Genomic DNA, 63683 nt, shown 5'->3' with positions numbered 1-63683 from the left:
GAGTTTTAGGGTTTATGTTGTTTGATAGATGAAAACACTGCATTAATGATGAGAATATTTTTATGTTTGACGATGCTATAATTTTGGTAACAAAATTGATATTTACGGACTTTATCTTGATTAGGTGTACAACTGGTAAACAACGAGCAAAGTAAAATAAGGTAACAAAATTGTCGTCGTGCCCTGAAATTACGGTTTTCAATTTTTTTTTTGAAAATGTTTCGAAGCGGGATTTTTCTTCAAACCGATTCGCAGAGTTGAAACGTTCCTTAATCTTGAGTTTTTTCCATCTCATACAACTGATACCCTCACAGACAAATCTTGCTATCAAACGGTTAACAACATTCTCAACAAACGCTTTGATCATAATAAATGAGAAGGCAAACGCCATTATTGAAAACACAAGCTGTAAACACATAAAGGAGACACAAGAATGAAAAAGTTAGCAACCCATGAATGAAACTGCGACTAAAATTTAAAGAAATATGATTTAAGATATATGAAATGAAAAAGTTAAGAGATAAACACACTAATAAGTTAGATGCATAAAACCAGAATTAAAATAAGTTCACAGTAAAGAAAAACCGGTGAAAGAGTTTGAAGAGCAGATCATGAATTGGAAGGAGTGAAGACTGAGTCGACTCATTTCATCCCGATCCTCAGAGAAGAGAGAGAATCATTGCATCCACACATGCGTTGAGTAGCTAGTACATTTAAAAGTTGTGATGTTCGGAAGGTGAGAAACGCCATACGTTTCACTACGATCGAGCACGACGAGCAGTGATATTATGCCAAACAAGATAGAAGGTAGTTCGCACATTTAAAAGCCTAGGATGCTAATTGGGGTACCAAGTTACTCCGGATGTACCAATCCCTTACCAAAATATATTTTGTCCTATATACATATTGGTACACGTCCAAATAATTTGGTATTCGTTATTAGCAATCTTGTTAAAACGTGTGTGTTTGGTGGGTAATCATGAAAAGCTAAATCGAAAGGCTAGCCAAATATTAGATGGGCATTTGGCTTTTCACGTTCACCATTGTTGATGTCATCGGTCGTCGAAAATATATTGGGTTAATCGATGTCCATTATACAGATGCAAACGTCCTCACTCACTGATGTTTAGATTTTTATAGAAAATTAGGTATTTAGATGAATTTCATTTGTGTACATGCAAATCCCTTTCATTGATGTTGAAATTTTATAGAAAATTATTATCATGAACTATAAATAAAAACGAAAAATGGGTCATTTGTCCAAATATTATTTAAAACATCGTTTAAATGAACGAGTAAAAATTTGTATGGGTGAAATGGACACCAAAAATAGCAAGGATGAAACTGGATTCATCCTGACTTAAACTTAAAAAATAGCAAAGATGAAACTGGATGCATCCTGATGTAAATTAAAAATAAGAAAAAATATTTGAAAATGGGTAGGATAAAAATGTTTACATCCTGGCTATTTTTAAATTTTTGTCTATTTAAACAGTATCAAAATTTAAATGTCATTTTCACACAGGGATTATTGATTTTGGTCTTTTTAACCAATTTTGTGAAATAAAAACTTAGTAAACGTGCAATGGTGTCAACGGATTCAGTTTTGTTTGGCTATCGTAAGAAACACATTTGGGCTTTGTTATACAAGTTGGTTCTGGTTTTTAACAATTTGGGGTCTTAAAAATAGTGGAAACGAAGTAAAGAAACATCAAAATCATTGATCATCCTCGGTTTAGTTAAAATACAAATTTTCTTTTATAGAAGATTAATGCCATATCTTTATGGTGGGTTTGGATGTAGAATTTTAAGGAAAGAATTTATGGGTCCAGAGGATTTGGTAGAATTACGTTTCTCTCTGTACGTTTGGTTGTCCGAATCTTTGGAATCACGTTTTTTACGGGATTCAGTTTTCCGGCAAATCCTCCATATGGAGTCCGACCACTCCCCCTAAGATTTGCTGGGAAACTTGTCAAAGGATTTATGGACCCACTTTTTTTAACTCTAAATCCCATATATATGCAATTTTAAGATTTGAGGGTAATGCCAAACGATACAAAGACTTTATTATAAATCCTAAGAATTCTAACTGAATTACCAAATACACAAAAAATTTACATGAATCCCAGAATTATAAATTCCCGAAAACGGTAAATTCTGTAAATAAATCCACCATTAGTAATATTTTAATACTCCAAAATACAAAAGAAGAAGAAGGAAACAAAAACGCTCCAAATAGTTCTACCCACTGCGCACTAAAATTGCTTAGCTTCACTTTTAACTCATAATTGATTTGAACCCTTGGTTTTGGTTCCGATACGCGTATCATTGTCAGTAGTGGCGAAGCCAGCTTGTGGCAGAAGTAGGTAGTTACATCACCCAGCCGAGCAGCTATTTCATTGAATTTTTTTTTCTTTTGAATTGAGTATTATGTTTGAATACCAAAATCATAAATCAGGAGTAAAAATATTTCGCTTCACAAAAAATTAAATTTATTTTTCTTCTGAAACCATGTGGCGAGCAAATTTTTAACTTTTTTATTTCGTGTCCACCCTCGGTAACATTTCATCCTTTTTTTTCCCTTCCACAAAATCCTAGCTCCCCCCTTGAGTCCCTGACAAACGACAACCGACGCTTCCCAAATCAAATGATAGTTTATTAAGGAAAAGTGAACAGCTTGGGACTTTAAGTTAATTAATGTATGTACGTGTCAATCAAGATGAGATCGACATGTAATAGTGAATCAGAAATCATCAATTTGACAAAATCCAAGCCTAACTTTCTTGTGACTAGTTTGACAATGGATGGGAAAAAGAAATGTCGTCTCATACTTTGACGTAAAACTTTGTGTGGACAACAGAGAGCATGCGTACTTTATTCATCTTTTAAATGTCTGGCCTCAATGAGTCATCTTTCTTGCAAGATTTTCACGTGGATGAGTGCGCCGCTGTTCTGTGCAGCATATAGCATGGAGGAGGATATGGATGTGTTCCAGACGTAAGTGTGTTCCGTGTCACTGCCTTAGCATTGTGATTATCTACGTGTAAACTCGTACCATGACATATGTCATTCAACAAAGTCTATAAAATCTACCACATTTTGCGTCTTGATGATAGGAACACCTTGAATATCTCTTGATTACAAAACCAAGTTTATCCAGAAAATCCTTATCATTTCTTCACTGCAATAATTTCTCCAAATTCTTGCGTTTTCTTCATTTTCCGTCTGAAATTACAGTTCTTTTAGTTAGTGCACACTTGATAATAGCTTTGATTAGTGTTGTTCATCGATCATGGAAGGTCCTTTGCCAATTACATCTATGAATCATATCTCGATTGTATGCAGATCAGTTGAGAAATCTCTTGAATTTTATCAGAATGTTCTTGGGTTTTATCCTATTAGAAGGCCTGGATCATTTGATTTTGATGGAGCCTGGTAATAATAACCATGAAACCTTAATAATTATTATCGAATTATGAATCAATTAATCATCTGTTTTGGCTAATTTTGTGAATATTATCTGTTTATTTATTTACTTATTTAGGCTATTCAATTATGGCATTGGAATTCATCTCTTGCAGTCGGAAAACCCAGAAAATGTGTCAAAGAAAATGAGCATAAATCCCAAAGATCAGCACATCTCTTTCCAGGTAAAATTTCTAGCTACTGCAATTCATTTTTTCTAAGAAAAAATTTAGCAGATAATTTGGCAGATATCAATGGTGTAAACATGGTTGTTCTTGTGTTAGCTTCCTTATCCACTGAATTTAATGTGCTTGCATAATTGTACTTAATGTTTATGGTACATATGGTGAAAGTTTGCATTATTGAATGTACTGTACAAGTACAAAGTACAAGCACTATCATGCCAACTGACATAGAAGTAGTGCACCAAACCAAACCAGTTGGCGAGGAGCCTGATTCTCATTCTCATTCTTGAGGTCAGCAGATCGAGTCACTACGTCTACTAAATGAGATGCATTTTGTGTAGTGTGGAAGCATGGCAATGGTGGAGAAAAAGCTCAAGGACATGGGGATTGACTATATTCAGAGGACAGTTGAAGAAGGTGGAGTCTATGTCGATCAGTTGTTCTTCCATGACCCGGACGGTTTTATGATCGAAATCTGTAACTGTGATAATCTTCCGGTTATACCACTCACTGGAGAAGCTCCAGTTCAAATGCAAGCATGTTCCAGAATCAATAAGTTGAAGAATAAGATTCAAATTCAACAAAATCAACAACAACAGCAGCAACAAAAACTTATGGTTCAACATGTTTCTCCTTTGCATGTGTAGAAAGGGTAGAAAGTGTCAGTTTGTTGTAGGATCTAGCTTGATGACTAGATTTGCAGGGTTAGTGTACATGGGGATTTTCTGGAGGGTCTCTGAATCTGTTGTTAGTCCTCGAGGACTTTAAGGGAGTCTCTAGGATATCCATGTTAGTCGATTCAGACTATTTTCTAAGTTTATAAAAGCTTGTTTTATTCCTAGTTAAGAGATTTTATCAAGTCCTAAGCTCTGTGGAATTAACTCCCTGAATTGTTTATGGATTCATCTGGATGACAATCCAAGAAGAATCAGGCAGAAAAACCGGCAACCATATCAACATTTTCATGGCAAGGCAAACAAACAAACCATGCATACACCATATGCGTGGGTAAGAATAGAATTTGATTAAGTGTAAGAATAGAATTTGATTCATCTATGAAAATGACTAAAATAACCCCACAACTTCTACTGGATAAAAGGAGTTTCTGGAAAAGATTCTCTCCATTAAAGAACGGAGTGAGATGGAGATGATATATAGATTCTCAAATCGACTATCTCCGATCTCAATAGCTGATAAATGCTTCAGAAATTCAATAAACAAACAATTCATTAGAACCCCAATTCTGGGTTCTCGTCTAATTCGAGAAAAATCATTCAAATCCAAGGTCTTAGACCTGAAAACACCAGTATTTAATGACAATACGAACTTGATCTATTTGAAAACCTTTTCTTCTTCTTCTTCTACTTCTTCGATTGCTTCTAAAGCAGGTTGGTTACTGGGTTTAACAGGAGAAAAGAAACAAATCTTGCCTGAGATTGTTAAAGCTGGAGATCCTGTTCTTCATGAACCTGCTCGTGATGTTTCTGTTGATGAAATTGGGTCTGAAAAGATTGAAAGAATTATTGATAATATGATTAAAGTTATGAGACAAGCACCTGGTGTTGGTCTTGCTGCTCCTCAGATTGGCATTCCATTAAAGGTTTTTCCTTCTTTACTTTCTTAGGTTCATACTTGCTGCATTTTGTTTGGAAAATTTGTATCTGTTTGTTTGTTTTGATTGCTGTTAGAATTCAATTCATGGGTTTATCTAGTTGCCTATTTGGTAAAATTTATCACCAACTAGCTTTGTCTGGCAATTGGTATGTTCAAGTAGTTTATGGCATTGAGTTGAATTTGATTATGATGTCACTACTAGTAATGTAGGTTCTGAATAAACTGTTACTCTTGTTTGCATTCCGTTGAATTTTGATTTTAGTTTACGGTGTTGTCTATTGTGATGTTCTTACTAGTTTATGTCTGGAATAAACTGTTATTCTTGTTGCATTTGGCTGGAACTGATTAGTTAGTTTATAGTGTTGCCAATTTTGAGGTTCCCACTAGTACTCTATGTCTTGAATAAACAGTTAAAAATCTTGTTTGCATTCGGCTTCTTCAATCCTAGTTTCTTGGGTTTTTCGACTGCGTAATTTGTCAGTGTATATTTGATTTGGGGAGGCATGTTAAACATTTTGTCTCTGTAGAGATTACAGATGGTAAATTATCGAATCTGTTGTAGAATGAATATTCAAATGTGTCATGGGGTTTCGGTTAAGGATGGAGATGGGGTTGTGGGTTAACTTTAATGTAAAAGGCATAGGATGATTGTGAGAGGCCAATGAACTTCATGTAAACCGAAAACATTCAAGATTGTAAACATTTGACGAGAAAACAAAAATGAATATATGATTATGGGGAATTTGAACTACTGCAATGACTATTGAGTTTTATTAGTGTCATTTTCATGAAGGTTGCCTCACGTTGTATTTACTAAAATCAACTGAGTCTGCGAAAGATTGATAAATGGCGGGTCGAAATGGATGGTCTAGTTGTATCATATACATCCACATTGTCAAAGCACAAGAGTTAATGAAATCACAATAACATGATTTATCTTGTGGTCTACAGATTATTGTTTTGGAAGATACAAAAGAGTATATTGGTTATGCTCCAAAGCAGGATATCAAAGAACAAGATAGACGCGTTTTTGATCTTCTGGTAAGTTGGTTTTTCTGTGAAGATCATACACCAATAAACGATTTAGTGCTTTTTCTTTTCATTTTTTTCTCATCAACAAAAAACTTTTTATTTCTACAGAGCTAGTAGTTAATGTTTCTCTCGAAGCAGGTCATACTGAACCCCAAGCTTGAAAAGAAGGGCAGCAAGACTGCGTTGTTCTTTGAAGGTTGCCTGAGGTAAGAAAACATACCTAACCTTTACCTCCTTGCCATTCTATTTACTGTGTATAAGTGCTTATTCGGTTAACCAACAACTACTTTAATTCTTTCATTATTAGAACATATAGTGATTGACTTCATATTATGCGACGTCAAGCAATTATCTGGAAACATCCTAGTTGAAAATAACTTCCTTGTAGTCTAGTATCATGAGTCAGTCATGATAGATTTCACTATCAAGTTTCACTGAGAATTTCAGCTGAAAACTTTTTCTTGTAATTGAAGCTATTGCAGTAGATATGGATTTCAAAAGTCCTTGCTTAGTTGCTTATATCTCTGTTATGCATTTACGTCATTCACAATTCGAATATGCTTTATCATGAACTAACCGTGATGTTGTTTTTGTATGTATCATGGTAAAGTGTTGACGGATTTAGGGCAGTGGTTGAACGTCATCTTGAGGTGGAAGTTACGGGTTTAGGACGTGATGGCAAGCCGTTGAAAGTAAAAGCTTCAGGTTGGCAGGCTCGAATATTACAACATGAGTGTGATCATCTAGATGGCACAATTTATGTTGATAAAATGGTTCCAAGAACATTCAGAACTGTGGAGAACCTGGAGTTGCCTCTTCCCGCTGCAGTCCCTAAACTCGGAGTGCTCAACTCATAGGTGGGAATGTCTGTGAAACATTGTTGCACTAAATTTTGTCATTTTTTCGTTGTAATTGTTGAAAATTCAGCTCCATAAACCTCTACTCTATGTTGCCTTTGTAGTACTCTAGATATCATATTGCTTCGCAACTCATATTTGGGACTATTTTATAGCCAACTTCACAGGAGTTATGAGCCTACCCTGATAATGCAGATGGACAAGTGGCTTTCTGGAAATTTGGAGAAGAAAAGGGAAACTGCTTTGGCCTGTTGTCATTTGTGATTTTATGGCAATATGGACTGAAGAAAATTACAATGTCATTTCTTTTATTGATTTCCTGATTAGTTCAATGTAATGTATTTTTCCAGGATGACGGGTCTAGGTTGTTTCTAACAAACATCAATTCAGAAAAAAAAAACTTGTGAGCACAGCTTTGAAGAAAATCATTGTTTATCTTTATACTAAAAAAAAAGAAAGAAAGATATGAGAAGCCACTACAAGTGTTTTTAGCTCGCATCCTTATTCCAATTCCAGCTTACCCATCACTCACATTATCTGGTTAAAGCTTGCAATCAAACATGGAGTCGGTTATAAACAAATGTTGGCAATTGCCTCTATTAGTGCACACTTTGTTGTGATATGCACGCATACATTGCTATGAGCCTATTCGAATACCAGAAATAAAAGTGGAGAAGTATTAAACCATTTTTAGAAGTCAGAAGAAATTTTTTTTTTGCTTACTGCTTACTATAGAGTAACATCTTTACTTTTTAGAAGTCGCCAAATTGACTTCTTGCATTTTGTCTTCCAGAAGTCAAAGTTCTTCCTTGACCTATTTCTTAGGTTACATCCAAACAGGCTATTCTATGACAAAAGCCGTGTAAAAACGAAGGGGGTAAATATCGTGTACCGAAGAGTTTGTAGCGCACAACAATTTTTAGGTTTCTCCAATAAACTTTGTCCCGCCCGATTTAGAACAAAATTAGGGTTTCAAGGATACTCGGAATTCTTTTGGAAAATTCAGGTAAATTTTCAAATTTCTCTCTTCATTCAGTGATGTTTAGTTTTTTATTACTTCTTCTTTAGATCTCGTTGACTTAGATGATCTATATCCAAAACTTAAACCAAATTTCATGATTTTTATTCATCACTTGACCTGGTTCCCAATTCATGGCGGATACTATTGTAATAAGGAAACAAAAGCATTGAATAAGTGAATATCAGTATGAGTTTGTTGGTCACTATTTTACTAGTAAAAGAATCTTAGGCATTTTATGTGAAATGTGAAATTTGGTTCTTATAATAGTTTTGCTAGTTTATTATGGTGTGGTGATTTTTGTTCTATGACTCTATGTGTTGGGAATTGTGTGAAACCTCCTTTTGTTTCGAATGGATATGTTTGTGATTAAGATGCTTAAATGCTTTAATAACCACCAAGGTCCTTGTTGTCTTTGACATTTTATCGTTCCCGTTATATGAAGCAGTAGGTTCCTGAATCCTACGTCATAGTTCAAGAAAAGATTTGATATGAGTTTTCTTTCGTTTTGCAGTTTGTAATATGTTGTATGTTATTCTGCTAGAGGAAGGGGGTGCGACTATGTCAACATGTTTTTGCCGACTGCTTTTGTAGTATGATGTTTTTCATCTTGAATTGTACATCCTAGTCTTTGTATTTTTGTCACCATTTGAAATGAAACCAGGAGGATCTGCTGCCGTTAGACGTGTCCCTAGCTAGATTCTGTGTAGGAATACTTGTGACGCCACTCCATTGAAGACTTATATTTACACTCTTAGTGGGTTCTGAGGCAGGTGTTGAAATCTTCTAATGTTTTCCCTCCATTATAGATTTCGTAACTGTTTCCTAGAACAAGATCAAGTGTTAGCAAGTTTCAAGAACTTCCTCTCTCTGAAACATGGATTCCATACTTCCGTCCATATTCCTCATCCAAATCCGTCTTCTCTTAACCAATCAATGCTTTCTTATTTACACAATAATCTTCCATCCTTGGCTCTTGAAACACTAAGAAAGCAGATTCAGTTTGGTGGTACGAGTGGATTAAATGAGAACACCATTGCCATTGCTTTTAAATCTTGTTGTGGAAATCTAAAAACTGGTTCTCAAATACATGGCTTGGCAATATCAGCTGGATTCAATTCCTATGTTACCGTTCATAATTCGTTGATGAGTTTCTATTGTAAATCTGGGCAGTTTAAACGAGCTTTTGATATTTTTAGGAGTCTAAAAAACCCAGACATTGTGTCTTGGAATACCATTCTTTCGGGTTTCCAATGTAGTGAAGATGCTGCAGAGTTTGCTGTTGAAATGCATCGAAAAGGGGTTGTTTTTGATGCAGTGACGTATACAACTATAATTTCCTTTTGTTCAGATCCTCCAGAGCTTCTTGGAATTCAGATTCACTCTCAGATATTAAAATCTGGGTTTGGGGCTGAAAATTATGTGGGTAACGCTCTTATAACAATGTATTCAAGGTGGTGCCGACTAGAAGAAGCTAAAATGGTGTTTGATGAAATGGCTTATAGAGATTTGGTTTCTTGGAACGCAGTTATCTGTGGATATGTGCAAGAAGGAAATAATGAAGTGGAGGCTATTTTGCTTTTCGTGGATATGGTAAAAGAAGGTTTGAAGCTCGATCATGTTTCATTTTCAAGTGCAATATCAGCCTGTGGTCATGTAAAAAACTTGGATATGGGGAGACAAGTACACAGTTTAGCTTTGAAAACTGGGTATGGTGTTCATGTCTCAGTATGTAATGTTTTGATTTCGATGTATTCGAAATGTGAGATTACCCACAGTGCTAAAATGGTTTTTGAGAGTATGACTGATCGAAATGTGGTGTCGTGGACTACCATGATTTCGCTAGATGAAGAAACTGCAGTTTCTCTATTTAAAGAAATGCAACTTGATGGAGTTTGTCCAAATGAAGTCACTTATGTGGGGCTAATCCAAGCAATATCTAGTCAAGATTTAGTGGAAGGAGGAAAATTGATTCACGGGTGTTGTATTAAGACAGGGTTTATAACCAAATTGAATGTTTCTAACAGTTTCATAACCATGTACGCTAAGTTTGAGTATATGGAAGAAGCAAGGAAAGCGTTTAATGAGTTAAGTCACGGAGAGATTGTTTCATGGAATGCTTTGATTTCTGGTTATGCTCAAAATGGGCTATATCAAGAAGCTTTGGAGACATTTTTGTCTGCAATTATGGAGTCCTTACGACCAAACAAATTCACCTTCGGTAGTGTGTTGAATGCGATTGCATCTGCCGAACCTGTGTCACTAAGACATGGACGACGCTGCCATTCCCACATTATCAAGCTAGGCTTACACACAGAAATTAGTGTTTTAGGAGCTCTGCTTGATATGTACGCTAAACGTGGAAGTATTGATGAATCTAGGGCTGTTTTTGAGGAGACTACAGAGAGAAGCTTAGTTGCTTGGACTGCAATAATTTCGGCTTATTCAAGACATGGGGATTTCGAAACTGTGATGAGCTTATACGAGGAGATGATTAAAGAAGAAGTAAAGCCAGATTCGATTACATTTCTTCCAATATTAGCAGTGTGTGGTCGAAGAGGAATGGTTGACATGGGTATGAGAATCTTCAACTCCATGGTGAATGATCATAAAATTGAGCCTTCACCAGAGCATTATTCGTCAATGGTGGATATGTTAGGAAGAGCTGGTCGATTGGACTTAGCAGAAGAATTTATGGATAAAATGCCAACAAAACCTGGACTGCCGGTGTTGCAGAGCTTGCTTGGGTCTTGTAGAACTCATGGTAATGTTGAGCTGGGTATAAAAGTCGGAGAAGTTCTAATTGGGATGGAACCAGAGGAGTCTGGTTCTTATATGTTGATGTCTCATATGTATGCAGAGAAAGGAGAGTGGGAGAAAGTAGCAAAGATAAGGAAAGGGATGAGAGACAAAGGAGTGAAGAAACTAACAGGGTTAAGTTGGGCAGATGTTGGTGAGGTTCATGGTTCTATGTATATGCATGGTTTCTGTTCAGAGGATAAATCTCATCCGCAAACTGAAGATATATATAAAATGGTAGAATATATAGGGTTGGAGATGAAGCTGTTAGAGATGCATAATCAGAGAATTGGGAAAGACAACATATTTTTATGTAATGTCTGAAAGGTAGAATTTTCTTCTAATATAGCAAAATATAGGGTTTCGTTGTCCTTGGACAAACTTTTATATGTAATGCCTGATGCGTTTGATTAAAAGTTTTAGCTGGAATTGATGAATGTTGGCTGCTAGATAAGGAGGATAAATTTGGTCATGATGTACTTCCAGCATAAAACTACTCCTACCAATGGGTGGGTTGCGCCTAGGCCTGCAGGCAGCCGGTGTAAAAACTTTAGCCGCATCTCTGGAGATAAGATCGTTATGCGGTTTATCTTCGCTCGACCCGGTACTTGTTACTGGAAAACGATCTTCGGTTCTTGGTACTTCCAGCATAAAACTGTTCCGAAGTCCTGATCTAACAGTATAGGTATACCAGCTAAGAACTATTCTGTTAACATTCATCTTTTGGAACCAGAAATTGACCAAGTCACAAGTAGCATTACTGTTGACCTGGTAGCATTTATAAGCGGAACTATATTTGAGCCATGTATAAGAGTAATACAACTCCGGCTTTGTTAGTTAGGTGATCTCTACTCATAAGTGTGTTTAGTTGTTGTATGGATTCCTTTCTTTTGTTTTTGTTGTTTTGGATATATGACTTGCATTTGATGGCATGGAACACAGAATCTTTTGTAGTTAATACCTGAAATATATTACCCACAATATTGTGTGGACATACCAAGCATGCTTACAAGCTTAAGCTGCAGATCTCCCACCATCGCCCTAGACGTGCAACATGAAGTTGAATTTATCTGTTTTTGCTAGTTTAAATTGTTGTTATATCTTTTCTCATTTAGTCGTTCATGTTAGAAGAAGCAGCAGACAGGATAATCTTACTTTATGCTCTTAAGGTCTGACATTTTTCTTTTCTCTTACAGTTTGCGATTTATACTGAAGGTTATTCTACTAAAGGAAGGGGTTATGGCAACTACAGCATGTTTTGTTATTGTTAGCAAGAATGACATTCCCGTTTATGAAGCTGAAGTTGGCTCTGCTCTCAGAGTACGAATTTTCTTGAGTTTTATTCTTTTAGAACTGTATGAACCTTGTATTCTGAATTATGAAGTGATGATTACATGCTACTAACTTAGCAAATGATTAGAAGATTTTCCACTTACTTGTTATATCATTGTATATGCTGCCATGAGTTTGATTCTTCATTTTTTGTAGATAAGTTGTTTAAATTGGAAGTATAACATCCTGGCAAGATTTGGATACTATGGGAGTCGTAAGATATATGTTTTTTGTTATATCATTATTCTGTAGAATTGAGTTTGCGTCTTCGCACGCTTCGTTTTTCCTAACGTAAAATGTTGGAGTTGACATATAGCAGTCTGAGAAAATTTTGCAGTAGTTGTGTATGAAATTTACTCACCTTATGCATGACATTTACCCGACAATTTGGTGCTTACTCGTCTATTTTAATTGGGAATGCTATGTGCTTTACCAAGCTTGCTTCTGTATGTTTATTTACTTTCCACTTTACCCTGGTGTGTCACTTTGTTCCACCAGTGGTCGCATTCCTCGTTTATTTCTTATATTTGTTCGCAAGTATCTTTTGTTGTCAGTTCTTAATTTCCTAAGATTATGATGACAGAAAGAAGATGCTGCTCACCAGCACCAATTTATTTTACATGCAGCGTTGGATGTTGTTCAAGACCTTGCATGGACTACTAGCGCTATGTGAGTATACATGCCGAAGTCTTGTTGTTACCCATTCTCTTTTTCCCCACTAAGACATTCTGCTTGACAATTTGGACACAGGTTCTTGAAGACGGTGGATAGGTTCAACGATCTGGTGGTGTCTGTATATGTTACTGCTGGTCATATCCTACAAAATGGGAACTGATAAACTTATTAATCGCATAACTCTAGAATAACTTACAGAGTAATTTATTGTGAAGCATCATTAGGGTAAAGCATTGTTATGATCATTATACTTGTTTGATAAATCTTGGATAGGTAAAGCCGATATTAAGTTAGTGACAAGCGATTGATTGAGTTTTACCAAATGCTACCTTAGTCAATTCTGCATACTAAGAGTTGTTTCCATCACCTGATTTGGGGTTTTATTGATTCAAGGGCCAACCAACATTCGAAATTGGAGATAGATGTCCGTGTACACAATGCATGATATTCCCCATAGGTTAATCGAAGGTTAACTAATTTTGTGAACTGTTGCTTCATGATCTCTATGGTCGTATAACTCGGTATTTCGCATCAGCTTTTTCACTGTTGTTCTTTTGTCTTCTTTAACCAACCATTTCATACATACACGATTGATGCTACTTCATGACTCGAGAAGTGAAGATGGGATCAAAAGCTTTTTTCAAGATGTCCATGAGCTGTATATAAAGGTAATAATTTCAGTTTGAAAGAGCCATTTTTCCTTTGTGTTTTTTGTAGAGTAAACATGAGGTCCTTGGTGCCGCTCTGTTAATCCTCAGTAGTTAGGTTAAATATTAACTTTATTCATTTTGCTTAGTGTCTCCCTCTGGTACTCCTGCAGATTCTTCTGAATCCCCTCTATATTCCTGGATCACGCATAACATCATCTCATTTTGATACGAAAGTCAGGGCCCTAGCAAGAAAGTATCTGTAGTAACCCAATTTTCATTGTCACCGGTGAAGATGAAGATAATATTTGTGAAAAGTGGAACTTGGGATAGGTGGTAGTCTCCTCAGTTGCTTCTGACGACGTTTGTCTTCAACATCCTTCATTCTGATTCTCGTGTTGTGTTTAATCTTGTTGTACAATTTCTTTTTCAAAAGCATATACGGCGGAGCAGAAATGTTTGTAATACCTATCTTGAGTTTGAACAACTCTGTTTCTTAACAGAAGTCATTTTCTTCTAGGTAATTTTTGTAGTGCCTTCAGTTGTATCTTGTTTTATGTTAACATTCAACGTAGACTGATTTTCTCAGACTTTGCCGACGTTCATAACCCAGGTTTCTGTAGGAAAACTTCAGCGTGCCAACTGCGCAATTTGGGGGCATGGAACAAGATTGAATATCATATTGGTTCTTGGCAATCGGTGTTTGTAAGATTGATTTCTTCATTTTTCTCGTTTGGTTATTCGTTTGAACCTTCCAAATCCTCATAAATGGGCTTGAAAGATTCATTCTCTACCCAATAGCATTGTGAAACCTAAATTTTCTTTTACCATGCAAAGGAACGTAGGCTGAAATTAGAGACCAAAACTTTAGAAAACTTTTGCTGTTTGAGGTGCCATACCTGCTCCTAAGTTAGGGAGATCATTGTCAGATCAGTCTAAATAGACTATATGGATCTTTGTCTCTATCTAACTAGTGAAAGTATTAACATCAAAAATATATTTACATGGGACTAGAAAAATCTAAATAAATAATTTATTAAATTCCAGACATTGAATTTATTCTTGGCAAATTCCTAGCTAGATGGCATTGTCTCTTCATGAACCTAATTCGCAATACTCCGTAGCAAAAGAGAGTGACCAATCCATAACATTATATAAAATCCTTTTATTCGCTTGTTGATTAGCTCCTAAAATAAAAGATGGCGATTTAATATCCCCTCGGGAAATACCTAAGCAAACAATTTCACCTAATATTACAAAATTAGCTTTATAATCTGAAATAACGTAGTCGGCCTGTTGAAAATGAAGCGTTATGTAAGGATACTTATTAATATCAAATTTTCCCCGTAAACGGAAACAAACATCAAAACTTTGTTGGGGACCTATATATTCAACTCCGAGCTCGTTAAAATTTGCCTTTACCAAATCTGCAATTCTATCAAAACGATCTTTATACATAATGGATATTGGAGTACCAGAATCAATAGCACTACCGCCTACTCCTCGACTGCTAAGCTTAAAAGTACCTTTAGGAAATCCAATTCTTTTGTTACCTACACTGATATCTTCTAGATTTAAGAAATAGTATGAGGTTTCAAACTTAGGCACAACAATCGGAGTGATATGTACTTCTTGACCTGCGCGTCCAATTATAGCATCTTCTCCGAACCTTAAATATGTATCTGACCCTTCCATATTCTGGTTAAACGTCTCAAAGCAGTAGGAAAATTTACCTTGTCCAACAGCTCCTAATTGATTAAGAAAAGACCATTGTCCTAATCCTAAACCGAGTATTCCTGTAATAAGATCAGGTTTGCCACGTAAATGATTCTTGCCGATAAAATCTTCAAAATTCTCTTGGATTCGGCCACAACCAAATTGTAACTCAATATTTTCAAGGCCACCAGTATCGGAGTCGAATGTGAACTTTTCTTCAGAAAGAATACCAGATGTAACCGATCCACTCTCATAGCCTGATACATAAGTGCATTGGCCATCAACATTGCACTTATCTCCCTTGCAAAGAGGATGTGTATTACAAGCAATGGGGCGATACGTAGTTGACGAACTCCAAGGATAAAGTGGTGCATCTTGATGGAAAGATTTATAGGCACCTTCGCATTGAAGTCATGTCTCATCACTGCCTGTATCAAGTATCAAATAATAATTCATGAATGATTTTTGTCTACCAGGAAACGTACCTAAACCAACCATTGCAATGTAAAACATTTCTGGTTCGTAAATTACAGGCAAACGTGCAACATCAGGATCCATGGAGCGCGTTGCATTACTCCGGAGTAATATTTGTGAGTTGATGTCATGTGCTCGCATTTTGGACTGTTGGACGAGTCTCTGAACCCTTTCTTCTCGTGTTAAATGGTCACCTAAATATAAAGGTGATTGTTTGGAGTCTCTATGAATCATCTTTAAACTAAACCCCTTTTTTAGATTCACGGGGATGCCTAAGTTTAATAGTAGTGAAACATGATAAACTGTTAGAAGAAAAGATAAAATAGTTCTCGCCATTTTTTAGCTAAAATGAATCTTGATGCACACAACTATATGAACTTCAATTTATCCAGTTTAATATTGAGAAAAAAGAAATCTCAACGTATTAATGTTTTTACTCTATTATAGAAATGGAAATTAAAGAAAATATTTTCTTATTAATACCATGTATTAAGGCTCCTACACATACATAATACACAATAGATCCAATAAAATCTTTATATTAAGATTTATTAAGAAAGTATATATCCATCAAATCTTTGGATACGAAGACAGAAAGTAATGTAGTGATTAAGAACTTGACTAATTAAGATTTAGCATGCCGATATTTTTCTTGTATATAATTAGAGATACAATATTTTCCTAACGTGGTTTTGTTTTCCTTTCTTAGCAATGTAACTCATTTATATAGAAGTATATAATATATGTAAAGGCAGTAGCCTGAATCATCCAAACCATAAATATCACAAGTGTTTCCATATCTCCAACTGATATGGAGAGTTTCACGAGACGAATTGATGGCACCCAGCTTTCGTGAACCCAATGCACCCATCATTTGGTGGTTCGAAGCCAACTTATCATCCTCTCCATTGCTCGTTTTATTTTCTACCTCTTATTTACTTCACTAATAAAAGCCTAATTTCGTTAAATCTCAAATAGATACTGATAGTGAACTCATTCAGACGATAAAATACACCTTTAAAAACAAATGTGCTTGTAACATCAATTCATGTCAGGAAAATGACGGCTAAATCTCCAAAATCTGAAGCAAGAGTGATAAATGAAATCAAAGCCCTTATATTTTATGGGGGTCTGGTGTTAAATGGTTTTGGGCAACCCCATTCAGGTCTTTAGTAACTTATTGGAAAGTTGTATTGGATTCTCCCTCCGTTCTTTTTTAATAGGCTGGTTTTGTTTTTAGAGAAAATTAAGGAAATTAAGACAACTAATCATTGAAAGTGATTCTCATGACACTTGTCAATAAAAGAAGTGAAGTGAAATGGTCCCCATGACACTTGTCAGCAAAAGAAGTATAGTGAAATGGTCCACATGACACTTGTCATCAAAAGAAGTTAAAAGAAAAATGGTCCCAGAAAAATAAAATAACATTTGACTTTTCCAATTAGGAAACCAGCCTATTTTTTTTGAAACATTTATTTTAGGAAACCAACCTATTAAAAAGGAACGGAGGGGATCGTAATTAGAACCTTTGTAAACCTTATAATGGGTCATTTGACCTTATTATATTGTCTTTCAATACAATTTAACCTTATCATTTTAAAAAAAAAATGTCGGAACTGTTTTTACACTAAATTCAATCATCATCCAAAAGTATTACAGTACCTCCTATGTTGCTTCTGGTACATGAATATTCTAACTCTCAATGAACGCGTAATTGGGGAATATGAATTACTTCCCCCAGCCAAAGGTGTCTGCTAAGGGGTGTTCTTTGGGTGCGAAAATACTAAAACATCCTTTAGTTAATTAAAAATCATTCTGAAAAGACTGTTATACCCTTCGTACAAAATAAAAAACTTAAAATCAAATAACCAAAATCATCTCCCCCATTCTCTCCATCAGTTCCGACACTCTTTAGGGTTAGGGTTTTGAAAAAAAAAAATACTTCCATCTTCCTCTTCTTCATCGTTCTTCATCTGCTCTACGATTAGTCGTCGATTCAAAAATGTATTCGTCGATTAAAACCTACCTGAATCCATAAGAATACCTCCACGAAAGAAATCAGATGCCCAATCGAAATCAAAATCGATTTCTCAACAAAAACAAGAAAAAAGGAATGCTTTGATTGCTCAAGAGCAAGAACACGAAGAACAAGAGGCTTAGGACGATCAACTTCTCGTAAACATGGCTTCTATGAGGAGGTAAGTGATTTAGAACTGTTCAATTAGTGTTTCAATCGATTTATATCATTGGGTTTAGGTCAAAATCGCAAACCCTAACTCAAACAGTTGAGTTTCAGTAACTCCCGGCATAGAATGTTGTATGAATACCATGCTGTTACCTACTTACGACATTCGATTTAGGATGAAGACCATACTGGAACCCAGTTACGGCATCAATTTTAGTATGAATAATATGTCGTCACTTAGTTAGTGAATCACCTGGAACTGAATATTTTATACCGGCGTTGAAATTAGGTTGAATACCATGCCGGTATTAAGTCACGGCATTAATTTGAATTTATTCGTTGTTGGTAGTGAGCTTCTAATATACAGAAAACCCTGGGATTTTGATATGGGTACCTGCATTGGTTTTAAGTTAAATTCCATGTCGATACCTTGTTACGGTATGTGTTTGAATTTTACATATGTATCGGCAATGTTGTTTTGGTATCCAGGAACTTCCTAGGAATTGCCTTAGGCTACCGGCATCCTCTACAATTATTCGGCAATGTCGGCATTGGTTCCCGGCATGGGGTGGTTTTGATTAACTATGTCGTTTCTTTGTCACGACATGGTCGATATTTTGTTAACATATGCCGGTAGTGATGATTCTATGACGTTATGTGGTGTATCTATGCCGGCATTAGAAAATGAAAGTTAGTTGTCTTATATTTATTTCGTGCTTCTTTCGAAATAGGGCTAGAGCAAAGGAAGCTAACAAAGGAAAAACTAAAGATGCTGGCATTAAGAAAAGAAGGAAGGACGGTCTTGGTACTCCTCAGTCTCTGCCTCCTAGAGGGAAAGACCAAGGTCGCAAAAAGTGTTTGGGGGCTGATATAAGAGGTGAAGTTTGGGAGAGTGGTCGTGACCGTAGTAAACTCGTAATCCGTGAACCTATCGGAGCAGTTGAGGAGGAAGATGAGCAAGATGAAGAGGAAAGTGAGGAGGAAGATAATGAGATTGATCCAAGTCAATTAGCAACCCAAAGCCAAGTAGTAGTGGAACAAGGTGGGCCAAGTCAACAACCGACACAAGGCAAGGGCAAAGGAAAAGTTAAAGTTAAAGGTTCACACCTTCCTCATATTGATGACATGATACCTAACCTTGATCGTGTTAGAATTTGGGGTGCAACTTCTTTTGATCAGGTACATCTATTTGGCTACAAGGACTCTTGGGCTCGTACTATCTATGATACGTACATAAGAAATTTTAAGCATCCGGGAAGACGTCGGATATTGCATTCATTAATGCGTCATCGTTATCGGTTATGATGACCCTCGGAAGATGGTTTTTCCGGGAGAGTAATTTCAATTGTCATAATTCCCAATTATAATTGTGATCCCTTTCGTTCTCCATTAAACACCAAGCCATTGTGAATGATACCTTGTCTGATGTTTGCCCCTCTATGTTGAACAACGACATATTGTATTTGTTTGTCTTACAGGTGCAATCCATCATAAGTACACCAAAACATGTATGAGCCAATTGGGCAAGCAAAGGATGCGAAATGAATATTTGAAGGGGTTTGTTGTCCGACCCTCTTTTAATGATACGGGTGTAGTTGTGATCCCAAGCTATCTTCTCGAATTCTTGCATAACGGTCCTACCTTCCCATTCCACCTTTCTAATAGTTGCTTGTGCGTTATAAATTGTATTTAGAGAAGAAACGTTCGTCCGATCCTTTTCCTTGAAGCCTCTGAGAATCACTCTTGGTTTGATACATGCTTTAGTTATTCTCTTTACATCCTCAAATTCATGAGGTTTTAGTTTCGCAACTAGGGAGTGACCAACAAAATCTTTCGGATCCCGGTGGTTATGACGGACAAACCACACCGTAAAATCCCATTCCTTGCCTTTTATATAGAACACAAGATTAAATGGGCAGTTATCCTTCCTCGTATGAGTCTTGTATACCCTATTAGTCTTCTTTGGATATACATAATCTTTTCTCTTGTGGCTGTTCTTCTTCTTGTATTCCCCACTTCTCTCGCAAGCCATCTCAAAACGATTGCTTGAACCTTGTGTATTCCTCACCAAAACACACATGTGCTTAAGAGCCGTCTCTTTATCCCAAGCAATTGCTTCGTCTTTATCTGTTATTCCCTGCATAACGAAAAACACGGGAGAGTATAAGGTTCTTTATAAACAATCCCCACGTAAAATTCAAAAAATTAGGTGAAAAGTATTCTTTGGAAACATACCGGAGGCATTTTATAGTATTCTGACGTATCCGGACCAAACGGTTTGGAATTTGTTGGATCAATATATGTCACCATCTAAGGAATGAATGAAAAGAAATTAAAATTAGTTCCAAATAAAATTTAATTACTATGCCGGATACTAGTTCCGGCATGCTCCACTAACATTCCAGCGTACAAAATTCTAAACAACCAATGCCAGAAACCAGTACCGGCATTCTCGAATAATGTTTCGGCATTCTCGTTACATAAGGTTCCAAGCCGGACAGATTGCCGGTTTGGTCGATAATTTATAAACCACGCTGGTATTTAACTTCAAATTTCTTTATATTCTGGATGTTTTTCTCGTGGTACCGGCATAATACATTCAATGCCGGAAGAGGAGGTGCCCGCATGCTCGTTACATAAAGTTCCAAGCCGGAACCAACTGCCGGTTTGGTCGATAATTTATAGACCACGCCGGCATTTAACTTCAAATTTCTTTAACTCCTGGATGTTTTGTGGTACCGACATGGTAAAGTTAGGAGTGAACCATGCCGGTAGAATATTCCATAGAATATTCAGTGATAGGTAAAAAGTTAAATACGTGCCGGTATGAAATTTTTGGTTGAACACCATGCCGACAAAGTTTTCAAAATGGGGATATTGTTAGCTGGCATGGAAATACTATGAATACCATGCTGGTATTTTTCGTGCCGATATGGTATTCATACTATTTCAATGCCGGCACAGAGCTTTTTCAGAGAAAAAAATGGTGGATGCAAAGGAAAAAATCAATTTTTTAACACACAAGCACCTGTACCTGAGTATTGTAAGTGACTGTATGTTGAACTTGTTTACGTTCTTGGTTTGGTTCTTCAAAAAACACTTGATGTTCACAAAAATCATGATCCAAGGGTGTTGGTTCATCATATAATTCCAATTGTGAGTTGTTGTCATTAGCTGAAGATTGAAGATGTGCTTCTTGTTGTAGTTGAGCTAAAGATTCAGCAGCAACAATTCTCTCTTCACAAGCATCTTCCATTTTTAACAAAAAAAGTTCTCTCTCAAATATTTTTCCCTCCTTATACTCTCACCTCACTCATCCAAATTCAAATAAAAATACACACTAATCATTTAACAAATACTTAAGATTTTTACTAATTTTAATTAACCACTAAACCTGATTAGTGAAGGGTAGATTAGGAATTAAAAAAATAGATAAGGGTGACCCTGATTTGATATTTGGATCTAGTTTTTGTCTTTTTTCCTCTATTCCCCAATTAGTTTTGATATCCCCCAATTACGCGTTCCTCTCAACCTGTGTTGCACACAAATGATATCAAATTACAATTTCTGAAATTCATTAACAAATACTTATCAAAATGTTTATACAACAGTTTGTGGTTCACTAACTGTACTAAGCAGGGGGATCAAAATTAAGTTCCACTAAATCTGGTAGTTCTTTTGTTTTGTCATCTCTAAACCAAGCTTGGGTTGGAAATTTTATTTTAGGACTTCTGCGAATCGGGCGATTATGAGTCGACTCAGTAAAAAAAAAATGAATTTTTCTCCTTAATCTTTTTCTTCTCTTATTATAATTAGATCACATCACTGTTTCTTTCTTTTTATGATCTGAATCTGCTGTTTTTATTTCTTTCCTAGTTTTTGATTTTAGTTCCTCCTTATTTTTGTTCTTTAAATCGTTTTTTCATTTTTTCCATCTCTTTTTCTGTTTCATCAATTCTCATGGATTGTTAATCTTTGCAGGGCCTCTTAATTCATCAAATCATGGAGGGCATCCATTTTTGGACTCAAGTCTCAGTTATCCTCCTTCTTCTCCTACAATGTGGATCAACGAGTCAAATATCGTCAACACAGTATGATGCAGTTTTTCCAAAAATCTTATCTAAGATGGATCTTTACAGTATGTACCAGTAGTACCTTCTATATCATGTTTATGATTTAAACGTAAACTTCAAGGATCAAATGATTCAAGAGCCGATTCAGTATATGCTCTTGGATATAGAAAATTCAAAATTCAAAATTTCAATTATTCCCCTTATGAAACTTTGTAACTGTTACTTACCAAGTCATAAGCCGAAATTTACTCCTATCAACTTTAATTCGGATACACTTACGCAATATCCCATTTACTCCAGAATAAATTTTCTCAGCTTATCTAGGGAAACAAAATTATCTGATTATAACTAATTTTAGTTATATTAGTTATATTTATTCTGTTGAAAATTTGCAACACAATTCATCTCTAAACTTTATCTCAAATACCCAAAAGATAATGGCTTCTCGATCGAATTCTCAAATCTCAGCAATCACTGGAAAGATGCAGAACACACAAATACGTTATATTAGTTCAAGAAATTTAAGAAGAGCCGTTGGTCCTAAGTCATCTATCATCAAAGATAGAGATGAATGGGGTACTACTTTGGTTGGAAAGGTCTTCTCAAAAGATACTGCCAAGACAGACACAGTAAGGAAATGAGTTATCGTGCTATGGAATCGCTACAGAATCAAGGAGATTCGTGCTATTGATAGGAACATTTTCTTATTCAAGTTTGTCACAACAGAAGTTATGAATGACATACTCAAAAATGGTCCTTGGAATGTGAACAAAAGTCATCTAAACTTACAAAAATATGATGCTGCCATTCCAGTCAAAAAAATTGTTTCCAAACACCAAGAATGGGATCTCCAATTCAAGAACCTTTTACCTGAGCATCACTCTCTTGAAGTGGTGAATGAAGTTATCGAAGAATTAGGAGAGAAGATTTCAACAGTACCTGAGGATTGTAAGCCATCTTATGGTACAACTATCAATACTAGGATCAAAATTGACCTTACAAAACCACTTCACAGGGGGGGTTGGTGGAATACTGCTGCTGGTGATGTTACTTGGATCAGATTTCATTGGGAAAAGCAACCACATGACCTCTTCCCTAACTGCTTTGTCATTGATCACAATGAAGAGTAATGTGCCAATATATCACATGATTTGATGATTAGAAGGTTTACTCATGATCAATATATTAACTACCTACATGAACTTGTTGAAGCTTATGGAGTGGAGGTTTGTGAAGATATTGATCTTCTATTTGAGAGAATTTGTGAGGCTAGCCGCAAGAAAATGGAGGAAGAGGCAAAAGAAGATGTTGATCTTGAAGAAGGGGAAATAAGAAACAATAAAAGATCTAGAACTGAAGATTCTACTAAAGAAAACGTGGAAGGTAATAGTGAGAAACTTCAATTTCCCAATACCACAGATGATATGGAGCATGATCTCATTGAAGAAGGGGATACAAGAGCAGGAGAGAACCTTCATGAGATGAATGAGGCCTCAAACAATCTGGTAACTCTTCTTAAATCCATTCATTTACTTTTTACAGTAACAATTTAATTTCTGGCATTTATAGTTTTCTCAAGTATAACATTTATTATTTTCCAGTAAACTCTCGATTTGCATGTTTTAAATCTGATCATAACCATTTGGTCAACTTGAGTATCAAGTTGAGAATTAAAAATCCCTACTCTAACATGAAAATCATTAGTTGGAACTGTCAAGGCATTCTAGGAAAAGATACTAAAAATCACTTGTCTCATCTGAACAAAATCCATTCGATTGATATCATTTTTTTGTGTGAAACAAAAATTAATGATGATAGAATTCTTAACCTTACTAGTTTCCTTAATATGCCAAATAAATGTTTTCTCCCTTCCTTAGGTCAAGCTGGTGGCATTATTCTTCTTTGGAAAGATGGTTTCTCTTTAGATGTCTTAAACTCTTCTAGTAATATGTTTCATGCTTTAGTTAAAAATGATCCAAGTAAAGGTGAATGGTTTCTCTCATGTGCTTATGGGACTTATTACAAGAATGATCAGCCTAGCCAATGGAAATACATTAAGGATTTAAGCACTTCTGTTAAGATACCCTGGGTCCTCATAGGTGACTTGAATATTACTATGAATTCTAATGAAAGAAACACCAATACTGAACCTACTGCTTCTGAAGTTTTAGATTATATCAAAGACTCGGGCCTGAATGATTTGGGATATAGTGGAAATCCCTTTACTTAGACTAGTAATAGTCATGGTACTGGTAAAAATAAATCTAGACTTGATAGAGCTCTAGTTAATAGTGTTTGGTTTCTCAATTATCCTGATTCTAGACTTATTCATCTTCCCCAAAAGGGTTCTGATCATACTCCTATTTTGCTGTCTTTATATAATAAGTTTAATACAACTGATAGATGTTGGAAGTTTTTTGAACATTGGTTACAAAATGATACTTGCAAAAATGAAATTATGAATGCTTGGAAAACTAATCTCTCAGGTTCTGTAGCTTACCTTTTATCTGATATGCTCTCTAGTACAAGATACTTTCTTTATAATTGGAGCAAAACAACTTTTGGTCATGTTCAGTCAAGGATTATTCAAATACAAGAAGATCTTTCAAAACTGCAAGCTCAAGATATTCAGAGTAACAATACTGATGAAGTGTTGAAATTGGAAAAAGAAATAGACAGTCTTAATGAGATACAAACTAGTTTAAATATTCAAAAGTCTAGAGATCACTTTCATAATGACATGGACAGAAATTCTAGATATTTCCATATAAGAGCTAACTATACAAGGGTAAGGAATAAGATATATTCTCTTCAAACCCCAGATGGTGCTTGGTGTCAAGACATGAACACTATTAAAAATCTCTTAGTTTCTCATTTCAAGAAGATAGGAACTACTTCTCATCCAGCAGATCCATCAAATTTTCTTCAGTTCATTCCTGCTTGTATTACAAATCATAGTAATGAAGAACTTATCAAAATTCCAGAAGATGATGAAATCCACAAAGCTCTTATGTCAATGCAACCTTGGACTTCTCCAGGGCCAGATGGATTCCCACTTGGATTCTATCAATCTCAGTGGCATTTAGTAGGAGGTGATGTGTGCAATATGGTTAAATCCTTCTTCAGTTCAGGCTATTTACTCAAGAAGTTGAATAACACTAGAATCTCTCTAATCCCAAAAATATCTGGAGCTCATAAACCTGAAGATTTCAGGCCCATAGCTTGTAATACAACATACAAATTGATCTCAAAGATTATTGCTCTCGGACTCAAGAAGCACATGGTGGACATTATTTCTCCAATGCAATCAGCTTATGTACCTAGGAGACTAATTTCTGACAATATTTGCTTAGTTCAAGAACTTGTCAAAGCCATGAAGAAAAAGAAGGGGAGAACATGCCATCTTGCTCTTAAAATGGACATGTCTAAAGCTTTTGATAGATTGGAATGGAGTTTCTTAATGGAGGTTCTAAGAAGATTTGGATTATGTGAAAAATTCTTCCATCTTGTGTTGCAATGTATCAGTACTACTTCTATAGAAATCATTATTAATGGCTCTCCTTCTGCTTCTTTCAATCCCACAAGAGGAATCAGACAAGGATATCCTCTCTCTCCATATCTATTCATCTTGGTCATGGAAGTTTTTTCAAGACAGTTGAATCATTATGAGCAACAAAAGAAACTTACAGATATGAAAATCTCAAGATCAGCACCTAAAATAAACCATTTATTGTTTGCATATGATTTCCTTCTATTTTGCAAGGCAAATCAGACTCAAACAAATAAATTGCTCCAAGTTATTGAAGAATTCAGTGTTTGCTCAGGACAAATGATTAATTTTCATAAGTCTGCAGTTTACTTCAGCAAAAATACAAATCCTTCTTGTTGTCAGCTCATAAGTGGCACTCTTCAAGTTAGACAGCGCAGCATTAGTGATGAAAAGTATTTAGGTCTGCCATTCTTTGTGGGAAGAAACAAGAGAATACCTTTCTCAAATCTTGCTGAAAAAATGGAATCAAGAATGACAAAACGGTGTTCTATTAATATGTCTGAAGCAGGAAGGTCTGTAATGGTGAGAAATGTTACAAATGCCATCCCAGTTTATCATATATTGAGATTCAAGTTGCCTGACACTACAATTAAGAATATGAATTCTACTCAACAAAAATTTTGGAGGAAAAAGAAGACTAATAAAGGAAAGCCACCAATTTCTTGGAAAAATGTGAGTAAGCCAAAAGAAGAAGGAGGTCTTGGGTTCAGAGACCTCAAGATTTTTAATAGAGCTTTACTAGAAAAATCTGCTTGGAGACTGTGTTCAGATAATACTTCTACATGTGATCAATCACTCAAGGCTAAATACTTTCCAGATGGGAAGATTTTTGACATCAAAGATAATTCCAGTTCCACTTGGTCATGGAAAAGTATCAGCTCAGAATTCCCATTCATCAAAAACAACAGTTGCTGGTGCATGGGTAATGGACAAACAATCTTAATTTGGAGCTATAGATGGATCCTTGATTTATTAACTCCTCCTTCTCCAAAGCATGGATGTCTTAATTATCAAGAATATACTTATGTTTATCAGTTATTCTCAGAAACTGGAGGGTGGAATCAATCTCTTATTCTATCTCTTTTTGAAGAACCAGTTGCAATATTAATTCTTAATATTACAACTCATGTTCATCATGCAGATAGAATGGTTTGGACACTGGAGAGAAACGGGGTTTTCACAGTTAAATCAGCTTATAAGAAAATGTTTTAAGAGAAAAATGCGAATCAATCTGTTGGACAAAGAATGCAGTATATATTCAAAAAACTCTGGAAGCTACCTGTGCTGCCTAGAATAGCGCAATTCATATGCAAGTGTCTTAAGGATATCCTGCAGACTAGAGATAAGCTGGTCTATGTGATTCACAATGGAGATTATGGCTGCCTTCTATGTTCTCAAGCACTAGAAACTTCTTCTCACTGTATCTTGCATTGCAATCTCTCAAGAGCAGTTTGGTTTGCTGTTCTAGGTCTTCATATTCAGGCTGATGTTAATCCGGTGGATTGGTTTTGTGAATGGTTTGATAGACTGAAGATTAATCAAATCCAGGAAGAATATCTATGCAAAATAGCAATCACAGCTTGGTCCATATGGAATGCAAGATGTGACAGTACCTTTAAGGGTTGGAAGATCAATCCAGATTCAATCATTATGAAAAGTAAACTAGAAATAGAACTGTTAAAACCAAAAAATGTCACTATTGTCACTAATAATGCTAGACAAAGGAGGACAAATCTTCACTGTAGTCCACCTGCTATAGGCACTCATAAAATTAATGTTGATGGTTCTTTCAGTTATTCTACTAAAATGGGAGGAATGGGACTAATTCTTCGTGATTTTGCAAGAACTCACAGGGGCTCCAAATGCATCTTCCTAGGGACGGCGTTGAGTCAAGAACAGGTGGAATGTAAGGGATTATGGGAGGCTTTACTATGGGCAGAGGATATGAAGTTAGACAAGGTGATATTTGAATTGGACTCACAATTAGTAGCTGATGCAGTGAATCGAGAAAATTTCAACACAGATTGGAGAATATATAACGTGATTTTGGATATAAAAAGTATGCTCAAGAATAAAATTTTCTGGAAGTGTAACTATGTACCGAAGGAAAAAAATAAGGTGGCTGATATATTAGCAAATTTAGCTAGAGTCTCTCTTCTAAGTAGTGTTTGGATTTTATCTATTACTGATGAGATTGTAACTCTATTACAAGAAAATGCGCAACATGTAACACAAGACTCTTAATCAATGAAAATTTCAGTTTCAAAAAAAAAGAGTTTGTGGTTTACTAATAAAATTTTGATGATCTAAAGCACTATTTATAAAGAGGTACCATTATTATTTGGGGTGATACGAATCCATATAGGACAAATAAATATTAACAGATCCTGATTGTAGGATCGCTGAATTGGTATCACCCCTGCTAATAATGGTATCCCCCTTTATAAATCATGATCTAAAGGGTTTTTGCATTGACGGATCATATACGTAAACACCGTCTACTTTTTGAAAAAATATTCGCCAAACTTCACAATTCCCAATAGAATCAAGAGCTGCTAAAATCTCCAAAACCTTTAAAACCCTAGTCTTTTATATTTTCCCCCAAAACCTCTTCTTTTTTCTTTTCCCTTTCGCTCTCTATAACTTACACAAATTGTAATAGTGTATTTGGATACACATCCAGAGGTTATTTTTATGATTTTAGAAGTCAAAAAACAAGAAGTTAGTTCAGGTATAAAATATCACTTCTGGAAACAAAAAGATCTACTTTTTGTGAAACAAAATATCTTTTTTTTTTTTGAAAATAAGGAATTATATTACTAAGCCATCATTAATCTGCTAATTCAGGCTCTTCAGAGACTAACTCTTGATGAGTTGCTCGTCCAATGACTGAATTTCTTAGATTAATCATGGCAGAAACAGATACATAGGTAGAGTCATTAGAATTACATAATTCATATGCTTTGACAGTGTCAAAATCAATTGCAGGAATTAAAAAGCTAGGAGCTTGATCAGTCCAAGAAGTGCTACTTGATCTTCTCCCTTCTTTTGCCAACAAGTCTGCCACCTTGTTTGCACGTCTATCTACATACTGAAAACCTTTAAAAGAAACTAGATTAGCTTCTACAACTTTAACTTCTTCTAAAACTGCTATGCATTGCCATTTCACCGAATTTGTCTTTCCTTGCAAATACGATATTGTAGCTTGATTATCTCCTTCTATTATCAAGTTTTGAATATTGTGTATGTTGGCCCATTGTGTCTCCTTGAGCATAGCTACAACTTCTGCTTCTTCGGCTAAGAAGGTACTGCACCATCCATGTTATGCTGATGTAAAGGTTCCTGTTGAGTTTCGAATACCAAAACCAAAACCTGCATTAGTGATTTCAGATAGCCAAGATGCATCACAGTTTAATTTCAGAGTATTTGCAGGTGGTAGTTGCCAGGAAATATTTCTGGGATGAATAATGTTGTGCACACCGTGATTAGTGTTCCTGTTGTCTGGATTCCAATAAGCAAAGTGACCTGATATAGCAATTGCTAGTTGTTCAGCAGTTCTAGTTTTGTTTTCAAACACTCTCAAACAACATTCTTTCCAAATAAACCAGCACTTTGTTGCTGCTAAAGCCATTGAAATTGAATCTAAGTTCCCTGTCTGCCATTCATTATAATGTTCCAAAAAAGTTTTTGCAATTGTTAAGTTTAGAGATACTCCCTGGGAATCCATTGGTGGTAGTCTCCAAACTTTCTTGGAGTAAGAACATTCAAAGAACAGATGATATGTAGATTCTTTCATATGCTGACAGAAGACACATTTTTTTCCTCATCTGTGGCTGCTCCTAATTTCATTTTTGTTGGTAAAGCATCCTGCAAACACTTCCATATGAAGAGCTTTATCCGCTGTGAAGTATCCATACTCCACAACCCTTTCCAGAATCTTTTTGAAGCAAAGGAAACTAGATGGCTAGGGTTTATGAGTTTAGCATACAAGGACTTGACAGAGAATTCACCATTCTTTGTTAATGTCCATCTTAGTTTATCTTTTTTAAGATGGCCCTCCCTGTTAGTGTATAGATTTATGTGAAGTATTTCCTGAACTAAGGTATTATCAAAAGTTTCGTGTAGTAGTTCCAAATTCCAATTTTTTGTGTATGAATTAATCAATTCAGACACAAGTGTTATACTCAAGTTAGACCTATGAACTGAGTTAGCCAAGGTCTGCATTCTAGATGGCATCCATCTATCCTCCCAAATGTTGATTGCTGACCCATCCCCAACTTCCCATATGCTATGTTTTTTAATATGTTTTATGCCTTGAAAAATGCATTTCCATATCCATGAAGCGTGAGATTTCTTTTTGGCATGTAATGCTCCCAATCCTTTGAAATATTTACCTTTTAAAATTTTAGCCCATAGATCATTTGGCTGACTGACAAGCCTCCAAGCGATTCTACTAATCAGAGCTTGATTTACCTTATTAGCTTCCTTGAAACCTAAACCTCCCTGGTCTGTGGGTTTACACAGAAAATCAAAAGCTTTAATGTAGATTCCTTTCGAATTTGTGTGTTTCCCCCACCAAAAGTCCCTTTGCAAATTTTTAATTCTTTTTGTTATTTTTTTCGGAAGGACAAAACATCCCATACTAAATATGGGCATACTAGAGAGGACTGATTTATTCAGTACTAGTTTACTTGGTTGGGAAAGAATTTTCCCCAACTAAGTTTTGATCCTTTGTTCCATATTTTCGATAATATTATCGAAAGTTTTTAGTTTGGATCTGTCGATGAAAACAGGCGCTCCTAAGTGAGTGTCCTTAAGGTTTATCTTTATTTTCATTAGTCTACAAATGATGCCCTAGTGTTTGTTGTGAACTTTTCTTACTAAAAAAGAGACCTGATTTCATGAAATTTATTACTTGTCCTGATGCCTTGCTGAAAACTTGTATAGCTTCTAAAAAATAATTACAGCTAGTCAAATCTGCTCTTGTGAACAGAAGCAGATCATCCGCAAAGAAAATGTGGGAGATGGGAGTAGCTTTTGGTCTCTACCTAATACCTTGAATTTTTTTTCTGAGTTTCTAAGTGACTTAGATATCTAGAAAATACCTTCATACATAAGATAAATAGATAGGGGGTAAAGGGTCCCCCTGTCTTATACCTCTAGATGGCTGAAATTCCTTACAAGGATTTCCATTTAAGAGAACCGCAATAGAAGGAGTTGAGATGCACTGGAAAATCAAAGTGAACCACTCTCATAGAAACCAAAAGCTTTCAAAGATTTTATTAAGAAGGTCCAATTTACCCTATCAAACGCCTTGGACATATCTATCTTAAGACCTATATTTCCAGTTTTTTTCTTACTTTTTTTCATAGAATGAACAATTTCGTGTGCAACAATGATATTGTCGGAAATATTTCTAGACGAGAGAAAATCTGATTGCAGAGGAGAAATGATGTTTTCAAGAATTTTTTTGAATCTATTTGCCATAAGTTTGGCTATACCTTTATAAGGGATGTTGCACATACCAATTGGTCTGTCATTAGCAGACGATTTTGGGTGTTTGGTTTTGGGTATCAAAAAAAGGAAAGTTTTATTTAGTTCTCTATTAATATTTTTGTTTTGGAAAAAATCTTGAACTACAGCCACTAATTAAGGTCCAACTATGTCCCAATTATGTTTGGAAAAACTCACCGGGAATCCGTCTGGCCCCGGTGCCTTGTTTGATTTTAGATTTTTAACCACTAGCCATATCTCTTCAGGAGAGGGTATGGCTGTTAAAGTTAAGTTTTCTTGTTCAGAAATGAAGCTAGCAATGTGAGAAAAAATTTCATTGTCAGAATCTGTAGAAGATTCTGTGAACAATTCACCAAAATATGAAGTTAAGACTTCCTCTATCTCATCTCTAAAGGAAACAACCACAGCATTTTTGTCTTGAATACAGTCAATGTTGTTGTGTTTTCTTCTTTTCAAAGTGTGTATATGAAAGAATTTAGTGTTTCTTTTACCTAGAGCTATATTATTGTTTCTAGACTGTTGCCTTGCAATTTCCTCCTGAGTGTCGTAGAGGTTCTACAATTCTAAGCGTTTTTTGTCTAAAATGACTTGTGTGTTAGGTGAAACTAATATTACTTCTAGATTTTCTATAGTTTTTAGCAATCCCTTAATATTTTTGTTAGGTTTCCCAAAGACATCTCTTTTCCAGATGATTAGATTCTCTCCTAGGTTATTGATGTTTTCTAAGAGATCTGAAACGGGATTATGTATGTTTGTATTCCAAGACTTTTTTATAACCTCTAAGCAGGTTGATTCTTTAAGCCAAGTATCATAGAACTTAAAAGTAGGTACTAGATGCTTATGAAGAGAATTTAAATAAAGGCAGATTGGCCCATGATCTGAGCCAATAGCCACTAAGTTTTGCAGTGAAGCTTCCTGAAATTCTTCATTCCATTCCGCATTTGCCATTGCTCTGTCTAGTCTCTATTTTATGTTTGCATTCCCTTCCCTCTTGTTGTTCCATGTAAAAATATTTCCCGTAAAACCTAGATCTTTTAAGCCTGTTTTCTGAATTAGGTTCAAAATTGGTTCAATTTTCTTCCTATTGAAGGGAGGTCCTCCTAATTTTTCCTCACTGTTAAAGACAATGTTCATGTCACCTATAACCAGCCATGGCATTGCATTCAAATTTACCCTCTCAGCAATGTTTTCTAGATAACCCATTATTTCTAATTTATTTTCATGCTTAGGATCTCCATAAAAACATGTTAAAAGCCATTCTTTAGAATAAAAGTTACTTTTAACAATGACATTGATCATGTTAAGGTTCCGTTGAACCACTTCAAAGTGAAATCCATCAACCCAAGCAATTGCTAGACCTCCAGCTATTCCATCTGGATCTACAATGTGGTTGTTTGGAAAATAATCTAATATCCTTCTCACCAAGCTCCTTTGAGACTTGGTTTCAGAAAGAAAAAGGATGTCAGGTTTTTCTAACTCAAGTAGGAAATGTAAATGTTGTTGTGTTTTTTTTTTGTCCATACCCATGTGTGTTCCATGCTAGAATTTTCATGGCCCAAATCAATAGAAAAACAAAAATGTAATTCCATAGAAACAAAGCACAGAAAATAATTACAGAACCTGAGTCTATGTATAATCTCAGTCCACCGAAGTATGTAGGAAGAATAAGATGCATAGGCAGGAGAAATAAAAACAGATTGAAGGAAATTGTAAAAATCTAAGCTTGGAAGATTATAAATGGTGAAGGAATCAAGTAATGATATCAGTAACTAAGATCTAACATGTATGCAAACAGAGGATGCCGGAAAATTGTAGAGAATTACACAATATAAAACAACAGACTATCTAAAATAAAATGGTTTGAAGTCAAAATCATGAGGGAAATACAACCTGATCTGCAAGAAACAATTAGGGACCCTCAAGCTTCTGTTACCTATATTCCTGCTGTGAATTCTTGTTTGTTGATACAATAAATAACACTTCAGATTGAAACACCAGCAAAATGCAGCCGAAAAACTTGAATGAAAGGACAAGGAGATTATGATAGGAGATACTAGAAAGAATGAAATCAAAAGACGAGGTCATCTTACCTTTGGATCTTATCGGGTCAGAGGAGCGGAGGTTTAGATGTGATTTTATGACTGGCCCATAGAGTGATGAGTTACTTCAAATTAGTTTATAAATTCGTAAAAAAAAGAATACTTAAAATATAGAGGATAAAAACCAACTATCATTGGTACTTAACGGGAAAACATTCAAGGAAGCCAAAGCATAGACAATCCCCTAAAAACTAGCAGCACACCGAATAAATTGACTGGATTTTCCCAATTTATCACTAGCTAGTACCCTTAATTCACTATCACTCTAGTCCTTAATTTTCTAAGAGCTATTAAATTGACGACTTGAATCCTACCAATTTTTTTTTTTAACTCCTTGGAGCTCCTGAAGTTTAGACCAACAAGAACTTTAATGTTAATTCAGAAATCACCCTGCTGAGTAACCTTTTTCTCATCTAAAAAAGACATAACAAAACTCTTAATCTTCTTAAAAAAATCATCACTATAAGAGACATAACAGATCTTTTAATCTGCTTAATAAGAGAGTATCACTGTAAATGACATAACCAAATTTTTCTACTAAAAGACAAAACAAATTACTTAATCTGTTTAACCAAATATTTCTAACATAACAGATCATTTAATCTGCTTACAAAACCACAAACTTATAAATGAAAGTGAACAAATGAAAGGGACGTTCTTCAAAAATCAACTTCTCCTCTTTAGAAGCGAGAGGCCGTTCTCATCTAAGAAACAATGAAAACCCAAATTTTGGAATAGAAACTAGGAAATTATGCATGATTCCTTTAGAACAAGATGCACATACACTTGTTTCTAACATACACCTAACGGAGAATACTTGAAAAAATTTCATGAACAGATGCACATACACCTGAACATGGGAAAAGGCCCTGAATTACTTACTTTGAGATACTAACCACACATGTATCATACTGGCAGACAATATTCAAAAAACACCAAATAGGAAGCATGAGAACCTAATTACTCATATCCAACAGTTCGGGACTATTTTCAAACAACATAGAGGCATCCAATACTAAACCAGACCCAATCACTGTTGGGATTTTAGGCAAAGATGTGTTACGGAACTCAAATCCACACACCCAACAGACGCAACAGTGGTACAAACCACTAAGTTAATCAATCACGAATCCATGAACGCATTTATAAGGAAATTTAATCACAAAGCATAAGGAAATCAGGATAAACGAAGAACCAAGCTTTTAGACCCCCGTTGTTTGGTATCTAATATTACCATACCGACGACAACCTAAAAGGGGAGAAGAATCAAGGGAGATTGATGATTTTAAGCCGGGCCAAACTAATTAAGAACAAAGAACAATGATGAAAGAAAATCTCATATCCCCTGTTGTTGTTGTACCTAATACAACAATACACACAACAACCTGGAAAGGGGAATAGAGGATCAATCCAAAAAAAAAGCAAGGGAAGAAATCCGAGCAAATACATGTGTCTATTGGAACCACAGCTTGTATAATTACCCGAACAGAAGAAATGATCCAATTTAAAGCAAATAAAATGAAAAACAAGATGCCAAAACCTAAAAATTCATCACCACTATGCCAATCAAAACCATCAGATCCGCTCCTCATAGCTCATAACCCTTTAATCACCAGAAGGTTAGCCTAGAGGTTACTCTTCCATGACGAAGAGGTTGAAAAAATTTGTTTTTATTTTTTTCATTATTTCACAGAGGAAAGAGGAAACAAAATATCTTTGATTCCGACTTTTACTTCTTATATCCAATCGAGTAGTTAAAATGATTAAACTAATTCAGTGAGGGTAGTTTGGTCATTGTCTAATATACACGGATAAGGGCTTATTCCTTGTTTTGTTTTACAACCTGTTTGTTTGCAACTGACTCGGCGCCTGGATCTGAGTCAATCCCTGACTCGGGCCGAGTCAGCAGTTAGCCCGTTTGTTTTCCATTTTGAGTCAGATCTGACTCGACCTCTGACTTAGACATAATCCCTGACTCGGACCCATTTGAGTCAGGTAACAAAATACCCCTGACTCATGTGACCAAACCCCTGACTCACATATTTTTGAGTCAGATAAGTCAGATCTGACCCAAAACAAACATATTGAGTCAGATCCAGATGACTCAAGTGATTTCACTCAGATCCAGATGACTCAGATCCAGAAGAATCAGATGAGTCAGGAGTAAACAAACATGGTGTTACTCATCCATTCCCAATTACTTTCACTTTCAGCAACCCCAATCGAGGGTTCAAAGAAAAGTGGGGGAGACGAGGAAACAAGTTGAAAGAGCAATTGTAAAAAATTGATCAAAGAGGAGAAGAAGAGGAGTACTGCAACGGTGAAAAATATGCCTCACCCCCTTTTGAATTCTTTCATTGCATTCATTACCAGAAGTAAAAGATCATGTCAACTAAAAATTGATCAAGGAGAAGAAGAGCAGCAGAATGAGATGGAAAGAGGAGGAGGAGCAAGTAGTACAAATTATCATCTTCCTGAAGAATTGGTGATTGAAAGTATTTTGACGAGATTACCAGTTCGGACTCTAGCAGTTTGTTGTTGCGTCTGTAAGTTATGGTATAATTCTACCCTTCATGATTCAAGATTTTCTGTGATTCACTATAATCAAAACAAAAATAAAGAATTTCTAGTCTTGAATCTACTAAATGTATCTTGAGGTGGGGATTTACTTACTTTTTCAGTTTATTAGGACGAGAAACTGTGGAAATTAGTATACTGTCAGCTGTATGTGTTAAAGATACATATGAACTAGTAGGTTCTTGCAATGGTTTAACTTGTATGAAACTAGTCACTGAACCTGATGATACTCGTGGTTTGATACTTGTCCTTAACCCGAACAGGGGTGAATCGCTTGTCCTCTCTTATCTACTTCCTACTGGGGGGTATATCTGCATGTGTCATGGTTTTGGTTTTGATTTAGTATCACAAGTGTACAAGGTTGTTATTGTTTTTACTTCAAAAGCCAACAGGAAGTATCTTTGCATGGTCATTACATTGGGAACTATAAAATGGAGAACCCTAGTTACTAGTTATTTTGATATCTCACCACCACCAGGTTTTTCCCCTTTTCATAGTCGAATGATCACTAGAACTTCAAGTACGTTGTGTAGACAATCCACCCTTTGCGGGGGTGATCTTTTTTGGAGGACGAAGAATAAAGTTAGTGATAGTAATTACAGTGAAATGTTGCTCTCGTTCGACCTCCACAACAAGAAGATTCATTTCATTCGACTCCCGGCTGATTGTACACCGATAACACCGACAGATGAGCGTCAGTATTTAGCAGATGATCATCTTCTGGAGTTTAAAGGATACCCTTGTGTTGCACGTTCTGAGAGGGTAACAAGATCCAACAATGATCATTGCGGCCATCGTTGTAATTATCAGAGCGGTATTTGTTGTTGTTGTTACAAGGTTCATATCTATATATTGACGGACAAGGACAAGCAAGTATGGACCAGGGAGGAAACTTTCGATGTTCAGATTATGGATCAAGAAAGTTCACTACCAACTCCCCTCTGTTGCTACTTCGACACTTCTGCTGCTACGCCTCCTACACGTATATTGACTTCCTCCGATCAGGTATTATTGTATTGGTTTAATGGGGAACGTCTTATACTCTACAATTTGCAAGAGAAACATCTCAAGGTGGTAGAATGCTCCCTCTCCTATTCTAGTGTTTTTCAAACTAAAATGAACGAAGACCTAGAGCGTCGTATTGGTGATGGCGATAATATTTTTTGCCCCTCCATGGATTATCAGCTGCGCTCTCAAGTGGAGAACATCGTTTCTCTGAAAACCCTCATTCCTAAAGAAGCTAAAATTAGTGAATCTGATTGTGCTGATGTGATACACCCTTTAGATAACAGCCTAGCGACAGGATGGCTGACTACAGGAAGAAGTAAACATACTTTTTATTCTTTCTTTTAGTTAGTTTTGTCCTATTTCAGTTTTCTATTTAGACTACTTATATTTCATATGAGTTTTGTTTCTGTTTATTTATTTCTTGAAGATCTATGCTTAAGACTGAATAGACATTGCAATTGCTAATATGCTTAAACAGGTTTTTGATTCTATTCACATTTATTAGTTATTTGGATGAAAGCAATCACAAGGTTTTACTTTCTGGGATGTCACATAGAATTCCTGTCATTCAAACTTGAAGCTGATAAAAACAATTGCAGGGGGTTATACGCTTGATTGGAATATATGGAATGTGATTATTTACAATTTTATTTGTAGCTTTAGGAACTGAAAATGTCTCGGTCGCTTTCACGTCTCACTACTGTACCTTGCTTTTAACTTAAAGTTATGCTTAAATCTATATTGTTATGTGTTAGCTTTGGGGGTGTGACATTGTGCATGGTTACATAACTTGTATGCTGAGTTACTTACTCCGTCAGACAATAGTCTGTTATGTGGTTTCTAGCAGTTATTATGAATATATGATGACAGTTCGTCTTGTACACATTGTTATGACTTGAAATCTCAAAAACTTGTAATATACTACCTCCATCCCACTATTAGTTGGCCTACTTTATAACTAAATTTAGTTATAAAGTAGGCCAACTAATAGTGGGACGGAGGGAGTATTTGCTTAAGGCGTATGAATTACCATCTATGCTCAGTAAGTTATCAGTTCTCCATTTCCTAAAATTATAACAGTTTTTCATTATATTCGAAAAGGCATTGATAGGAGTGTTTGCTTTCCTCCTATTTCCCCTATATTTCAATCAGTTATAGGTGATGTTTTTTGTAAGGGTCCATGCTTTCATGGGTTCTTATGGTTTGTTTGACTGGTACGGCTTACTTTATGCTTCAGCAGGACCAGTAAGGTACAGGTAATTTTAGGAGTTAACTCTATAATTCTGAGCAAGAGCTTATAGCTTTACCAATTTTGTCTGCACGTGCATGAAGTGATTGACTAGGGCATGCCTTTTGCAGTTCCAGAATATCAAAGGTATTTCCCATTCATGTAATTTCTGAAGGAAACAAACTAATCCAAAATCTTCAATTTAAACTCTTAATGTCTGACTAGCTAGTGTTACTGTATTGTTTTGAGACAGATGCTTGGAGTCATTACAGCAGTATCGATCAGGGTTTAAATTCGTGTGGAGCTATTAATAGTCGATTTACATTTTGGTTCCCAAATGTTAGATCAAAAGTGAGACACAGATTATATTTACCTTTTCTGCGAACTTTTCAGAATTTACATGCTTCATTACTCCATCATTACAAATTATATCCATTTTTAATGCTACTTATCCTTCAGTTGCAGAAACCAAAGCTTGCAAATTGGGAACTGAATTGGCGGGCAAGATTAAATGTTGATAAAGTGATAATATAAGGTGATGCTGCAAATGTTACAAAAGCAATTTTGGGCGACAACAGAAAAATCTCATGAAGCATAAAATCTTTGGTGTTAACAATCAGAGACGCGGCGTTGGATGTTGTTCAAGACCTTGCGTGGACTACTGGTGCTATGTGAGTACATATACCAAAGTCCTTGTTCTTACCTGTTCTTCTTTTTCCCTACTAAGACATTTTGCTTGACAATTAGGTAGGTTCAACGATTTGGTGGTGTCTGTAGATGTTACTGCTGGTCATATCCTAAAAAATGAGAATTGTTAAATTAATCGCGTAACTCTAGGATACTTGATAAACTGATATATTGTGAAGCATCATTAGGGTAAAGCATAATTATGATCATGCACAGTCAAATATTAATCCATATCTTGGTTAGGTAAAGACGAAACGGAATATCGCTTGGATGGTAATTGGTAGAACTCAAACTAGGGAGTCTAGTGGTTGAAAGCACTAAGACCAAAGATGCTGAATATAAGCGACAATCTTGAGGAGTCTGGTTCAGAGGTTTTAGTTTCATGTCTTATATTTCACTCAAAGATTTGGAGAAAGTTAATAGCATTGTGTTCTGAGTTTTGTGAGCGTACCACTTGATCTGAGTCAACACTTGTCATTTACTTATTAATAAATAGTTAGTGATAATCGATTGATTGAGTTACCTTTACCAAATGCTACCTTAGTCAATTCTGCGTACTAAGAGGTACTTCCATCATCTTATTTGGGTTTATTGATTTAAGGGCCAACCAAATTTTTAAAGTTGCGGATAGATGTCTATGTACACAATGCATGATATTTCCCATAGGTTAATCAAAGATTATTTAATTCTGTGAACTCTTGACATGATCTCTATGGTTGTGTAACTCGTATCTCGCAGCAGCCTTTTCACTTTTGTTCTTCTGTCTTCTTTGACCAACCATTTCATACATACACGATTGATGCTACTTCATGACTCGAGAAATGAAGATGGGATTACACATAACTCTTCTATTCTCCCTGGAGTTAGATTGGTGCATGGTTTAGTTGATAACAATACTACTTGTGTGGTGGGAATTAGTGAGAATATTTCGCTGTGGTTTGATAATTGGATTGACAGTGGTAGTATTGCTAATGCTTTAGGTGTTCCTAATTCTGAAAAGACTAGATTGTCTTCCAGACTTAGCTGTATGATTGTGGATGGTGAGTGGTCTTTTTCTGATGATATGCTGAGAATTTGGACTCGTATTGGTGTGGATGTGAAGAAGATTATAAAGCCTGCTGGAGGTGAGCATATGCAAGTTTTGATGTCAGAGAAGTTGGGCAAGTTTACTGTCAAATCTGCAGCGGAACTAATTAGAACCACGCCATGCTGCTTGTTTTGAACGTTCGTCCTCAACATCCTTTTTCACTCTGATTCTTCTCGCTGCTGTATTTGTTTGAACTTGTTGTACAATTTATATTTGTATAGGCAGCATATAAGTTGCAACAAAATTCGTCGATACGTCTTTAGTTTTGAATAACACTTGTTTTTTTAAGAAAAACTTCAACTGCTGATACCCTCCCCTTAGAGCAACTGCAATGGACGAGTAAACCTATAATTATGATCCAGGGAGGAGACGCAACGGGACGGAGTAAAGACTAAAATCTGGACCAAAACCAAATTCCAGACCATATTTGGTCTGGGACCAAGACCAAAACTATATATAGTGGAGCGGAGGTATAATCACCGTTTGGCATCGGGCGTATATATAATCTACGCCTGTTGTGAAACGTACGTAAAGTCACCGCCCCATAAAGAGGCGTTTATATAAGTTACGCCCGGTTCAGGCGTTGATAAAATGTTCGCCCGTTGGGACGTTGATAAAGTTTACGCCCCACGTCAGGCGTTAATAAAATGAACGCCCCATTCAGACGAAGATTATACAAACGCCCCAGTCCGGCGTTGATATTCTTAACGCCCCACGCCAGGCGTTGATAAAGTGTACGTCCCATTCAGGCGTTGATATAGTTAACGCCTCACGCCAGGCGTTTATATAGTTAACGCCCCAGACAGGCGGTGATATAATTAACGCCCCATGCCAGGCGGTGATATAATTAACGCCCCATCCCGGCGTTGATATAGTTAACGCCCCACGCCAGGCGTTTATATAGTTAACGCCCCAAGCTTGAGTTTAAAAAAAAAAAAAAATTCTTAGACAACATTGATTTTGAAATTTTTTTATACCGTTGGTAATTCGACCGTTGAAGAAAATGGAACGTTGAAGAAAATGGAACGTTGGATAATTTGGAACGTTGGAAAGTTTGGAAGACATTTCGATTTTTTCGCATATATACACCTATAAATACACATGAGATCCTGTGACATTTTCCCACGACCAATACTTCAAACTATCCACACCAATAAGAAGAAATATTGTTTCTGCTTTCAAATCAGTTGGAAAATTTTCACGGATTCGCTTACAATGGCACCAAGAGTAGCACGAGGTCCAAATTTTACGACAATCGAAGATGTAACAATGTGTAAAATTCATTTATCTATATCTCAAGATTCTAGTGTTGGAGCTGATCAATCAGAGGCGACGTTGTGGACTCGTATCAAGGATGATATTGAACTTCATTTACCTAATAATCCAGAGCGGTCTTGGAGTTCTTGGCAAAAACGATATCAGGGAATAAGTAAAGATGTGGCGTTATTTTCGGCAAAAGAGGCAGAAGTTGAAGGTGAATATCATACTGGATGGGGTCCTGAAAAGAAGGTAAGCATTCTTGATTTTTCCAACCATTGTTTTCTAATATTTAATAAGCGCCCATGTACTTAAGTGTTTTTAAAAACATTAACAGCTTGAAGAAGTTAACAAGAGGTTCAAGGAATGCAACGATGGGAAAAAATTTAAGCACGAAGAGTGCTACCAAGTTGTGTTAGAAAATATAAATATAATCGACGATCGACTTTTGTATTCGATACGACGCATGATTTGGACACTTATGAGAATAACGAGGAAGATGATGAAGGACCGCAAACAACAACTCAAGGAGAGACCGGTAACGACACAGATGGGGGAGACATAGAGAACACATATCTTCGTAAGATGGGGAAAAAAGCAGCAAAAAGATTGAAGAAAACAGGGAGAGAGAAATCCAGTCACCAAGAGGAATTGATGGGAATAATTATTAAAGAACAACAAAATTTCAATACTCATTACCAAGCACAATCAAGATTCAAGATGGAACAAAGAGCAGCAGAGTTTGCAGCAAAACAAGCTGAACATGCTGCAAAAATAGCCAAGCAAGCTGAAGACGAAGAATTTCGCATCATTATGATGGATCTTGAAAAAATGGAACCTGTACAACAAGAGTACTTCCGACTTCGCAGGGCGGACATAGTTCGGAATAAAAGAAACCAATCTTAACACAAAGGCGGAATAGTTCAAACCTTAATTATTTCTCCTATTTAGTGATTAGTATTAGTATATTATATTTAAATTTCTTAGTATCTGAACAATTAGCATTATTATTATGTAATTTTTGGATTTTAAATTTACTTCCGTTGATTTGAATTAAATTTCTACTTTTTTGAAACATACGACCTTAATTAAAACTTGAGGATGTTTACATACAAAGAGATAATAGAAAGGAAATGACAAACGACAATTTTTAATTCCCATATTCTGCCCATATATATTCGATCAAGTCATCACGCAAGCGAATATGTGCATCTTTGTTACGCATTGCACATCGGCGTTGCTGAGCTCTAATTTGGGAAAACTCGTCACTATTGCCTCTTAATATATTAACCGGTGCTGCGTTGCTACGTTGTTCATAAACATGTGGCCAGTCACCGGGTAGACGCTCATCCTCGACTATCATATTATGTAAGATAATACAAGTTTTCATGATATAGGCAAGCACATCTGGATTCCACATTCTTGCAGGTTGTTTGATGATTCCAAATTGTTGTTGAAGTACACCAAATCCCCGTTCAACATCTTTTCTTGCACCCTCTTGCATCGATGAAAATATTTCCTTTTTCCTACCCACCGGATGTTTAATGGCCGTAATAATAGTAGGAATCTCTGGGTATATTCCATCACCTAGATAATACGGCATATCATATGAATGTCCGTTCACCTCATAGCTCACCGGCGGTGCTTTTCCTGTTACAAGACTTCGAAAAAATATGAACGGTTCATAACATTAATATCGTTGTTAGAACCGGGCATACCAAAAAAAGCATGCCAAAACCATAGGTCATACGACACCACTGCCTCCAACACGATACTTTCGCTCCCTTTATACGCGGTGTAAGCCCCAGATTCTGCCGACGGACATTTATCCCATTTCCAATGCATGCAATCTAGACTACCCAGCATCCCAGGAAATCCCCGGTCTTTGTTTTGCTTGAGCAACAGTTCAATATCACCAGCCGTTGGTTCACGCAAATATTCTTTCCCATACAAATTCACAATCGTCTTACAGAACCTACGAGTAGCTTCCAACACAGTTGTTTCTCCTATGCGTAAGTACTCGTCTATTGCATCTGCCGCACATCCGTAAGCTAACATTCGTACTGCTGCTGTTACTTTTTGATGAGGGTTTAATCCTAAAACTCCACAAGCATCGGGCTTTTGAACAAAATATCTGTTTGCATTGGTAACACCTTCCACTATCCGGTTAAACAATTGTCGACGCATTCTAAATCTTCTGCGAAAAACATTGGGTGGTTGGTTTGGGTACGGAGAGAAATAGTCGTTCCATAGAAGTTCAGCCCCTGACTCACGATCTCTTGGTATTCTGATACGAGTTTGAGGCCATTTTGAATTTGTAACAAGGACTCCCAAACTAACGGCCATGTTATTTTGCATAATTGCTATTGCATCATCATCAGAGGAATAAAAACTACTATTAGAAGAAGAAGATGAAGAAGAAACAGAAGAGCAATAATGAGCGGTTTTCTCATATTGTTCCATTGCTATATGAAGCAGAAGAGATGTATTGTTATTCATATATTGAGTGAAACCAGTCTTTAATTTATAACCCATTTTCAAGAGCATTAAAAAAACCAAAAAAAGATATTTTTTTGGGTTCACGCAAATGTGTTTTCAAAAAAAAAATATTGTTTGTCAGTGACCTGATATGACAATACTATATATGATTAGACTATACTATATATGATATGACTATACTATATAAGATAAGAAAAGATAACTCCAAAGACAGTTCATCTAAATAGTCATAACAAATTAACCCTTCATATTATCATTATCCGAAGTGGACGATCTTGGTGCCACAAAAGGCATGTGCGTTCTCGGATTGGTATTGACTGAGACATTGTTGAAGCTGATCCCTGATTCATACCACTCCAAACTTGTGATGGCAGGGTTTGGGAAAAGAACCGTATCCAAGCTGAGGTTGGACAGTGTGCGGCATACGGAAAAGAGATAGTTGTTGCTGCAAATCAACGTTCGCATTATTTAGCCTTTGTATTTCTGCTTCTTTCGACATGATAACGTCCATCCTCTCCTTCGTTTGTTTTAATGTAAATTCGCGAAATTGTTGATTAAAATCAGCATTTTCTTGAAATAATGTGTAAGCTTCATGCTGTGAAGAAAAAATAAAATATATAAGTACAAATATACCAACAAAAATCGAACGTACAATAAAAAGTCGAAAGTACACTTACGTGGGATAATAGATGTGGAGGAGGGATATGTACATGTTCAACAGGTTGTTCAATTGGGACCGTATACAAGTCACCGACATACCCATATGTTTGGGCTTCCCAAATAGGATGAGTCACGTAATCTTTGGAGTTGGTTACCATTGTCCAGTATTGTAAATATATCATAATCTTTAACAACTTGCACTATCTCTGTTGCATCGACCAAACCTTCTTTTTTTAGGCGTTCGGCTTGAATATTGCCAATATCCCCTATAACTGTGTGTAGTCTTATAGGAACAGCGAAAGTACAATGGTTTTGCCGCCAACACCTTTCACCAAGATACATGTTGTGCTGTACAGTTAGAAAGGGAATAAGAATTTAGTAAGTATGTTATATAGGAAAAAAGTATGTTATATAGTAGTATGTTATATAAAAAAAGTATGTTATATAATAAAATTTACAAATTAACTCACAATGCCCATGTAAGAAAATATATCTCGAGTCTGATAGCCGCGTAGCCGTGCATCCCATATCAGATGCAAGAACTTCTCTGTATGATTCCCATGGTCGCCATGTCACTTGTTCAGCAGTAAGCTTACTTAGTAAATCCCTACAACGGAAAATATCATTTGTATTCTTCGGTACATTCCATTTAGAAGATACGGGCCATTTTTGTTCTGTACTCGCCTCTGGGATTTCTGGTCGACATATGCCCAGGTAGTTCATCCCCCCAAAACTACTCAATTCCACGAATAGCCAAAAACTTAGCACAAAATAAACAAGGAGGAGGAACAATAACGAATTGAAAGAATACCTCTAGACTTGGAATGACCACATATGCCTTCGTCTCGCCCCCAGAGAAACGGAGTGCCGCATACAATTTCGAAAACGCAGCACCACCCCAGTCAAACGTGAACTACATCAAGATTTTCAAAAGCAGCTAACCATCCAGCATCAATATAAGTCTTGCATTAGAAAGAAAAAGTCCCAAAACATACATGAAAAGGCAATTGCTACTCTATGAGCAAGGGTGCTATCATTTTCAGCCGCAACCAACTGTCTTCGAAGAAATATGACCTTAAATATTTAATTGTAATTGAATTTGAAACCCCACGACGGTGCTTTCGGAGAGAGCGTGACATCTTGGATATCCGGAAAGATATGCTCACGAACATGTTCAAATTGGTACTTCCCCGAATCATAAGGAACATCAGGCCCATCACCGATACTCAGTCCAGTCAACATGAGCCAATCTAGGGGGTGAATCCCATCTCACCAAATGGGAAGTGAAAAGTGTTTGTTGTATCCCAAAACCGCTCAGCAATATAATCAACCATTGAATGGTTGGTTTCGCTACATTGTATGTCAGTAAATTTTGCCATCCCGCTTTTTCAATAATATATTTAGCTCTAGGACAGTGTTGTGAAATAGTTTGATAGTGATGAATTACCGATGCCAAGATCCACGATGTTGATACTTCAATTTTGCTCCCCTGTAAATGTGATGTCCGTAGTAGCGTGCGGTTTATCATCTTGCAGTATAGGAAACCTCCCTAACCGGGGAATATCAACCTCCTTAATTTACCAGTACGATTAAGTTATAATCCTCTTCGGCTACATTTTTGTTTCTTGTTCGTCTTCATGCGACCATTGAACCGCGATGTGAATTTGTTCAACATCTATGCACACACAAGATAGATGCAATTAGACCAACCCGCGCCATTTCTTATTTTTATTAGTCCACACCATTTATATTCCAAACTATAAAAATCCTTAACACAAACTATATCAATTCCAAAATCTATAATTCTACGAATACAAATTAAATCGTCACCGATGCATTTTGAAAATCCTTTCAACATTCCACAACCCAATTTAATCACTTCAAGATTCCATAAAAATCACTAAAAAATCAATTCCATACATATAAATTAGCTCTTCTACATATGTAACACACAAAATGTACATAACTACAATTTTTGGCATAACCACGTGAATTGTAAAAACACATATTAATCTATATAACCCACAAATTAAGTGTTGTACATATTTGACAAAATTTCATAAAATCTTTTAGCCTAATTCACATGAACATCAAAAATAAACCAAAAAACAACTAAAATTAATCACCTCCAAATTCAATAAAAAACAATACAAATTCAATTATTTTTAACCATATTCACATATGTACAAATCATCTCTTCTACATATATAACACACATAATCTACATAACTACCAATTTTTACAGTAGCCAAATTTTTTAAATCTATTCCACCCACAAATTAGATCTTCTATAATTATTTTAAACTTCTTTTAACCAAATTTACATAAGCATCAAAATGGTTTTCTTCACATACATATTATTCTCTAAAATCATAAAACACACATACCCAATTATATTTAATCAATTTCATATTCATATTTGTTCTTTAAAACCCATCTTAATATAAACTAATTTTAACAAATAAAACCCTAAATAAATTATACAACAATACGGATAAAAAAAAAGTAAGAAAAAAGAAACATACCTCTTTTCTAACCGGGATTCATCAAGTATCTCGTTTTTTTTTATTCTCTTTTCCTGCTAGTTACTGTGATGTGTTGTGTTTGTGGGCGGTAGAAACAAACAGGAGGTAAACAGGAGGTAGAAAAGAAAAGAAAAGAAAAGAAAAGAAGAAGACGGAGAAGATTAGGGTAAACACCAAGTGAACACGTGTGTTATACGTGGTGGTTTCTCTTTGTCCACACGTGCTCGATACGTGTGTTAATTTGGGTCCAACACTATACGTACGCCTGACAAGGGGGCGTTGATTATACGTTCGCCAGACAACGGGCGTTGATTATAAGTTCGCCCGAATGAGGCGTTGATTATAGGTCCGCCTGAATGAGGCGTTGATTATACGTCCGCCAGTGTGAGGCGTTGATTATACGTACGCCTGAGTGAGGCGTTGATTATACGTATGCCTGAGTGAGGCGTTGATTATATGTCCGCCTGAGTGAGGCGTTGATTATAAGTTCGCCCGAATGAGGCGTTGATTATATGTCCGCCTGAATGAGGCGTTGATATTCTTAACGCCTGAATGAGGCGTTGATTCACCCGTCCGCCACACCAGGCGTAGATTATATCTACGTCCCTTCTCCGAGCGTTAACTATATGAACGCCCCACAACGAGCGTATTCTTTAACAACGCCCCACAACGAGCGTAAACTATATCAACGCCTCTTCGGGACGAAGATTATATGAACGCTCCACATGCAAGCGTTCATTATACATCCGCTCGACTAAAAATACTCCACTGCCTTAACGTCCACTCCAGACTACTCTCAAATTTGATCGTTTGTTTTGGTCTTTGATCTTTGGTTATGATCGTACCATTGTGTACGCTCTTAGTACTCTACAGAAAAATTCCGCATCAAATCCATCAGGACTCTTTTTTTTTTTTTGCTTTTTTTTTTCATTTTTTTAGATAAAAGAGTTTTTCATTAAGGTAACTTAAGGACTTGAACAAGTCATGTCCCTGTTTATCAAAATGGTAATCCAACGAGCTACATTGCGACTTTTTTCTGCTGAAATGGATTTGACTACAGCTTAATCATCTGCTTTAATATGGATATTCTAAGCTTTAGTGATATAAGCCCATAACACTGCTTTCTTTAAGACATTCCCCTTCCTCTGGATTCTAGAGCTTGTACTTCAAAACTTCCCTTGGCTCACATTCACCTGCACAGTTATTTTATTTTATTTTATTTTGACTAGTGTGTAACCCGTGCTACGCACCGGGACTGGTGGTATCTGTCGATTTGTATGGCGGGGCTTCGCCCCGTGCCCGTTACCCAAATGCATTTAAACAGTTGCAAAAAAGATCTTGATTAGTCCGAATATTTTTAATGGATATCTCAAACTATATTTTGAGGCAGAATGTTGTTTGTATAGTTTAAAAATGATTTGCACAAAACGAAAGTATGAATTCTAGATATCTATTATGTACACCTTTGACAATCGCTACTAAAAGCATCAACTAAATCTTTTATATATTGCAAATAGTCTAAAATCTTATTTGAAATGTGGTCAAGCTGAAAAGGATTTTCAAACATTGTTGGTTGATCAATTACAAACATGTTCACCACTTTCCATCCCGCACCATCAAAGGGATAAGAATTTAAAAGACCTAATTTCTTTTAAATTTTTTGGGCCTGGTTTAAATCAACATGAGAAGCTTGAATTAGAAACTACATAAAGTATAATTGAGGCATAAATACCATCTAATAGTTTAATAATTATAATGAAATCCATTTAATTAAAAATTATCACAACTTAAGCCTAAATTTGATTATCGTCCTTGAATAACTACAATGAAACTCATTTAATTCAAAATTTCCACAACTTAAACCTAAATTTGATTATAGTCCTTAAAGCCTAGATATCAAATTTCATTGTGTGATAATTTCTTTCTAGTTGGATTAATCAGCGACACTGCTTATTTGTGTTTCTTGTTGTACAATTAACATTTATGAGTGATTTTTTTCTCAACCGCAAAAGTATATTGTTGTATAAAAAGAAAAAAAATAAATCCAAATCCCATATATAAATCAACAAAGATAAATAGGGAATATAAAAATACATGGAGCGCAAATGCAAAAAGCTTTCATTTTCTAAGATTAACTGCTAAATGAGGGGCAAATCTGATAACAGTTTAAGAAAATTAAACTTTCATTTATTTAAGTATAATAAGTTTATTTTCATACATAAATTTTAATATGGTGTGGTGGTTCTCAGAAACAACGTCAACCCACTTGAACTACATAGCCAAAAAATGAAGAAAATGAAGAAAAACAGTTACATAACCGGCTGACCCTCTTCATGAGTTTGTTTTATATTGCTCCACCAACAATCTTGGCTGATGCCCCTTTCTCAAACACTGCATGATCAAAACACCTACATTTTCTAGAAAAGTTTACAACCAGATCAGATATAATTAGGTAAGTTTAACAAATATCCATCTTCTTGGACGATGTTACGCATAAATTTGCCTTACTTCTCAAAAAATATAATATATGTTAATTTGTTTTCCAAGTAGGTGAATTATTCTCAACCTAATCCAAAATATTTTCTCTACTACACACTTATCAGTTTCTTTGTTCATTTTCTCATCAGTCTTGCAGCAAAAAATGCTTCCAACCGTTCCATAAGTTGGACAAAAGAGAGCACATCCAAATTCATTAAGCTAAATTAACATAAGACCCAAAATTTGTCAACAATAAGATAAAAACTTTTAGCATATACTCCATCAACTTCTTTGACCATTCATCACCATCAACATGTAAGCTTTTCACTCAAATAAGTCAATACTCAATTGTTATAGCCTTGGTGATGTCTAATCAGTGAGTCAATTTGCTAGGAGATCAAGTATCTAATGATGAAAAATAGTTCAATTATCTTTCATCTGAAATATCATGAGGCAGACTTAAAATATAGTCAAGAAATCTAAGATTCCCCTTCTAACTTCGATTATCTTTGATCATAGTTCTAAAATTAACACCAGGCCATGTAGAACCAGTACGTAGGATCCCACTATTTGCCGATATTTGTAAGTCGTATTTTTAAGTCAACTGATTTTACATTTTACAAACTATAAATGAGGATGAGTATAGATGAGAAAAATTTGGGGTTTAAGCAACTGAACAACCAACTACAGATACCTAATCACAAAGTACTTTAATATCATTTATTAATGAAATAATTTTCCTTTTACTCTAAAGAAACATCATGACTCAAATCTATTACATCCCTAGTTAAGAAGGCAGATCAATCTCATGGACTATATATAGAAATCCAAAAGAACTAATAGAGCATCAATCCTAATAAATTTAGCTCAATCCCCAACTGGTGTCATGACGTCAATATTGGTAAACTGGGGTTCAATCACCAACCCGTGTCATGATATGATCCGGACTATCTATGATTAAAAACCCAAATACAAACAGACTGTTGCGGAAGCAAGAGTTGTTGGTTCTATTGAATGACTAATGTACAAAAAGAAAGATGATGGTTCTAGACGTTTTAGAGTTTCCATTGGTCATAAACCACGTATATCTACATGTAATTCTTATGAAAGACTACAACAGATTTTTTCAAATTTTCTTACCCCAACTTTCTTGCTCCAATAAAATCTTTCATAAGTGTGATGCACCACGTCAGTAGTAATACCTTTTATAAGCAATAACCATATCATCATTGGTCAAATTAGCATGTTTAAGAGCTCAGGAAACAATTTCTATACATATTACTACATTCTAAAACTAACAGAAAATAGAGCTTACTATTTCTTTCATGTGATGAAAATTGATATAGTATCTCCAATGCCTTATCAACAGATTCGATATAGTTAGAACAGTTCCCACGGATTGAAAGTGTCACCAGAAGCTTATCAAACTCCAACCAAAATCAGTGAATAATTCACACTCAATCTCCAGTTCCTTTTTGGCTTCCGATTCCCTATCATTATCTCTATTATTTCAACGCAAGTAAAATAAATTTTACTCTATCTTTCTCTTTGTTATTTGAGTTCAAAAACAAATCAATCTTTCATAAATTCGTAAAAAAACATCCAAATAAAATAGACAAAATAGACTGGAGAACATAAAAATTAGAAAATTATAAAACAAAAATTGATTGCCGTAAAAGACAGAATTACTCTCTTTTCGCCTACAAAACCAAAACGAAGATAAATCAATAATCATTAATAAATAAACTCTCAACATCAACTTTGTTGTTATCAAAGGCACAAAATAAGAGAAAGAGAATTAAGCGAATAAGAGAACAATGTTTAGATATGTGATTTGATTAGTACGAAATTGTGCACAAAAATCTTAAACTTTCTATTGATTAAGATTTTCTTTTTTAATTTGCCATAAAATCCAAGCCGAAAAAATAAGAAATGCAAAAGAAAAGAACCTTAGACTCAAAATCATAAAATCTTAGACTTGTTTCCCAAAATGTAACAAAAAAATCTTTACTTACACTTAAAATCGTAAAAATAGTTTGGCGTTTGATTTTTAACCCCAAAGATGTCACTATCCATCCACAAAAAACCCATCAAAACAAAAATAACACAAAAACCCAAAAAAACAAAAGTAACAAAAATACCCCAAAGAATTTGATGAAATCAATTTTGAAATTTGGGGTTTTTGTATCAATTTTTAATAATTTGGGGTTTTGTATCAATTTTGTTTAAGATGGAGTTTTAATGGATCCCAACATTTGAGCGGGGTTTTTGTACCACAAGTTTGATCACCTTGAGTTTTTATGACTAGTCTACTGCTTGATTTTGTTTTTCTAACTTCAGGCGGCTGAAGGAACTCATCGAGTCTACAAACAATTCCCACCAACACTAGAGATCGATGAGGTATCAAATGAGTTACGGGTACCTTTAGGAGATCAAAAATTTGAAAATGGATTATTAGGAGAGATTAGGATCAAAATAAAACTTAATTGGAAGCAAAATATCATAATCCCACTTTATTTCATATACAAAAGAAAATTTAAAAGTGATTATATTTTGAGAGCTATTATTGATCATATGTGACTGTATAGCTGGTGACAATTTGGCATATAACATCAACAGCAACAGAGAGTTTATCCACCTATGAACCCGATAATGTAATCCACCTAGAAAACTGGAATTTGTATGAGTCGGTAGGGAAGGTTAATTATAGTGAGCGGCATCTGTCTGTATCGAACTCGTACAAACAGGTATTCGTTATAATTAACCTTCCTTCCAGCAATGCCAATAAGAGCATTACAGAGTACCAGCTCAATAAGATGATTCTCCACCTGACAAACGTTGATCTTGGAACATCACTGTTAACCCACCTCTTTATTTCTCTACGGTACAGAAAGATATAGATTTACGTAGATTAATTTCTTATATGGAGAAGAAGATTTGGATTACCGGGGAAAACTATTATCACAAACCCATCTAACAAAAAAGTTAATATAATTAAGTTAATAAAAATCAAACATAAAATTCAAAAAAAAAAAGGAACTCGAAAGAGACTCACAGACGTTGAGACCTAAAAGGAAAGTGGCCGGCGATCTGACTTAAGGATGGCCTACCTTCTCTTTTTTAGTATTGGGTAATTTCTTTTGTTGGGCGTTAATGGATATGGAATCCAATAATCTGATTGAGGAAGACCGTAATCTGTAAATCACATTCAACAACATTACAGACGTAAAACATCTATAAAATATATAACAGTGCGCAGCACCTAAATGAAACATCTCTGTCGTATTTTTTGACTGTTGCAAACATATATTTAAGCAACTCCACATGATGATTGAATAATATTACACAGAGGAAAGCATGACAGTGCAAGACTTGCGGCTCAAAAAAATATGGAGTTGGTAATTACGATATGGCAGATAATCATTCATCATGCACAGGTCTATGCCAGCCACGAATAAACCATTATGTACCCAAGATTTCGCATGTTTTAGAAATTTTTAGAAAATAATTGCCACTAAGATTTATGAAGTATCAAGCTGGCCGAAATTGTACAAATAATTTCATACCTAAGAATACATTAGCACTCCTAGAAACGACATAGTTGACATTAATATTTGTGTCTTTATCTGAACCAACTCTTGCTCATCATAGTGGTAAAAACGAAGACTGCCTGAATATACACGGAGGGAGGATTGTTATCCCAGGTTCGTATGGCCTTCATCTACCTGCAAATTATGTATTGACAAAATTATTTTACTACGCAGAAATCAAGCAGTCGCCATTAAAAAAACAAAGAAAACGCTTACCATAAAAAAGTATGGGTTGTTTATGCAACATTACACTTCAAACACATCTGAATCGCAGAGCAGCGATTTAGGAACCACTATGCAAATATCATTCCCTGACGTACAAAAACAATGCCTTAGTCAACACATCTGTTTATGCTTCTAAAGCCAATCGATACCACATGGAGAGAGGCTTAACTCATACATAAAAACCAACAGAACTAAAATTAAGAGGGATTACCCATCAAAGTGCAATTTCATATGTTAAGACATTGAACTACATATCAAAAAAAAAATAAAAGAAAATCAAGCACGATAAGAAAGAAGAAGAAATAAGAAAAGAGTGTTCAAAAAACAGTACCTCGCTGATACATGTATTTTCAAGACCCTATGCAATAAATTAACTCAAGATCCCACTCAAGACCCGTATGAAATAGATGTAACTCAAGACCGCATACATGGACCGTGTTTTTGCTTTTCAAAACTCCAAAATTTTAGAACCAATGCTTTCACCATTTTTGAGTCGCCTGTTCTGGTGAAAAACTCTGTAATTTTTTTTTTAACCAAAACACAAAGATATTATTAAAGGACAACGTAAAAATTAGTAAAAAATAACGTAACACCACCGAAAAAACACACAATTCAACAAATCAAAAATACATAAATGCAATTATTGAAATTATACGTGATGGTTTTCTGAAATTATTGAATCATAAGTTTTTAGCAGAATAAGATCAGGGTTACATACCTTTGTTTTTAGCATAAGTTTTTCCAAAGAAACCTAGAATTGTGTATATGATTCCAACAACGTTTGAAAAACTGTAAAGCATCCAACAGTTTCGAATCCTTTATATATAAAGACTTATTAAAAGAACTTGACTATTAAGAAAATCCTCAATTTTAAGAGACATATAAAAAGAAAAATCCTGAAAATACACTATATTTCATTATTTTACTATCAAAATTAAGGTAATAAAATCTATTTGCAACCTATTCTGCCAAAAATGGATCCCCTCTTTATTTTCTCTAAACAATCCGTCCAATTAAATTTTCTTCTTATTTTTCCCAAAAATAATTTTTTTTCTTATTTTATCTGAAATCCGTATATTTTCTTTTTTTCATTTTTTTTTCCTGAAAAAAAATCTATTTTTAGATTAAGATCTTGGTTGGAAATTAATTAGATGGTAAGTAAATTTGGTCTCTAATATGAAAATTAATAATATTGCAATTCATAGATTTGTTAACAAAAATGCCGTTTAGTCCTAAACAACATTCAAAACGTTTCTTTTCATATCATTTTTTTTTAATAACTAATAAGATTTTCGAGATTTTGTTTTTTTTATATATTTCACGGTCCTAAAATATCCTGACCCTCTATTATTGATTCGATTATACGATTCGGATTTTATTAATATCATGTAAACGTGATGTAAGAATCTTTAACAAATTTCAACCAATCAGAATCAAGGGTTTCGTCTACCTACCAATATAAAAGAGGGTGGACGCAACCACTAAATTAAGAGCACTAGATCAAATATATTTAATTAGAAATTGACGGCCACAAAATGTAAGGGGGCTAACTTGTGTTTCAGCCAATTAGGAGCGAGGGTTTTGTTCACCGACCAATGGGAAGGGAGGTAAACGTAACTCTCGACGTGGTGTGAGAGATGTGGTTGGGTGTTTAGGTTGTTGATGGGAAAGATTAATTTATTAACTGTCAAGTATAGTACAGAAGGTTTACAATTTTGTATTTATCAAAAAACATTGGAAATAATGCTAGATTTCTGAATTTTTTGTTGTAGTTTAGTAGACATATGTTGAGGGCTTATTAATTTTTCTTCTTTAGCTATGTAATCCGCCGCTGAATTGTGCTTCCTATTTGTAAACTTTACCTACGCTTGAGGGAGATCTTTCAAAATTGTCTTGGTTTCCTGCAAAGTGTTTTCTGCTGTCCATGGGAAAACAGTGCTAATCTTGTTGATATTGTCTATCAGGATTTTACAATTTGTGACCATTGTAACAAGATATTCTCCTTTAACCAAGTAACTGCCTTCACAAGGATCTTGTTTTTCAGCATGAAAGGCCGAAGACGCCTGATCTGGTCCCGCTGAAATTTGCATGAATGACTCGTGGTCCATTGAGTAAAGAATAAAAGCATATTCCATTGACAAGTCTTCTTTCTTGAAAGAAGCATCAATGAACATTATCCAATCCTTGTTTAATTCGGACAATTTATATCTGGCCGAATTCATCTTTTGGTTATTGTGACCCTTTAGAATTATTTTTGTGCGGATAGAGTGCGAGAATTTATTGATCTAGTCGATCAGTTTAATTGGATCTGGGGTTACTTTTTCGAAAACAACTGAGCATTTATGTTTCCCGATGAACCAAAGAATGGTGGGAATTTTTTCAGCAAGATGAGCTAACTCTAGATCTGAAATCCAACCTTTAACCCAAGAAATCATCAAGTCTGTATTACTTGCCGATATTACATTTTCCAGAGAAAAGCTGAACCAAATAGCTCTAGCAAAGGGGCAGGATCTGAAAAGATGGTTCTCATTTTCCTGCATTTGGGCATTGCACATCTGACAATGAGGATCAACATATGGGTTATGAGCCCCAAGCCTCGAAGAAGTTGGTAGAGCTTTTTGAGATAATTTCCAAATAAATAATTTAACTCTTGGTATTGCCTGAATTTTCCAGATTTTTTCCCAAGGAAAATCTATTGGGGGTTCATTATCTTGGACTTGCCTCACTAAAAAATTATAAATGTTTTTAGCCGGGAAATTTCATGAATGATGGTGCTTACATCTAATCATGTCTTGTTCATGTCTCCTTGGAGTTATGCTTTGGACTTTTCCTCTGTTCTCAGGATAAAAGAAATTGTTCAGTTTTTCCTGATCCCATTTATTTTCTTCGGTTATTAGATTTTGGACCATTTTTGGAGCCGGATCTTGAAGATTAGAAGGTTGAGGAATTATTTCCGCTTTTGGAATCCATCGGTCTTCCCATATTTTCTCTGATTTCCATTTTTGACTTGCCAGACAAAATTTCCTTTAATCAGGTCTAAACCTCTTTGGATGCTCGTCCAAATCCACAATAAATTCGAAGTCTAGAGGCTTCTAAAGAGTGTGAATTTGGAAAGTATTTTGCTCTGAGAAGTTGGACCCAATTGATCTTGTTCTATAATGAGTCCACTAGCAAGCTTTGTGAGTAACACTATATTAAATTTGTGAGGGTTTTTAATTCCTAGCCCTCCTTGAGAAATAGGCTTGCATATGCAAGCCCAAGCTTTTATGAATCATCCTTGTCTTTTTTTCCCTTCTTTATTCCACCAGAAGTTTCTTTGGATACATCCAGTTGATCCTCTGCTTGCTTAAGAAAAGAGTTTAGATTTCCAGCCTTATAGAGTGGAGTAATATTTTTGTAGAAGTAGCTCAGAATTTTCTTTTTTATTCTTGTCAAAAAAGAGGGGGTACCGAGGTATCTATCGTTTTTAGCCATCAAGAGAACTTTTAGAATCCTGGATTTTATTTTACCATGTTTGGGGTGAATTCGAGGACTAAAATAGACACTGGATTTTCGAAGGTTTATCATTTGACCTGTGATTTCTCCAAATAAGGAAAGAATATCTACGAGGTTTTTAGATTCCCCTAGATCATCTTTGGTGAATAAGAAACAGTCATCTGCAAAGAAAAGAAGAGAAATGTTTGGAGCATTTTTGTTGATTTGAAGACCATAAATTTTTCTATCCAAAGTGGCTTTATCAAGAAGTATAGATAAGATTTCCATGCAGATGAGAAAAAGGTAAAGGGATAAGGGGTCTCCTTCTATTAAACCTCTCGAGATATTGAATTTTGGTCCGGGAGAGCCATTGAGAAGAATAGAAAAGGAAGTTGTTGAGATACATTGCATTATGAGGTTAACCTTTTTTTTTAACGCCAATATTAAGAAGGGTTCTTTTAGTGAAACTCCACTCCACTCTATTGAAGGCCTTAGAGGGATCTAATTTAAGCGCAAGATATCCCTTTCTTGCTTTAGAAATTTTCGTCGAATGGATAAGCTCATGGGAAATTATAATATTATCTGAGATTTGTCTCCCAGGAAGAAAAGTTGATTGATTGGGAAAGATTAATTTTTTTGAGGATGGTCTTTAATTTATTCGCAGGGATCACTGAAATTAATTTGTATAGGGTATTACTTAGACCTATGGGTCTGAAATCACCTGGTGTCTGCGAAGTGATTTTTTTCAGTATGAGGGTGATGAATGAGAAATTAAGATCTGTATTAAGGATACCAGAAGTAAAAAAAATCTTGGAATGTGCTAATAATATCCAACCCAACAGTTTCCCAATTAGATTTGAAAAATCCTGATCGGAAACCGTCAGGTCCCGGAGTGCCCCATTGGTTCATATTAGATAAGGTGAGACAAATTTCATCTTTAGTGTGGGTTTCTGGGAGAGAATAATTTTCATATTCGGTGACACATGGGTTAATGATATTGGATAAATCGAAATTGTAATTGTTGATTTGGGAAGTTCCTATTTGGGCAAAATGATTTACCAAGAGAGAGTTGATATGGTCTCTAACAGAAAGCCAAAGACAGAGGGTTCTCTAAGAGAATTGATGGAATTTATTCTTTCTCTATTGGAAGCAGAGGCATGAAAGTACTCTGTATTCTGGTCATATTCCTTGAAGATTTTATCTCTAGATAGTTGATGGTAGAAATTATTTTTTATTTCGTACCATTTTCCTAATCCCGCTTGTAGATTTTTCAACTTCTCTGTGTCCCAGGATATGTTTCTTAATTTATGAATGCTCTCTATTTTGTTGTTTAAGTTCTTAATATTTTTGTGAATGTTGTCGAATATATCGAAATTCCAATGAGCAAGATCTGAGGATAAAAGTTGAAGCTTCAAGGGAAGATTGCTATCTGTTGAGTTATTGGAATGTAAATCGCAGACCGCCTTTACAACCTTAGGCAACGTGGTATAGGATATTCAAGACCTTATACACCTAACTGGTTTTTGTTTTTTTATGTTTTTCAGGATTGGAATCTAGCAAAATAGGTGAATGATCTGACCCAACTCTAGATAAGTGAGTTACCTTGGTGTCCGTTAAGTTATGGGACCAAAAAAAAGAGGTCAAAATTCTTTCACATATATTCACGTCTCCTTTTCTGTTGTTTGACCAGGTAAACATGGCGTCGTCATATCCCGCATCTTGTAGTCCCAGAGAGTCAATTATGTGAAAGATCAAATATTTACTACTCGAGCTTGCTTTATTACCTCCTTGTTTTTCGCCTGGGTCTAGAATGGCGTTTAGGTCCCCGATCAGGATCCAAGGTTTTCCTATCGCTAGGAAATCTCTGAGACATATGTCCATTGTTCAACTTTGTCATCATCGTCAATGGATTTGTAGATACACGTGATTAGGATCTTAATTTCATCTAGTTTCGTCTCAAAGTGACAAACATTAAATCTTGAAGATAATAGTTTCATATCAATATTATTGTGCCAGGCAATTGCTAGCCCTTGTGTTATACCCACGGAAGGGACAATAAACCAGTCATGAAACTGAGAGTTTTTGAAAAATAAATCCATCCGAGACCATGGAGGTTTTGTCTCGGCTAAGAAAACAATATCAGGATTTTAATATTGGAAAAGATAGTTGAAATAGTCCTTAATTAGAGGGTTTCCTATACCTTGGACGTTCCAGGATAATAACTTCATTTTGCCTAAGTAACATAGCTTAATTCTAGTAGCTAGGAAAAACCAGGGAAAACAGAATTGAAGATGGAGATAAAAGCAAATAAGAAAAGGAAATTAAGACTCACTCAAGGCCTAAGGGGTAAATAAAGGATAAGGTATTAACAAAAACAACATATAAGGGAAATAAAATGAAGCACCACCAAAACCTAGAGAAACCAATACCATAGAAATTCTCAAAGACTAAACAGAAGAAGGAAACAGAATCAAAGAGGACTGAAAGATATAAATTGAAGAAATTGAGAATAAAAGAAGGAATATAAAGAAAGCTTTATAGACAGTAAGACAACAACAAATCACTGTAGAAAAGATAGCAAAAGCTAAATTGGAAGCACAGACAAAAAGCCAGATAAACAAAATGTTAATTACAAAGACAGAGAAAGGAAAGACTAACTAGTGTAGATAATTGAGTTTATGACTAAGAGCAATAGGATTGCAGAACAAAACAAAAACTAGAAAATATCACAGAATAAAACAAGATTGATAGAACTAAAAGGTTATTACAAAGTTTGAAGATTAACTATAAAGCAGACAAGAAAAAAAATACTACTACAGATTAAACAAAAAAAAACAGAAACTTAGATACAGAATAACAGGCAGAACAAGCAAAAACAATAATAAAAAAAAATCATAGGCTTTGATGGTTGCCTTCACATAAGATCACATTAGTATTTATGCATTTTGGGTGTCATGATGACTAACTATCATTTCTTGCAACCTCCATTCCCTTTGATTTAAAGTCTTTGTCAGCAAGGTTGGCACTTGAGGCTTCTTCTTTGAACCACTGATAAGAATAAGCATTAACATTAATCTGGTCCACTATAACACGAATGTCCCTTAAATCTTCAGGCATCTGATTGGCAGGAGGGCAGTTCAGGTCAATTTCAGAAATTCATGTGATTCTTGGTTTTTTAGCTGCAGGTAGTGGCAATTCCCAGTGAAACTAAGACTGCATATGGCTCCAGTTTCTGAAATAGGCTGTGGCATTTGCTGGAAGTTGATGAGAAGAACTGGCTTCACTCCAAATTCCAGATTCAAAAATTAAACATATGACCAGGCCTGTCTCTTTTATGAATTACTTTCCACATATATGTATCATATTGTGAACCCATATTTATATAAAAAGGATGTGCATCAGCATTAAGTGTACTTGAAGGAGCTGATTCAGCAAAGAAATGAGCATGCAACTTAACATTATTTTGACTAGTAGATTCATCTTCATTTTGGTTATAATAGTCAGTGCAAGTTACCTCAGAAGTTGCTTGCGCTGAGTCTGAATTGGCTAGGTTGTCCTATGAAAACTGCATGTCCTGCTGCATGTCATGTTGCTCCATCTGCTGTAACATGTCAGGTTCTTGTTGTTGTGCATCAATCTGTTGCATAAAAGCTAATATGGCATCAACTGCTGCTGCTTGTTGTTCCTCAGCTTGTTGTTGGGCAACTTCAAATTGTTCACAGTTTTGAAGCTTATGACCAATGATGTTGCAGAAGCCACGACAATTATTGGGGAAAAGATGAAATAGAAAAGTGACTTCATTGGTATACCCCATCTCGTTTTCTTCCATAACATTGAATCTCAAATTTTGCTTAAACCTGATATTTGATCTTACAGTAATAGAATAACTACCATTAGCCTTTATGACTGGATAAGAGAAAGAAGAAATATCTCTCATGCATGCCACATATCTTCCAAGATTATCTTGACTTGAGTTGGAGTCAAGTTATGAATTGTGATGAAAAACATTTCTTCAGATGGATTCCAGTTTGCAAAGTTCTCATTTCTCTCCCATTTTCTAATATATAATAAGTCACCATAAACTAATCTAATAGCAACAGCTAGTACTCTAAGTATCTCATCTTTCTTTCAAATCTGACTAGATAAACCTACTCACTAACTATTTTGATTGATAGACCACGTTGAATCTTCCATTGAAAAAGCAAAGCGTTTCTAACATTCCAGCTGTTTCTAGCAATTGGTTCAGCAAATCTACCTAACAGACACCTTGTCCAAAGATTTTCATTATTCTGGTATCTAGAAGGAATGATTTCATTGAGGTTGAATTGTCTTCCACTACTCAGATTTAAGAAAATTTGAAGTTGATTTGTTAACTGGGAGACATCACCATGCCAAACAGCATACATGGTGATACAAAGGCTCAGTTGTAAAGCTACTAAAATTAGTTTTGAGAGTTATTGGTTGCAATAGGGAATAGGTAAAGATTATAACAGAGAGGAGAGAACCTAACGGGATAAGAACTTCATTAGTTTATAGTGTTTATATAGAAAAAATTAGGGTTTGGGATCAGAGACTAGGTTTATAAAAAATCAAATAAAAGTCTTCATCACAAATCACAGAAACAACTTCAATTGGTTGAAGATCAAGCTTCAATTGAAAATCTACCAGAGGTAGGATTTTGTATGAACTTCTTACAAATGGCAAGGGAGAAGATTAAAACCGAAGAAAAAATCAAGTAAATTTGTGTCACATATCCGACGTAATTAAAAGAACGTATTGACGAGGATTAATTATAATCATCACCTGACAGATTAGGGTGAGAATAACCAAGTTTCCCCACGATGAGTAACTGGTTTTCACACGATTTCCCACTTTCCCACTCTTTCACTCCAGCAACCGTCACACTTACTGGGATCAACGTGTCTATTATTTTTGTAATATAAATAAGTCTCTGAATCCATGTTTGAAAGAAAAAAATAACTCTCGTCTGAACAAAGAATTCTAATCACACAGGAATTCTCATCGTCTGAGCAATCACTCTCAAAATTCAATCAATCAGAACTTATTCACGCATAATACACAATACATCCACAATCCTTGATTATCATTGATCTCACACATTTCTCAGCTTTCCTCCTACATATCGACCCATCCTCTCTTGTGACCAAATTTACTTTGGAACGGTCATTGTCTTGGTTTAGGCCAGAGTCCTACAGATTGATCTCTCGAACTCAAAGCACTCCCATGCAGTGCATCTGTTTGCAAAAGGTTAAAGCAATTTACTCGGTCGAGAGTCTCATTCGTATGGTAGTCTCTCCACTTTCCTAAAAAACCAGCAAATCGTTTTCTCCCATCAACATAAGTACCAGAAAACCCAATAAAACCAGAATAATATATAGCCGACTTACCATCATATTATAATTATATAAACTTTAATAAATATTCCCATAAATAAAGAAAGTCTATTGAATCATATAAATATAAATATAAATATAAATATATATTTTTCATTAGGATATGAGTTGTTTTAGTTCTTTTCAATAGGATGATTGTTTACTTATAATAAATTGAACCTAATAATTAAATTTTGAATTCTAGTTAAAATCAACATTGTAATAAAAACCAAAAAAAAAACGATGGGACGGTTTGGTTTCCAATATTATAAACCTATCATGGTCTGGGTTAGTTTTTGGTTTTTCATAAGAGGCATTGGCTTGGTTCTTGGGTTTGGCACAAAACCAAACCGAACCATGGGCAGCCCTATGTTTAAGCTAAGATAGCTTTGGAACCAAGCAATCAATATCCATCTTTAGATGAATATTTGAAATGTGATTGACATATCAAGATATACAGTATGGTTAGTATGAACCGTAACCGAACCGTGTACAAAGACATTGTTCATAAACGGTTAGCCGAAACCAACCGATTAAACTATAATCTTAATCATTTTCATTAATACTTAAGACTTTAAGTTTGAATCACAGCTGAAAAAGCGGGAGTCTAAACACCACACCCAATATTTCGTTTAGGTAATCTGTATGGACAATTCCAATATAATTCCAAGAGAGTCAACTAGACAGTCAGACTCAATCAAGGAAAATATATCCAAGAGTTGTATCTCAATTTCTCAAATCAATCTGCAATCGAACATATAGAAATCTGTGAGCCGGATTAATATGAGAAATAACTTGGATGGTACCAAAGACCAATATCCAAGCGTCAATCAATTCCAATCAACAACCAAAGGTTGGATTTACCAATTGATTGAACTACACACAACCTGTGATATTTCAATTATATAAAAAACATAATGCTGAAAAGAAATAACACAGACACCAGAAATTTTGTTAACGAGGAAACCGCAAATGCAGAAAACCCCGGGACCTAGTCCAGATTTGAATACCACACTGTATTAAGCCGCTACAGACTCTAGCCACTACAAGTTAACTTCGAACTGGAATGTAGTTGAGCCCTAACCAATCTCACACTGATTGAGATACAATCGCGTTCCTTATGCCTTTGAATCCCAGCATGACTCTACGCACTTGATTCCCTTAGATTATCTCATCCACAACTAAGAGTTGTTACGACTCAAAGTCGAAGACTTGATAAACAAATTTGTCTGACACAGAAAAGTATATTGAATAGATAAATTTGCCTCCCACAGAAATCTATGAGTTTTTTGTTTCGTCTTTTGATAAATCAAGGTGAACAGGAACCAATTGATACACCAGACTTATATTCCCGAAGAACACCCTAGTAATACCAATCACCTCACAATAATCTTAAGTAGGAATTACCTATAGGTACTATTATGGTGTTCTTAGTTAGTGGCAGGTCCACCCACTAAAGCCCAGTAACTAGAGGTCCACAATAAAAAGAAAACAATAAAATTGGACCCAAATTTTTAGTCCCTGGTCCATACACGTGCGGGACCTTTTCTGTGCATTTTTAAAATCACCGAAATACCCCTTCTCTATGAGGTTTATAATCAGTTTCATATTTCTACTCGAGCTCATTTTTTCAGATCCATTTTTTTCTCTCTTTCCTCTCGATGCATCTTCGAAATCTCGACATGGTTTTTGAAGATTGTTTTTGAAGATTGTTTGTTCCAGGTATGTTTTCTAATCATCTTATTTGATTCTTTGTTAGT

The 63683-nt window shown here is 35.5% G+C and overlaps 7 protein-coding genes and 1 long non-coding RNA gene across 11 annotated transcripts; 6 read left to right on the top strand and 2 right to left on the bottom strand.

Annotated features, from left to right (window-relative positions):
* The first annotated feature begins 3030 nt into the window (after positions 1–3030).
* On the top strand, positions 3031–4509 carry LOC113340996. The gene is made up of 3 exons (XM_026586038.1): positions 3031–3435; positions 3545–3650; positions 3992–4509. The coding sequence occupies exons 1-3, from the start codon at positions 3293–3295 to the stop codon at positions 4295–4297; spliced, it is 555 nt and encodes a 184-aa protein (XP_026441823.1). The 5' UTR covers positions 3031–3292; the 3' UTR covers positions 4298–4509.
* A 139-nt stretch (positions 4510–4648) lies between these two features.
* On the top strand, positions 4649–7644 carry LOC113340995 (peptide deformylase 1A, chloroplastic-like). 2 transcript variants are annotated; one of them, XM_026586036.1, is made up of 5 exons: positions 4649–5250; positions 6216–6305; positions 6435–6502; positions 6907–7153; positions 7349–7644. In XM_026586036.1, exons 1-4 carry the CDS (start codon positions 4792–4794, stop codon positions 7151–7153), a joined length of 864 nt encoding a protein of 287 aa, XP_026441821.1. In that variant the 5' UTR covers positions 4649–4791; the 3' UTR covers positions 7349–7644. The 2 variants fall into 2 exon arrangements, with proteins under 2 accessions (XP_026441821.1, XP_026441822.1); XM_026586037.1 differs by having other exon boundaries at positions 7309–7644.
* A 344-nt stretch (positions 7645–7988) lies between these two features.
* LOC113341016 (trafficking protein particle complex subunit 2-like) lies at positions 7989–14466 on the top strand. Of its 3 annotated transcripts, XR_003355718.1 has the most exons (8): positions 7989–8159; positions 8686–8764; positions 12167–12290; positions 12886–12971; positions 13053–13114; positions 13560–13645; positions 13798–14144; positions 14238–14466. XR_003355718.1 is itself a non-coding variant. In XM_026586058.1 (7 exons), exons 2-7 carry the CDS (start codon positions 8694–8696, stop codon positions 13888–13890), a joined length of 522 nt encoding a protein of 173 aa, XP_026441843.1. In that variant the 5' UTR covers positions 7989–8159; positions 8686–8693; the 3' UTR covers positions 13891–14317. The 3 variants fall into 3 exon arrangements, 2 of the variants coding, with proteins under 2 accessions (XP_026441843.1, XP_026441844.1); XM_026586058.1 differs by having other exon boundaries at positions 13798–14317; XM_026586059.1 differs by lacking the exons at positions 7989–8159; positions 8686–8764 and adding an exon at positions 11516–11655 and having other exon boundaries at positions 13798–14317.
* Positions 8784–11295, top strand: LOC113341015 (pentatricopeptide repeat-containing protein At4g32430, mitochondrial-like). The gene has a single exon (XM_026586057.1). It carries the CDS (start codon positions 8961–8963, stop codon positions 11292–11294), a length of 2334 nt encoding a protein of 777 aa, XP_026441842.1. The 5' UTR covers positions 8784–8960; the 3' UTR covers position 11295.
* A 253-nt stretch (positions 14467–14719) lies between the features above and the next one.
* LOC113340868 (aspartic proteinase CDR1-like) lies at positions 14720–15955 on the bottom strand. The gene is made up of 2 exons (XM_026585922.1): positions 15826–15955; positions 14720–15738 (listed from the first exon to the last, which is right to left on the bottom strand). The coding sequence occupies exons 1-2, from the start codon at positions 15953–15955 to the stop codon at positions 14720–14722; spliced, it is 1149 nt and encodes a 382-aa protein (XP_026441707.1).
* Positions 15956–26867: 10912 nt separating this feature from the next.
* On the top strand, positions 26868–27866 carry LOC113340867. Its single transcript, XM_026585921.1, has one exon. The coding sequence runs from the start codon at positions 26868–26870 to the stop codon at positions 27864–27866; it is 999 nt and encodes a 332-aa protein (XP_026441706.1).
* A 7646-nt stretch (positions 27867–35512) lies between these two features.
* LOC113341085 lies at positions 35513–40066 on the top strand. The gene is made up of 5 exons (XM_026586113.1): positions 35513–37136; positions 38058–38195; positions 38302–38399; positions 38508–38719; positions 39716–40066. Exons 1-2 carry the CDS (start codon positions 36014–36016, stop codon positions 38078–38080), a joined length of 1146 nt encoding a protein of 381 aa, XP_026441898.1. The 5' UTR covers positions 35513–36013; the 3' UTR covers positions 38081–38195; positions 38302–38399; positions 38508–38719; positions 39716–40066.
* Positions 40067–52360: 12294 nt separating this feature from the next.
* LOC113340929 lies at positions 52361–53917 on the bottom strand. Its single transcript, XR_003355691.1, has 5 exons — positions 53775–53917; positions 53388–53571; positions 53048–53142; positions 52808–52966; positions 52361–52436 (listed from the first exon to the last, which is right to left on the bottom strand). It is a non-coding gene; the product is annotated as an uncharacterized LOC113340929 (long non-coding RNA).
* Between the last annotated feature and the right edge of the window lie 9766 nt (positions 53918–63683).

The sequence above is a fragment of the Papaver somniferum genome, unplaced genomic scaffold (assembly GCF_003573695.1).
Source record: "Papaver somniferum cultivar HN1 unplaced genomic scaffold, ASM357369v1 unplaced-scaffold_24, whole genome shotgun sequence".
In the NCBI taxonomy this organism is placed as follows: Eukaryota; Viridiplantae; Streptophyta; class Magnoliopsida; order Ranunculales; family Papaveraceae; genus Papaver; species Papaver somniferum.
Note: the sequence above shows the minus strand (reverse complement) of the source record. Positions and strands in the feature narration are given on the sequence as shown.

Bases quoted from the DNA above. Each gene is read 5' to 3' on its own strand.
- LOC113340868 (XM_026585922.1), bottom strand. From the start codon at position 15,955: ATGCGAGCACATGACATCAACTCACAAATATTACTCCGGAGTAATGCA. The intron at 15,739-15,825 runs GTACGTTTCCTG...TTCAATGCGAAG, and splicing joins CATTGCAATGGTTGGTTTAG to GTGCCTATAAATCTTTCCAT.
- LOC113340995 (XM_026586036.1), top strand. From the start codon at position 4,792: ATGGAGATGATATATAGATTCTCAAATCGACTATCTCCGATCTCAATA. The intron at 6,306-6,434 runs GTAAGTTGGTTT...CTCTCGAAGCAG, and splicing joins GACGCGTTTTTGATCTTCTG to GTCATACTGAACCCCAAGCT. The intron at 6,503-6,906 runs GTAAGAAAACAT...ATCATGGTAAAG, and splicing joins TTCTTTGAAGGTTGCCTGAG to TGTTGACGGATTTAGGGCAG.
- LOC113341015 (XM_026586057.1), top strand. From the start codon at position 8,961: ATGTTTTCCCTCCATTATAGATTTCGTAACTGTTTCCTAGAACAAGAT.
- LOC113341016 (XM_026586058.1), top strand. From the start codon at position 8,694: ATGTTGTATGTTATTCTGCTAGAGGAAGGGGGTGCGACTATGTCAACA. The intron at 12,972-13,052 runs GTGAGTATACAT...ATTTGGACACAG, and splicing joins GCATGGACTACTAGCGCTAT to GTTCTTGAAGACGGTGGATA. The intron at 13,646-13,797 runs GTAATAATTTCA...GTACTCCTGCAG, and splicing joins TCCATGAGCTGTATATAAAG to ATTCTTCTGAATCCCCTCTA.
- LOC113341085 (XM_026586113.1), top strand. From the start codon at position 36,014: ATGAAACTAGTCACTGAACCTGATGATACTCGTGGTTTGATACTTGTC. The intron at 37,137-38,057 runs GTAAACATACTT...TTTATGCTTCAG, and splicing joins ATGGCTGACTACAGGAAGAA to CAGGACCAGTAAGGTACAGG.
- LOC113340867 (XM_026585921.1), top strand. From the start codon at position 26,868: ATGCAGTATATATTCAAAAAACTCTGGAAGCTACCTGTGCTGCCTAGA.
- LOC113340996 (XM_026586038.1), top strand. From the start codon at position 3,293: ATGGAAGGTCCTTTGCCAATTACATCTATGAATCATATCTCGATTGTA. The intron at 3,436-3,544 runs GTAATAATAACC...TTACTTATTTAG, and splicing joins TTTGATTTTGATGGAGCCTG to GCTATTCAATTATGGCATTG. The intron at 3,651-3,991 runs GTAAAATTTCTA...CATTTTGTGTAG, and splicing joins ATCAGCACATCTCTTTCCAG to TGTGGAAGCATGGCAATGGT.